This window comes from Polypterus senegalus, chromosome 10 (assembly GCF_016835505.1).
Source record: "Polypterus senegalus isolate Bchr_013 chromosome 10, ASM1683550v1, whole genome shotgun sequence".
In the NCBI taxonomy this organism is placed as follows: domain Eukaryota; kingdom Metazoa; phylum Chordata; class Cladistia; order Polypteriformes; family Polypteridae; genus Polypterus; species Polypterus senegalus.
Window position 1 is genome coordinate 148577572 of NC_053163.1, and position 72089 is coordinate 148649660.

The 72089-nt window shown below is 42.1% G+C and overlaps 1 protein-coding gene across 1 annotated transcript; it reads right to left on the minus strand.

The window, feature by feature from the left end:
- Positions 1 to 370: 370 nt before the first annotated feature.
- On the minus strand, positions 371 to 42930 carry hsh2d (hematopoietic SH2 domain containing). Its single transcript, XM_039767041.1, has 6 exons — positions 42691 to 42930; positions 28915 to 29040; positions 27669 to 27758; positions 23317 to 23482; positions 20157 to 20456; positions 371 to 1598 (listed from the first exon to the last, which is right to left on the minus strand). Exons 2-6 carry the CDS (start codon positions 29037 to 29039, stop codon positions 1053 to 1055), a joined length of 1227 nt encoding a protein of 408 aa, XP_039622975.1. The 5' UTR covers position 29040; positions 42691 to 42930; the 3' UTR covers positions 371 to 1052.
- Positions 42931 to 72089: the final 29159 nt, after the last annotated feature.

Below are 72089 nucleotides of genomic sequence, written 5' to 3' on the forward strand. Positions count from 1 at the left end.
TAACTCCTTCACTAATGTGTCTTCACTTCACTGCACACATTCCCGTAAAGCCTGCTTCTCAGACCATTTCCAAGGTTTTTGACTTTCTGTCTTCGAAGGTGACTCTCTCCTACACCTTTCCTAATGCCTCTTCGCCTCCGCTCCCTGTTCTGAGTGCAATTCTATGACGCCCGCTTCTCCGACTCCATCGGTATTTTTGAGGCGCCTTTCTCACCTCCTGTCCAGTTTTATACTTTCCGTCTTTGAAGGCGACTCTCTCAGTGTGCATCTTTACTCCTTCTTGTGTGTCTCACACTCTCGCACTTCCTCTTTTGTCAAACTGACCAATCACACCAAAGCTAAACTAACCAATCAGATTGATTCGAGGGACTGGACACACAGACTTTAGTGTTTTATTATATAATAGGTATGTTTGCTTTCCACTTTTCTCTTCAAGTAATATAATTGAATGGAAACAAAGACATACATTGATTTTTATTGTATGGCTCTGCTGTGTTTAGGGTGATAATCTTCTTCTTGGATTTAAGTTTGCTTATTTGAGTCTTCATAGTAAAATGTTTAAGTACCCCTGGACTATAGCTACTGTATGGGTGTCTATAGGAGGAGCCACAGTAGATACAAGACCCAATAAATTAAAACAGTAAAAAAGAAAAATAAAAGTGTGCAAATAAAAGCAGCTGGCCTGCCATTAGGAATGGCCACTGCAGGACGTAAATCTTCATTGAAACGGGACAGCTGGACATTCCCTCCTGCCCTGTGAAAGAGTAAGAAGATTCAGGGTTTCAGTCGTCAAGAGTTTCACACCAGAATGTTCTTCAGCAGTCACATCGAAGCAGGCCTGAGTTCCCATGAAACACCTCTGAGCTGTTCCCGAAACATTTTTAATCTCAGCAGTTTTTGTTAAATAAGTTCATACATTTCCAAATATTAAATGATTTGATTCTACATTTCTGGGATGATGTCCTACAATTAAAACCACTCATAGATGCTGCAACTCAAGTCTTTCAAAGTGGAACCCGTCCACCCAGCCTCTCAGCGTCGACCCTCGATGTTCAGTAGTAGCCCGGGGCGTAGGGCGGCGGTTGCAGGTACTCCAAAGGTAGATTGTCCGGGTCCAATTGCTCTTCTGGATTGGCACACAGGTGTAGGACACCAGCCCCATAATCAGAATTATCAGGAGAAAATTCAATCATTCTCTTCACTCTTGAAGGGCAGTCATTCCTGAGCCCATCCTCAGCAGAACCATACTGAGGCCTTCCTCCATCTTCACATTCTTCCAGTGGGGATCTGTTATTCATATGGGCCTCTGGCACTTTGGGTGGAGCACCTTGGGCTGGACATGGTGGAATTCCAGGAAGTGGTCTGTTTATGGGTTCTTTCTTCTTGTGGAGCTTTTTCTTAATTTGGATTAGGTTGAGGAAATTGGGTGGTTTGAGGTCCTTACGCAGAAGACCTGGGGTCATGTTGGAATTTGATCCAAACAGAGGTTTCAAATTTCTCGGCGGGAGCGCCGGACCCTGGACATCTAACTGCTCCATACTTTTGGACTTCATCACCAGTGGTCTGTTTCGGGGTGGAAGTTGTGGTTTATTGAGAGCCTGAAAAAAAAAGACGACTGAATTAAACATTACATCAAAACTTCCTGCCCTACTCCAGCCAGCAGCTTATGGCCAGCAGATGATTCTTAAAAACATTAACTCTAAAAATCTGTCAAGTGTAACAGTTTAGTAAAATGTCTACCCAATCAGCTACCTTATAAATTCGGGTATTTTGCCGATGGAAACAAATGGCTATCAACATGACTAAATCTCAGGTACACACACATACTGTGCACTGTGGAGACTTGCATCATCTCACAGGAAAATACAAATTGGGATCAAATAAATTGAAGCACATAATGTTCTGAATGGGTAGCATGGCACACCATGTCTAACAGCAGGAGGTTAATTTTGTACACCCTTTCCGTAACCCAAAATAAAGCTTTATTATTCTGAGAATAAAGGCAGGTGTCACGCATGTGTGACTGGAGGACCCCCCTTCCTGGCTCTAAAGAGGTGTGCAATGCCACTCCGGGATGAGAGGGAGCGCTGCCGCTAACTGTCTCTTCACTTCCAAACTTCAGTACCAACAAGAAGGCCACAGAGAACTACGCCCACATTGCCAGAGTTGGGCCCCGCCCCTTATGACTCAGACACCTTAAGAGTGGGTGCCCCCCACTTGAAACCAAACCGTCATCGAGGACTGAGCTTTTCTTGAAGATTTTGTGCAAGGCTGAACAAGCCACCTTTCTTTTGTGCCCTGGGCGCTGTTTAATTATTTTTGCTTTATCATTTAAACGGGGGTCACCTGCCTGGTGCCTCAACCCTTCTTTTTGGTATCCTTTTGTTCCCCTCGGCCTGTTACTCAGTCACACAGGATGGTCTTTTTTTTTTTTTTTACCAGAACTTGACAGATAACTTCTCAAATGTGATAGAATGGATGTTTTTAACAAATTTAAAAATTCTATGACTGTTGCTAAATTACAAAGAAGAGGCTTTCAGAGCTAATTCTTTTAAATTATTGTGTTGTGTTGTAGTTGTAAGGTTTCTAAACTCTTTTGGGACTCCCACCAATGGGACAATATGCTGAAGAGCATCCCAAGGCATGATAGCCACATTCATGGAAGACAGCTTATCCATTGCCGGGGCAACCGAAGGCTCCAGGCGCTGCAGCAACTCGCCACAAAAGCAAATCTGAGCCGATCACGGTAGAGCTATAAGCATCTGTCATCAGGAACATTATAAATGTAGGGGAGCAGTATTACTTGGCCACAACCCTCCCTGATTGCTGTGTCTGTGTATAGGAGAGTGGTAGATCCCGCTATAATAAATGACCGTGCCGTTCCTTTTTGAAGCGGAATAAAGGCTGGTTTTGCTAAAGTACTGAGATTCAGCCTCTTGTTTTGGGGTGCAAGACAGGGACTCACACGTGAAACAGTATAATTGATGTACCAGTAATGACAGATCAGCTATTTCACTTCTGAAGTACCGTATATACTCGCATATAAGCCGAGTCTTGAAACCTGAAAAATCGATCATAAAATCAGACCCCGACTTATATGTCCGTTCAAAAATACGACACATTTTTTTTTTCACATCTTCTCACCTCCTCTAATCTCGCATCAGTTTCTCAGACACATCGAATTTTGTTGCAGCAGCGCAGTTACCAATTTCTTTCGCCACTTCAAAGACTTTTAATTTAAAACCAGCTTCATATTTTCTTCTGATCGATCGCTCCATCGTAGATAAGGGATGCTCTTACGATAAAGGTGTATGAGAGTGTGAGATACTAAAAACACAAATCAATGCAAACATCGCTTCAGAATAGTTCGGGTATTACTGTATGGTCACGTAGGCATATGACGTAGAAAACAAAAGGCTGTGTGCCCCGTGGTTACCCTCTCAGGTGGGCGTTAGCAGATCATAATCTCTTGGACCAATAGCTAGAGTTTTTCGCATTCGACTTATACGACCGACATTATAAAATACCAGATAAGTCCTGACTTATCCGCAAGTATATACGGTATTCTCAGGCCTGTCATTTTAGGAGGAGATGTCGGGATATAAGAATTAAGACAGAACCTTTTTTATTTTTTTAGATTTTATATTATTTTTATCATACAATACTATAAATGAAATTGTAGTATAGCTATACCGATACTCCCTTATTGAATGAAGATTGTTCCCTTTAACCAATAAATTGTACCAGATGTGTTGCAGTTTCCGAAGACTGCACTGTGTCTAATAATCAATATTTTTAGTTTAGTTTTGTTCTGTTTCCAGTGTGCATAGACATTACTGCTTTTCTCCTTAGTTTTTCTTTTTTTTTAATCAAAACCCTATAATAGTTGTGAGGGACGGATAGCATCCTTACCTGACCAGGACGCCCTCAAGATGGAAAGACAGGGGGAGACAGCTTACACAGGGCTTTGTCTCCAGCAGAACACTAGATTGTAGGGTGCACAGGCTCGGATCTCTGCATGCTTATCCATGCATGCAGATATAAGGCATGTTGGGTATTGTAGTCCTGGGGGACATTTTTGTTGGGTCCCATGGAGGCTGCCGGAAGTGCTTTGGAGCTGCACCATCATATCACAGGAAGCACTCCAGGAGGACCCACATGCGCTATCAAGCAGCTGCAGATGTCCCAGAATGCAGCTGCCCATCTAGTATTCCACCAGCCAAGATGGGCACATGTCAATCCTCTCTTCAGGTTTCTACATTGGCCTCTTGTAGCAGCACACATTCATTTCAAATCCCTGATGCTGGCCTACAGAGTAGTCAATGGGTCAGCACCTGTGTATATATGGCCACACTGGTGAAGTCCTGTACTCCTTCTCACCCACCCAGGTCTGCCAGATAAGAGCATCTGGAGATGCCACCTCTGCGTAGTGTCATGGTTTCTATGTATTTCTTCCTTAGTACAGTGAACCCTCGTTTATCACGGTTAATCCGTTCCAGACTCTACCGTGATAAATGAATTTTCGCGAAGTAGGATTCTTTATTTATAAATCGAATATTTTCGCAGTTAGAGTATAGAAAACCTGTTTACGACCTTCTAAATACGTTTTTTAACATTATTAGAGCCCTCTAGACATGAAATAACACCCTTTAGTCACCATTACACCTGTATTACCCAATATATTAGACAAAATAAGAGAAAATAAGACATATTAGACGTTACAAATATCATATTACTAGGCGCACTCGCCTTTTATCCTCAGTTTTTGTGCGCTCCATGTGTACATCAGGCATGTAAGTGTAGAGAATGAGAACATCAAAGTGCCCATTCATAACAGCTCCCGAAAACCTACGTTTTTTTTTTATCCCCTCAAGTGCCTGTCCAAAGTCGTACAATGTCAGCCCGAATTTGTACTCCATCAACATTAATTATTTCCAGACACATAATTTTGTCTATTTTTCCAGCGCATCACACACAAAAGCAAGGGAATGATGACAGCACCAGAACTCTGCTCACATCGCATCGCTTCGTACCTCAAGCCGCAAGCAGTAAGTCTGTAATAAGTGGAATACCGCTACGCTTTGCACTCACAGGACGGAAGGACAATCCAGAACGCTTTTTTATAGTAGATTATTTTACTGTACATTTAATTGCACACAAACACAAACCTATGAAGGTACGACCTCAGTAGGAGAGTCTTCAGAGGTGGTGCAGTATCTTCAGCAGGTGCGTTGTTGTCTTCAGTGAAGAAGTACTAGGAGTAGGCAGTGGGTGTCTGGGTGCGCGGCTGAAGAACATCTTGATAGGCAGTTGCTGGCGCTGTCTTTTCATATGCGTGAGGAGGCTTTTGTAGGGTATTGCCATCTTTAATCATAACCAAGAGTTTCACCTTCTCCTGGATAGTAAGCATCTTCCTCCAGCACTCAGTTTTATTGTCAGAAGGCTTAGAAAAAGCAGCACGTTTAGGAGCCATCGTAGGGCTTAGATAAAAGTTCTCATAAAGCGCATGCGTAGTGACGTAAGCGTGTATGAGAAAAAAATCGCGATAGAGTGAAGCTGAGAAAGTCGAAGCGTGATATAGCGAGGGATCACTGTAAATGTGAATTCTCTATACCAAGGGTGTCCAACCCCGATCCTGGTGGGCAGCAGTGGCTGCAGGATTTCCTTCCTGCCACGTTCTTAATCGGTAACCAATTTGGCTTCTTTTACTATCATTTTAATTATTTCACAATCCTCTGAATTGCTTCTTTTTTTCCTTAAATGGCAGCCAAATAAACACAAGATGTGAAGTGAGCCAACAGATGACCTGCTAAGCCGGGGCCTCAAACTCCAACCAATATCACTCCAACCGTTTCCATAATTAGAAGGTGATTTTTCTTGTTAATTTAACTCGTTTTAGAATTCCATGGCATGTTGGTGCTCTCACTCTGCCACAGCAGAAAGCGCCATCAAGATGTTTTGTAGACCTGATAAGACCAACATTACTGAGATCTTCACCTGTCTTTATTTTCATGTATCGTGTGATGGACACGGTTAGCCGGTCGGGTGTTTACCCGTCATTATTGTTTGCCTTGTAATTAATAAATAAAAGAAACAATTGAGAGGTCTAAATCTTAAATAGCAAGTAAGTTAAAATGAAGGGAAAAGTCATTCATTAGCAGCAAAAACAGGTCATTAATTAAGAAAATGGTTAGAATGAAAGCCTGCAGCCACAGTAGCCCTCCAGTATCAGAGCTGCACACCCCTGCTCCATACATTAGAACGTTTGGCATGAACAGGCCATTCAGCCCGACAAGCTAGTCCACCCTAATCACCTGGATTGCCCAAAACAACATCTAGTCAACATCTGAAGGGTCCTAACATCCTGCCCTCCACCACACCACTTAGGAATTTCTTCCATGTATCTGTGGTTCTTTGCAAGAAGAAAAACTTTCTAACATTTCAGCAAAATCTGTCCGTAAGAAGTTTACAACCATGTCCCCATATTCTTGTTGCAGAATTTATTTTTAAACTAACAACTGGGATTCACTGTACTAATTATTCTTACAATTTTAAACACTTCAATTATTTTCTCCTCTTAATCTTATATAATCTAATAAAAAGTCTTCTTCAATATCTCATACCTCTTAGCCCCAGAATCAGCCTAGTTGCTCTCCTCTGGACTTTCTCTAGCGATGCTATAATAATTTTGCAATATGGAGACTGAAACTGAACACGGTACTCCAAGGTGAGGCCTCACTCAGGTCAGGTCAGATCAGATTGGGGAGCCTGCACTGCTGCAGCACGTTGCCACTCCCACCACACGATAAAACAGCTTAGGATCGTAGTTGGCAACCCCCTAGGTAGACGCGGCCCAGTCCCACCCTCCGAAAATGACCCTCTATCTGCCGCAGCCAGGTGTTATGTGGGCGTCCCCTTGTCCTGGTCCACCCACTGGGGTCCTCAACAATGAGGGTCCTGTGAGGCAGATCACTCTCGGGGATTCAAGCCACATGGCCGTAGTGCTGTAACTAACACTTCCTCACAATGCAGGTCATGTGCCTCATTCGGGACTCCATGAGCAACACAAAGTCAAACCAACGGTACCCAGGGATTCTCCGGAGAGACACAGTACTGAAAGGGTCCAGTCTTCGTCTCAGGTCACTGGATAGCGTCCATGTATTGCAACCATATAGCAAGACAGGAAGCACCAGGACTCTAAAGACTTGGACCTTCGTCCTTTTGCATAGACAATGGGAACGCCACAGATGCCTTTCCAGCGACCTCATGACCCCCCATGCTCTCCCAGTGCGTGTTCATAGGAAGAGTCAGCAGAGATGTGAATGTCTCTGTTGAGGTAAGTAAACCTCTCAATTGGGTCGACACTCTCTCTGCAGACAGACACTCTGTTGATGGCCGTGCCCACGAGGTCATCAAAGGCCTGGCTCTTTGGTTTTTATCAGGACACTCGCAAGCCCAGACACTCAGACTCCGCACTCAGTGTCTCGAGAGCCCTGATCAGAGCCTCCATTGACTCAGTAAAGATCACAGCATCATCAGCAAAGTCAAGATCCATGAATCTTTCTTCACCAACAGATCCCACAGCCGCTGGACCCCACAGTCCATACAAGCATTGAACAGAGCAAGAGCAAAAACACACCCCTGACGTGACCCCTGGCCTCGCTAGTGTGTTATATATCTTAACTGGACTTGTACTCCACACATTGGGAGATGTAACCTAACAACCTACTAGCTTTCTTGATCACTTCTGTACGCTGTGTACATAGCAGACAGAGATGGTGATGAGTCCAGCGTGACTCCTAAATCCTTCTTATAAGATGTACTTTCAAGTTTAAGACCCCCCATTGTGTATTCAAACCTCACATTTCTACTTCCTAAATGCAACACTTTACATTTACTGACATTAAATTTCATCTTCCCCAAATCTGCCCAAGCCTGCATGCTGGCTCTGTATAAATTTAGCTGATTCGACATCATCTACCCTTCCACCAGGTTTGGAATCTTCTGCAGACTTAACAAGCTTATTGATTATATTTTTGTCCAAATCATTTATGTTAATTAAAAATGTCAGCAGCTCCAGCACCGAACCCTGAGGGACACCATTTTTAACAAAAAAGCCCCCCCTCACCATAATCCTTTATTTCCTGGCTTTGTACCCATCTACAGGCCGCTCCCTGAATTCCCACTTCGGAATCCATTATATCATCACAGAAGGACTTGGACAGCATACAGGCTTGGGCAGATTTGTGGCAGATGAAATTTAATGTCAGTAAATGTAAAGAATTACACATAGGAAGTAAAAATATTAGGTCTAAATACACAATGGGCAGTCGGAAAATCGAGAGTACACCTTATGAGAAGGATCTAGGAGTCATAGTGGACTCTAAGCTATCGACTTCCCAACAGTTCAGAAGCCATTAAGAAGGCTAACAGAATGTCAGGTTATATAGCGCCTTGATGTGTGGAGTACAAGTCACAGGAAGTTCTGCTCAGGCTTTACAACACACTGGTGAGGCCTCATCTGGAGTCCTGTGTGCAGTTTGGGTCTCCAGGCTACAAAAAGGACATAACAGCACAAGAAAAGGTTCAGAGAAGAGCAACAGGGCTGAGTCCAGGGCAACATGGAATGAGTTATGAGGAAAAATTAAAAGAGCTGAGCCTTTAGAGTTTATAAAATGAGACTTGACTGAAGTGCTTAAAATTATGAAGGGAATTAGTCCAGTCGATCGAGACTGTTATTTTAAAATGAGTTCATCGAGAACACGGGGACACAGTTGGCAACTTGTTAAGGGGAAATTTCACACAAACATTAGGAAGTTTTCTTTACACAAAGAACGATAGACACTTGGAATAAGTGAGTGTGGTAGACAGTAAGACGTTAGGGACTCTCAAAACTTGACGATGTTTTCTTGGAAGAAATAAGTGGACTGGCGAGCTTTGTTGGGCTGAATGGCCTGCTCTCGTCTAGAGTGTTCTAATGTTCTTTTAGTTTGATAATTAACCTTTCACGCCACACCTTGGGGCGGCACGGTGGCGCAGTGGTAGCGCTGCTGCCTCGCAGTTAGGAGACCCGGGTTCGCTTCCCGGGTCCTCCCTACGTGGAGTTTGCATGTTCTCCCCGTGTCTGTGTGGGTTTCCTCCCACAATCCAAAGACATGCAGGTTAGGTGGATTGGCAATTCTAAATTGGCCCTAGTGTGTGCTTGGTGTGTTTGTGTGTGTCCTGCGGTGGGTTGGCACCCTGCCCAGGATTGGTTCCTGTGTTGGCTGGGATTGGCTCCAGAAGACCCCCATGACCCTGTATTCGGATTCAACGGGTTAGAAAATGGATGGATGGACGTCACACCTTATAATAAGCCATCTAACGATAAAAAACTCCAAATAGGTGTAAGCCATCCTAATTTGAGGTGTTGATACGAAGTGTAATGGTTTACTTTATGAGATAGAAGTGCATAATATATAAGTACAGTTGCATCAGATATTTGAATATTAAAATATGTGCTTCAACTCACATGTTTAAAATCTGAAGATTGTCATAGAAATTTGTCATTTTTTTCACTCTATGACATGGGTGTATAGAGGGCTGGATCCCCAGAAAAAGGATCAAAGATCAAAAATAACATCACATTTGTAACCACTGACTTTGAAATCGTCTTAAATGACACCCGACATAATTATGTTTGACATTTGTTATTTTTAACCTTCTGCGAGCGGCTCTTAGAAGGCTTGGACCACCAGTAATATTTTCTTTTTTTTTTTGATCAGCAACCTCAAAATAGCATAAAACAACACTCCACAGGCCTATGTTACTAATCCCCATTTTCTTGAGGTTTGACTCCTTGCATCCCAATGGGAGTCACTTAATGCGCTGGGCACACAACGTCAAGTCTTTGTGATCATTTTTGCCGAAGTCACCTTTTGGTTTCCTTCTTATCATGAGGGTGTAATTTCCTGCACAAAATATACTACAAAAATGGCCTAAAAAATGAGGGTTACAAGGTCTAGAGGACCAAGAACGAGGGGGGGGGACCCCAAAAATCTTGATGTCTGGAAAAAGACGAGTCGAGCAGTTTTATCGTATGTCGTAATTCTGGATCAGGAGGCCAGACAGAAAAAACTGCAGTGAGTTCAAGCATTTGTAAGTAATTCTATGGAACACAATAATATCGTCTGCACCTCTCTTATTGTTTCGGTTGCTTCCTCATAGAATTCCAGCATATTAATGAAGCACAACCTTCTTCGTCTGAATCCACGTTGAGTGTTTGCTAAAACTCCTGTTCTAGACGTGTGCTGCTCGGTCTCTTCCTTAATAGTTGCTTCCGTTCATTTACCCAGAATGCACGGTAAGCTCACTGGCCTATCATTACTTGGATCTGTCCGATCCCCCTCTTTTTACAACGGGATAATACAGGGTGACACAGAAAAATGGGAACTTTTGAAAAACCCAATAGAAATAGAAGAAATCCAACAACAAAAAAAAATTATTGACAGCAATTGAACCACTACAACTTGCCTTTTAAGAGACAGTAATCCAAATTATTAATGTCTGAAAATTACGTCCTGTAGATGGCGTCCTCCTGTACGTATGCATTCTTCCAATCTGCTGTTGAGGTTCCCCATTGATTGCTGCAACATCTCAGCTGGGATTCCACAAATTTCGTCTTAAATTCTTTGTTTCAATCCATTCAGTGTCCTTGGCCAAGTCGTGTAGACCCGACTCTTAAGATAGCCCCACAAGAAAAAAATCACAAACAGACAAATCCGGTGATCTCGAGGGCCAGGGAATGTCACCGAATCTTGAGATGACACGGTTACCGAACAATTCTCGCACAGCTGCCATTGATTGCCTTGCAATTGATTACTAAATTACTAAATGGCAAGACTGTTTACAGCTCAAGGTCCCTGTTCGGCAGTGCTACCAACTGCACATGGCTGCCACTACGCATTTCACAAGTTCCCGTTTTTCTGTGTCACCCTGTATTTTCTAGCCTCCGTTCTTTATGAATTTCCCCATTGTGTGGACAGCTTCAAGGGTATACATACAGTTAGGACTTCCTGAAGCACTCAAAGATAAATGTTAACCGATCCTTGTACTTTGTTAGATTTCAGCCTATTTAATCCCAGCAGCACTTCACCATTGACAATTTCCAAGTAACTAATGCTGCATTCCATTTACCTTGGATGTCGGATATCTGAGCTGGGAATGACGTCACACCCGAGTTGATCGTGTTAAAGTAAAACATTCGGTAAACTAATGCAGATGTCTCCAGGAAAACCTGTTGTGCTTGCTCGTTTGGAATATAGACAGCTGCTAAACATGTTGATAACAATGCATTTCGCTGTTAGTTTGCACATCCAAAAGTAGACGTTGTACAGTACTGTGTGTACGACTGATTTAAGGAGACACAAACAGACAGGAGTTCTAAGAGACAGCATAGTACTTCAGGTTTCACTTCTGTTGATGCACGGTGCAGCCATCTTGGATTTTGAGATTGGGTTGGCGTAAGTCTAAATTTAATATGCAAAGCTGACACATAGCCAGATTAAGCACAGGGGCTCACACAGAACTGCCAGGCAAGCAGATGGATTAGGACAAATGAACAACTTTCAGTCAGGCTGTGAGATGCTGTAACCGTGTGCTATTTCTATCTACTAAGTCAGCATGGAATTGGATCCTTGTTTAAGCATCGTGGTCTTGTTTGGAATTGCATGTGTAATGGGCTAGAATTCAGTGTTTTAAAGAAAAGGCAGAATTTCTGGAAAATTCGGCTACAGGTTATTGCTGATGTCTATCTACAGGACATACTTATTGACCTGTCTTGCTAAAGAGTCACCTGCTTTGAACAGTCAGACTGCTCTGATTTAGTATCTCATCTACGCACAATGTGGGGATACAGAACTGTCTGCTTCCTTGGAAAATTGGTTTCTAATCAAGTACTCAAAGTTTACACTATTTGTTATGCAGAGGAAATTGGCTTGCACCGTTGTTTTCACTGATTGTCATGTTGATCTAGGCAGAAACTGAAGCATATATATAATTTCTGGGAAAAGGAGAATAAAAAAAGAGAGAGAACAGAGAAGTATGGTCTGAGACTCGCTGCTGACTGCTGTCTGTTTCTTTTATGCTTCACACCATATGGCTCTGGCTGCACCCTGTAGCATCAGTGGCTTGTACCTGGCACAGGTTCCCCTACACCTGAAGCCGGTAACAACTGGGGGCTTGTCCGGGATCAGCACCCTGTCGTGGAGACAGTCATCACTACACCTGGAAATTCCTGTTGTGAAGCTTCAGGGAGGACCCCTGTAATTGTCATCCAGGGAGCCCAGCTTCAGGTACAGAAGGGAGATGGCAACATCCGGACCACGCAAGATGCTGATCTGGGATATCCAGAGGAAATGAATATTACTGGATTACAATCAACAATCAACAGCATTCTGGCTGCAATCATAGAAGATAAAGAAGGGAATGAAACTGTAGAACTCTCACAACTAGGTGAACAAGAACTTTATTATTTCCTTTTTGATTATATTAAGAGTGATAAGTTGGGAAATTTGGAGGACGGAGGCATGTCAGACCTACTTCACCTCCAGGATATGATTTCACAACTCCTAACCAGAAAGGGGGCGGCACGTTTGGCGCAGTGGTAGCACTGCTGCCTCGCAGTTAGGAGACCCAGGTTCGCTTCCCGGGTCCTCCCTGTGTGGAGTTTGCATGTTCTCCCCGTGTCTGCGTTTCCTCCCACAGTCCAAAGACATGCCGGTTAGGTGGATTGGCGATTCTAAATTGGCCCTAGTGTGTGTGTGTGTGTGTGCCCTGTAGTAGGCTGGCGCCCTGCCTGGGGTTTGTTTCCTGCCTTGTGCCCTGTGTTGGCTGGGATTGGCTCCAGTAGACCCCCGCGACCCTGTGTTTGGATTCAGCGGGTTGGAAAATGGATGGATGGATAACCGGAAAGGGTTTCACCCCTGGTAGGAGTAAGGATTGTACAGGTGCCATCACCACAGGACTGGATTAGGATACTCATTTGAGCCATCTTGGCACAAACTTTGAAAATAGGAGGAACTCTGAGGACTTGGGGAAAGGATGCCTCTCTTATATCGCTTCAGATCAAGTGGTAAGACTTACTGATGTTGCTGCTTTTCTGCCTCGCAGGGAGTTCAAAGTCCATGGTGGCCAAATCTATGATGGGGGTTCTGAAATTTTATACAGTGACCTTTGCAAACAAATAGATGTAGGGCTACATGAGGGATTTACAGAGTCTGAAATTGTTAAGTCTGTATTGAAAGTGGAAGTCGTTAAACCTGGTATCTTCAAAAATGTTCTCATGAGTAGAGATGATCTCACATTAGAAGAACTCAAACAATTTCTTAGGCTACACATTAAGGAAGAAAAATAGCACAGAACTGTTTTAGGAACTTAGCAATACGAAGCAACAAGATAGGGAAGCATCTGAAGAATTTGTATATAGAATAATGGATCTTCGACAGGGGTGGCACAGTGGGTAGCGCTGCTGCCTCGCAGTTAGGAGACCCGGGTTCGCTTCCCAGGTCCTCCCTGCGTGGAGTTTGCATGTTCTCCCCGTGTCGATGTGGGTTTCCTCCCACAGGTGGATTGGCAATTCTGGGTTGTAGCCCTGCCAGGGATTGGTTCCTGCCTTGCACCCCGTGTTGGCTGGGATTGGCTCCAGCAGACCCCCGTGACCCTGTTATTCAACGGGTTGGTAAATGGATGGATGAATGGATCTTTGACAGCATGTGCTGCTGGCATCAGAGCAGCATGGAGCTGAATTCAGCTATGACAGAAAATTAGTGCAGGGCATATTTCTTCATACCCTTTATCAAGGGTTGAATGAAAAAAATAACAACATCAGACAAGACCTAAAACCAATTCTCACTGACCCGAAGGTGACTGATTTTGTAATACTAGAGCGGATAATTAGATTGACCAGGGATGAAGCAGAGAGAATAAAGCGACTCAACCCACTGAATAAACCTAGCTCAGTTACTGTAAACTCAGTAGAGTAGAGTAGAGACGATACACAGGCTGATCAGACTAAAGTGAGTCAGGCAAATGATAGGATGCAAGTGGACAGTGCAGCTGTTAAGCAGTTAACAGCTGAAGTGTCTGAACTAGCAAAGAAATTTAAAACGATTGTGAAACTTAACGATAATGATAATCTGACAGCTATCCGTGCCTCTCAAGCTCAAAGTACAACTATTGAGCAGCTAACAGCTCAAGTATCTGTGCTAGAAAGAAATTTTGAAAAGATTGTGAAGCAATTAATGGCTCGAGTATCAGAACCAGCAGAACATTTTGAAAACATTGTGAAATATACTGATACCAATAGTTGGAGAGCCGTTCATGCACTTCCACAACTGGACTCTCAGGTATCAAGTCTTAGTCCCAAACAAAGATGCAGAGGATGTGTCCAGCAGGGAAAAGAATTGTGCCCCCACTGTTTCCACTGTGGTCAGATGGGACACAGAGCAGTTGGCTGTACCAAGAGGCGGGAATCGGGAAACAGGAGTAAAAGGTCCTCTCAGACTAAGGAACCCACAACGCGACACACCTGTCCAAGAATGAATGAAATGATTTACCTATTGAAAGAGACACTAAATCGAATACAGTGTAAAGGAAAAGGCAGAGGCCAGCAAGAACATATGGCGAGACACCAGACTCAGCATCTGATCATGCCGATGAGGACGCTTAAACCTCATATGGCCCCCGCCACTTGCCACACTTTCCTGCGCATGTCAGATATGACGTCACAGAACCTGAGTCACACTCCAACTCAGAGCCAAGGCCTGAGAGTTCTACCCTGAACCACGAAAACTTGACAGAAATTTTTCGCAAGGAACATCAAGGGAACAAGGACTGGAAATGGAGACCAGTGTTGCTGAACCACAGGTGGAAAATATTGCTGAAGCAGTTGTGGCAGGTGGCCAGGGACCTTGCCCCACCGGGACGCCTGGGTCAGGGAAAGACCAGGAAGGGGGCAGTGTTTTCCCTGGACGCAAGAGGGCAGCTCCCCTGATTTCCATCCAGGATCACGACTACGGAGCTGGGAGGCGCAGCCCCGTGGGGGTCCGTGGTCCAACCAAGGGGCTGCCTGGATGGTTCCTGAGCCCGGGAGGACAGCGCTTCTGCCACAGGAGGAAGTGCTGCCACCCCAGGAACTGTGTATGCCCGGAGTGCTTCCGGGTGCAAGGGCAGCTCTTCCGCTACACCAGGAGGTGCTGCCAGAAGACCATCATCAGCACCAGGAGCACATCCGGGGCAAGATAAAAGGGGCCGCCTCACTCCAGTGGACGAGCCGGAGTAGGGAGGAGATAGACGGAGCTTGCGAAGGAAGAGTGGAGGCCGCTGAAGCAAGACGAGAGTTAAAGGGACTTAGGAATCGTAAGTGTCGGGAACCAAATTGTAAATAATAAGCGGAAATAAACCCGTGTGTTTTGAACTGTGCTGTCGTGTCTGTCTGTGGCTGGGCTATCTTTTACACATTGGAACCCACAAATGTTCAAGAAGACCTAGGAACAGAACACCAGAGTGACAGAGAAGGGGACACTTTAAGAAGATCGACTCGCACTGTCAGACCCAGAAACGTATTCACATACCACAGACTGGGGCAGCCATCATACCAGCCTTGGCATCCTGGGATGCATGCAGTTATACAGAATTCTATCTATCTGTTACCAAGCCACACAACAGTGTATCCAGCATACCCAGGATTTGATTATTACCTACCTATTAAGACCATTGGTTGAGACACAATAGGCACTGAACCGAAGGCAGAGCCTTTGGAGCAAGATGTCAGGAGACATCTCAAAAAAAAGGAGGAGAGAGTGCAATGGGCTAGAATTCAGTATTGTAAAGAAAAGGCATTTCTGCGTGTTGCTTAGTGTAATGGGCTATAAACCAGTGTTTTAAAGAAAAGGCAGAATTTCTGGAAAATTCGGCTACAGGTTATTGCTGATGTCTATCTACAGGACATAAATATTGACCTGTCTTGCTAAAGAGTCACCTGCTTTGAACAGTCAGACTGCACCGATTTAGTATCTCATCTACGCACAATGTGGGGATACAGAACTGTCTGCTTCCTTGGAAAATTGGTTTCTAATCAAGTACTCAAAGTAAATGTGTTTACACTATTTGTTATGCAGAGGAAATTGGCTTGCATCATTGTTTTCACTGATTGCCATGTTGATCTAGGCAGAAACTGAAGCATATATATATTTCTGGGAAAAGGAGAATAAAGACAGAGAGAACAAAGAAGTATGGTCTGAGACTCGCTGCTGACTGCTGTCTGTTTCTTTTATGCTTGACACCATATCGTTGTAGCTACACCCTGTAGCATCAGTGGCTTGTACCTGGCCCAGGTTCCCCTACGCCTGAGGCCGGTACATGCTTATCTGAAGTGGGGCCCTGCATGTGAAGAAAGAGTATAAAGCCTTGGAACATTGCCCGGCACACCTTTGAAGCCAACGAATGGATGGAAGACGTCGACATCCTGAAAATGCTTTCCGCATCTGCAATGACAACAGACTCCAGTCCTCCGGCCCCCCACTCCCAATTGGGTTTTGTCACAGGCTTCATTGATCTTTTTCCTATAACTTTAACAAAGTTAAGTTATTTCTCCTGCGTGATTTCTTACCGCCGTATCACTAGGGAGGGCTATCGTCTTTTATGTTATGTCTATATAGATTCGGGTTAAGTAACACGCCGCAATCACAAAAATACTCGATTCACAGGGAGTGAGTACCCTCCTGCTGGACACAGTTGGTGAAGTTCTCTCGTCTTTCCCAATAGTAATTCCGACTTTCCTACTTGGAACTTGGAAATTCCGACTTTCCAGTGCATAAGTAGCTCCTTAACTAGATCCCATTACTGGGGGAGGTCATACACTTCTTCACATGTATAACCATCTGTTTTGTGGTGTGCAAGTGTCCAGAAAAGGCACTTTAACTTCAAAGGATTTTTTTATATTGGTGGACAAGTTAATACTGGAAATGCCTAAACTGTTAGCCTTGATTCACACATCTGTCCTGTAAAACTACCTGTTCAATATTCGCTCAGCACAAAACCAGATCAAAGCAAGAACATCTCAACACTAGCCGAGGGCAGCTACCCAAACTTCAATACCTTACCAGGGACGCCAGGAGTTGCTTACGTGTCGATCCGTCATCTGATCGCTTCACCTGAAAGGGCTACACTTCAGAATACCCCAGTAAAGACCAGGAACTGCTGCTCCTGTCGGGCTTTGTATCTCGATGGCTACCTTTGAAATGTCTACACCAGGGTTCTCTAACCTTTTGTTCCCCTGAGAGCTACTTTTACAAAATGAAAATGGCCGAGAGCTACTCCTGTTTTCTAACGATTATTCCAATAGCTTATTTCAACCCAAACAAACTGGATATTTTGCATTAAAACATCACAAAAAATATTTTGTTCACCTGCAAGTGCATTTTGTAGGTCTGTATGCATTTTCTAGTGTATCTCCATCCATCCATCCTCCAATCTGCTATATCCTAACTACAGGGTCACGGGGGTCTGCCGGAGCCAATCCCAGCCAACACAGGGTGCAAGGCAGGAACAAACCCTGGGCAGGGTGCGCACACACACACACACACCAAGCACACACTAGCGACAATTTAGGGTGCACCTAACCTGCATGTCTTTGGATTGTGGGAGGAAACCCACGCAGACATGGGGAGAACATGCAAACTCCAGGCAGGGACGACCCGAGAAGTGAACCCAGGCTTCCTAACTGTGAGGCAGTAGCGCTACCACTGCGCCACCGTGCCACCCTAGTGTATCTCACACTATTGAGTTAAAACATGAATGCTGTCAAAACAAAACAATGCAATTCCAAATCCACAGATATGACTTCTTCATTTGTCATTTTGTTCCATGTCTCTGCCTGACCTAGGCCATGTGACTTCACCTCATTTAATCTTCTAACCAACAGTGGAATCTCAAGTGTTCTACCAGAGATTAATAATACGGCTGGCCAAAGCTCTGACAAAAAGGTCCAGGAGAAGAAACCATGAACTGTGAATGGGTTGGCGACTAAACCAAATAAGGAAGAGACTGTGCAATTAAAGTCCAAACAAAAACCAAACTCAGACTCAAGAATGCCTATCATAACGTCTTTTACCCCAAGACATCTGAAGTATCTAGCACTGGCACAAACGTGGACAGTTGTAATGTCATGCTTTGTGACATCCAGGAGTCATACGAAAGCAAAGGACATCATAACTATTAAGAAAGAATGTTAAATGGCAGCGCCCATTAAAGAAAATGGAAAAACACGGTGGGTGGGAAATGTGAAAATTATAAACATGTTCAAAATGAACTGGAGTTGTTTGTTTTCCACTCCTCCATTGCCAACCACTCAAATATCAGTCACTACATTAACAGGATTTTATATCACTATCATTTGTTTCTGGTAATCATTCAGATGCACTTCTTTTTATCCTGTCTTAAAATTACTTTTTGTCTTTATTTATGTAAACAGTGTATTGTTTAGTAACGTACGGTAATGTAGGAAGTATTTTAAGACCGAGAATCTTTTATCTGTGGCACCTCTGCATGATGATCACCTTTTTCAACCCTCGCAAATGTATGCAGTTTTTAATGTCTGGAAAACATTTGGGATTAAATCACTTAGAGATCTGTACATAGACGATGTCTTCGCACCCAACAAACAATTACACTCCTAATTTAACTTTCCAGCAACACATTTGTTCACTAACTTCAAATCAGAAACTTTGTTAAACAGAACCTGCCCAATTTTCATCACCTCCAAACTCCCTCTATGCTGGAAAAAATATTGCTCAGTTTCTAGGACTCAGACAGCATCTCCGTAACATATAAAAACATTTTACAGTCCCCTCCGTTTCAATGATCCCAGAGTGCTGTGGGAAAAGGATCTCTCACTCAACATCTCAGAAAAGGAGTGGAAGGAAGCCATGGACAGAATTCACTCGAGCTCCATATGCGCAAATCATAGAATTATTCAACTTAAAATTATATATCGAGCGTATCTATCTTGTTTAAAATTGTCCAAAATGTTTCCAGGGCGAGATCCAACCTGCGAATGTTGCAATCGAGCTCCAGCCTCACTGGGCCACATGTTCTGGGCCTGCAGCAAGTAAATAAAATTCTGGACCAACATCTTTAACTGCCTATCAGACAGCCTTGGTGTCACAATCCCTCCTAACCCACTAACAGCTGTGTTTGGTGGGCTCACAGAGGGGCTTAAAGCGGAGAAGGACAAACAAACTATAACAGCCTTTACTACACTATTGGCATGTAGACTTAACTTGCTCATCTGGAAGAATCCTAACCCACCTTTGTTAAGTCAGTCGGTGCCTGATGTTAAATGTTATTTGAAAGTGGAAAAAATTAAAAACTCACTTAGAGGATCTGTGTAGAACGTTTTCAAAACCTGGCAGGATCTTCTCAATAACATTTTAGAATAAGCTTTTAAAGCATTGAGGAAGCAGATTCTCTCCCTTTTTCTTTTTTTTTTTTCCATTTATCTTTATTCACTTATGAATTCATGGGCGGCACAGTGGCGCAGTGGGTAGCACTGCAGTTAGGAGACCCAGGTTCGCTTCCCAGGTCCTCCCTGTGTGGAGTTTGCATGTTCACCCCTTGTCTGCGTGGGTTTCCTCCCACAGTCCAAAGACATGCAGGTTAGGTGCATTGGCGATCCTGAATTGTCCTTATTAGTGTGTGCTTGGTGTGTTGGTGTGTGTGTGTGTGCCCTGCAGTGAGCTGGCGCCCTGCCTGGGATTGGTTCCTGCCTTGCGCCCTATGCTGGCTGGGATTGGCTCCAGCAGACCCCACCCCGTGACCCTGTGTTAGGATATAACGGGTTGGAAACTGGCTCCAGCAGACCCCCGTGACCCTGTATTCGGATTCAGTGGGTTAGACAATGGATGGATGGAAACTGACTGACTTATGAATTCATCTATCTACTTATTTTTACTACCTAAGTTTTCCTCTGCTCTCTTTCTTAGGGAATCTATCTATTTGTATGGAATGTTGTGTGATTACAATAAAATCAATAAAAATTTTTAAAAAAGTAAAGTACAGTTATTTTCACTTAGTGAGGATACTATAAATTGAATCCATTTTAAACAGGCAGCACTCACATTGACGTCCACAGTGAAGCTCGGGCTGCCCAGCTCCAAACTTAGACACGGGTAGAGGCTCCCGGGGATGAAAGGCTGACTGTTCACAGGTGGAGAAGGTGAAATGTCTTGAGCGTGCCCATTGGCAACATCTCCTGGATGGCTCCAATTAAAGTGTGGGGATGAGCGACTGGGCAGTGGAGGTGGAGATGTCTCCGTGTCTGGATCACACTGGATGGGTGCTTTCTCGCTTCTCGGGTTTTGTGGGGCTGTTTGAATGGAGAAGAGCAGCTCCTCGTAATCGGCTTTAGCTCCCTTGGCCTGTAAATATAAGGTGTTGAAATTAAACAAAACAAGAAAAATCTCATATCTATACAAAAAGTAATGTTATATTAACAAAGCAGTTAAACACAGATAAATTAACATAGACATTTATATTAGTGGCCAGATGGGGGAGCGCATGAGCCATTCCAAAATTCCTCGGAGCAACTCCAAGGAGAACCAAAGGAGCACTAAAAATTCAAAAATATGTACTATCCCTCACCCTACATGGACCTTCACCATCTTTCCTCTGTATTTGCACGTGTGCCTGAATGTCTCTTCACCGCTGCTCCCTCTCTCCGGCGTGTTCCCGTAAAGTCTGCTTCTGGACTCTGTCACTGCTTTCAAGGCGCATTTCTCATGTCCTGTCCACTTTTCTACCTCCCGTCTTTCAAGTTTGCCCCATTACTCCGCCTCATGTATGCCACTCTCACGCTTTCTCTTTTCTCACTGACCAATCAGATTGTTCTAAAGAAGGGGTCCTGGAGGATCACCGTAGCTGCAGGTTTTCATTCTAAACCGTTTTTCTTAATCAGTGACCTGTTTTTGCTGCTAATTATCTTCTTTTGAATTAATTGTAATTGACCTGCTCTTGAAGACATAGTCCTCTCAATTGTTTCTTTTTCCTTAATCAGCAGCCAATAATGAGATACAAAATGAGCCAAAATGTGACCAGCAAACTGTGTCATCTTTATATCTGAAAATAACTAAAGATGAAGGTCTCAGGAATGCTGATCTGCTCAGGTCCACTTGATATTTTAACAGAGAAAATCAACAATTTTGGAAATGTCTGCTATTGTTCGCTGATGACACTGCAATCGTGGGCTGCATCAGGAGTGGGCAGGAGGAGAAATTTAGGAACCTAATCAAGGACTTTGTTAAATGGTGCGACTCAAACCACTTACATCTGAACACCAGCAAAACCAAGGAGCTGGTGGTGGATTTTAGGAGGACCAGGCCCCTCATGGACCTTGTGATCATCAGAGGAGACTGTGTGCAGAGGGTACAGACCTATAAATACCTGGGAGTGCAGCTGGATGATAAACTGGACTGGACTGCCAATACTGATGATCTGTGTAAGAAAGGACAGAGCCGACTATACTTCCTTAGAAGGCTGGCGTCTTTCAACATCCGCAATAAGATGCTGCAGATGTTCTATCAGATGGTTGTGGTGAGCGCTCTCTTTTACGTGGTGGTGTGCTTGGGAGGCAGCATAAAGAAGATGGACGCCTCACGACTGGACAAACTGGTGAGGAAGACGCTGGAGCTGGACAGTTTGACATCCATGGCAGAGCGACGGGCGCTGAGCAGGCTCCTGTCAATCGTGGAGAATCCACTGAACAGGATCATCTCCAGCCAGAGGAGCAGCTTCGGCGACAGACTGCTGTCACCGTCCTGCTCCACTGACAGACTGAGGAGACCCCACACTATGCGACTCTTTAATTCCACCCGGTGGGGTAAACGTTAACATTATACAAAGTTATTGTCTGTTTTACCTGCATTGTTATCACTCTTTAATTTAATATTGTTTTTTATCAGTATGCTGCTGCTGGAGTATGTGAATTTCCCCTTTGGATTACTAAAGTATCTATCTATCTATCTATCTATCTATCTATCTATCTATCGCACAATGAGAGCAGCAAAAAGCCATTGAACTGAAGAACGGATTTAATTAACAAGAAGACTCGGCACCTAATGAAGCAACTGGTTGGAGTTTCAGGCCCTGACTTAGCTGATCTTCTGCTGGCTCCCTCACTTCACATTTCCTTTCTGCTTGGGTGCCATTTAACGAAATAAACGAAGCAACTGAGAGGAACGAGGAAGAAATTCAGGGGAACAAATCTTTAAAAATAAGTCAATTAAAATTAAAAGGAGTTAATTAGCAGCAAAAAATAATGGCCAAAACCCTGCAGCCATTGTGGTCCTTCAGGACAGGAGTTGGGGACCCCTGTTCTAAAGGAACTGGACACACAGATCTTAGTGTTTTATTATATAGTAGATAGATAATAACCACAAGAAAGGGATAATTACAGGATGTACTCAAAGTACGAAACAAGAAAACAATCGTCTAGCGTAATGTGCCTTTACAAAGATCTGCCGTCATGTGAAGAATATATTTTTTTCCCTTTCATTACAAATGTGGATGTATCGAGAATTGATCTTCACTTTAACAGTATCTACCCAGAAGGGTGATATAACAAAACAAACAGTAGGCCACATTTACATTTTGTAGTCTATTGTATAATTTAAATAAACATAAATGCAACTTTCGCATGTAGAAAAGGTACATCCACCCCTACTCTTCGTACTGTCCTAAATACCTCAAATAAGAGTCAGGTGAACCAGATCAGGTGTAAATGATCAGAACATCATTAGGGAGGATCTTGTCCGAGTCTGTCAAACATTTAGTTTGTTGTTGAAGTGAGTGTTTTCCCCATGCCGAAGAAGGTTCTAGATGCCTATGAGGCTGGGAAGACATTTAAAAAGATCTCCAAACAACTGGAAATCGATCATTACACTGTCTGGAATATCATCTACAACTGGAGAAGATTTTAAACAACCATCAGCTTGTTCTGGTCAGGCCACCTCAGCAAGTTCATAGAAGCCAAGAATTTCATTATGGGACCTCCAGTTGTGAAGCTGCATGAGTCTACCATTAGAAAGAAATGAACAAATGAAGTCTACTTGGGAGGCTTGCCAGAAGGACATAAGTCTCTCATAAGCCTTCTAGGAAGCAGCCCGTCCACAATTCAACGTGATGGTTACTCAAGATACCAATGGACCAGAGGAGCAAATAGAAAAAACAAACAGTAAGACCACCTGCACCCTACGATACAATTCACACATGTAGATGTCTCACCTGACCACATGGGATGGTTAGAACTTCATTGAATGGCACAACTGGGATGTGCTTGTGATAGTCCACCAAGTTCTGGAGTGATCTATGAACCTGTGACTCGCCCACCACTTGGTACTGGCTGTTATTGGGAACATCGATCATAAAATGTCGGATGCAGTCCCTGGTCCTGTAGAAAGAAAGAGGAACAGAAAGAGGCTTAAAGCCTTCACATAGAGTCAAACCGGCCTGGACAAAAGTGGACACCAAACACACTGACCAGACGCTTTATGGATGGTCACTTTGACTGCTTGTGTGACCGCTTCAGCATGAGAGTATCAAAGTATCATAGACTGGCTTCCATTTGTTTTTTTGTGAAGTCATATTACAGTATCTTTTAATAATAATTATGATATTTCAGGGGGGGACCCAGAATTGTTATAGGTTGGGGAGCATGCACTGGTACAGCACATTGCTGCACCCACCACCTTGGGTTCCCAGTTGGAAACCCACCAGGCAGACACGCGGTCCAGTCCCACAACCTGGAAATAACCATCTATCTGGTGTAACAGGTGTTACGTGGGCATCCCTTTGTCCTGGTCCAGCCACCCAGGTCCACAACAATAAAGATCCTGTGAGCTGGACCACCATCGGGGAATTGCACCACATTGCCGTAGTGCCGTAACTGACGCTCCCTCACAGTGCAGGTAATGTGCCTCATTCGGGACTACGTGAGCAACACAAAGTCAAGCCAGCGGTACACAAGGATACTCTGAAGAGACACAGCACTGAAGGAGTCCAGTCTTCATCTCAGGTCACTGGATAGCGTCCATGTCTTGAAACCACATAGCAAGACAGGCAGCACCAGGACTCTAACGACTTGGACCTTCGTCCTTTTGCACAGATATCCGGAGCGCCACACACCCCTTTCCATGCTCTCCCAATCCATCTACCAACTTCATAGGAGGAGTCACCAGAGACATGAATGTCACTGCTGAGGCAAATAAACATCTCGAGGTGTCGACACTCTCTCTGCAGACAGACATACTGCTGATGGCCAGGCCCAAGAGGTCATTAAAGGCCTGGATGTTGGTTTTTATCAGGACACTCGCACACCCAGACCCTCAGACTCCTCACTCAGTCTCTCAAGACCCCCAGTCAGAACCTCCATTGACTCTGTGAAGATCACAGCATCGTCAGCAAAGTCAGGATCAGTGTTGTTATAAAAAACTCTTTATTATAAAGCATACAGTAGTTCCCTTTAAGTGACCTTCAAAATCCTCTCCTTGAGATGCAGTCCACTTGTCTCCAGGGCTTTCACCATTCCTGTTAACGTTTCCTCTACTTGTTTTTTTTGTTTCTGTGTCTATAGCCTCCTGCACTTTTCCTAGATTTCTTCAATGGTAGCAAACCTTCTTCAAAGCGAACACAATATGGTGAAGTGCACGTTGGCAGAATAAACGCCACAAATATGCACTCAATCAACTCACGATGCCAGACTGTAATACCTATTGGCATATCTGAACTCTACACCCTACTCCAGTGCTACCAAATGATTCTGGTCATTTTTGGGGGCCCCCCCAAGTACATCATGTAAAATGTAAAGCAACCAGCTGTGCTACCACATCTAAGATCAGTTAAAATTATAAATAATCAACATAGACCTCAGCGTTATTGTTCTCAGTGCACCCTGCAATGCACATGTCTCTGTTATATGCCATTTGTTATGGGATCAGTAAAAGAACTTTGAGATGTGTCATCTGTTGAATGACAAATGCAAGGCTTATGCCTCTGTTATATGCCATTTGGTATAGGATTCGTAAAAATCAGTGTTAATTCCTGTGATGCACCATCTGTTGAAATGAGAGAGACATGGCAACCCAACGAACACAAAGGCGCCTATCCTTTTATTAAGGTCAATATTTTCAGAATATGTGGCTATACTGAGTTATCAGCTAATATAATAGTTTTTCAAGTTCACGCAAAATGTTCAAAGCTTACACCTTTAGACAAATGCTCTCCCCTTTTGACGCGTCTCTGTCGATTGCCTACGATGTTTGATTGGCTTCCTCACCTAATCTGTCCTCATGTTTTGATTATTGCCACATAATAAATGACTTTGTGGGGGAGGCTGCTGACTTGGCAAATGACTTGTCTTTTGTTTCTGTGCCATCACAGACACCATTTGCTTTTCCAACATGCAAATAAAGCGCCTGTACCTGATGCACGATTTGTGCTTCACCTCTGGATTTATTTTGTCTTGTGCAGTTTTTGCTTGTACTTTATCTGTTCTCATCCTCTTAGACCCGAGTGCCACATTTAATACCATCGATCACAATATTCTTAGAAATTGCCTTAGTCAATAGGTGGGCCTCTCTGGCAGTGTCTTAAATTGGCTTGAGTCATACCTGGCGGGTAGAACATTCTTTGTTAGTTGTGGTAATTATACTTCAAAGACACATGATATTCTATATGGTGTTCCACAAGGCTCTATCCTGGGTCCGCTGCTCTTTTCGATCTACATGCTTCCGTTATGTCAGATTATCTCGGGGCATATTGTGAGCTACCACAGTTATGCTGATGACACACAGCTGTACTTATTGATAGCACCTGATGACCCCGACTCTTTTGATTCACTGACACAATGTCTTACTTGTGTTTCTGAATGGATGAGTAGTAATTTTCTCAAGCTAAATAAAGAGAAAACAGAAATTGTATTGATTGGCAATAATGGATATAATGAGGTTATTAGAAATAAACTGGATACATTAGGATTAAAAGTCAAGACAGAGGTAAAGAATTTAAGGGTAGCTATTGACTCTGACCTGAATTTTAAATCACATATTAATCAGAATACTAAGGAAAGCATTTTTTCACTTAAGAAATATAGCAAAAGTTAGACCTCTTATAACTTTGCAAGATGCTGAGAAATGAGTTCCCGCTTTTGTTTTCAGTCGACTGGATTACTGTAACGCACTCCTCTCAGGACCACCCAAAAAATTACATCAAATCGACTGCAACGAGTGCAGAATGGAGCTGCTAAAATCTTAACTAGGAAAAGAAAATCCGAGCACATCACACCAGTCTTAGTATCACTACACTGGTTACCGGTGTCATTTAGAATTGACTTTAAAATCCTGCTTATGGTTTACAAGGCCTTCAATAATCTGCTCCATCATATATCTCAAAATGCCTGTTACCTTACACTCCAAATCGTAACCTTAGATCTTCAAATGAGTGTCTGCTTAGTAAACTTAAAAGAAGTGGTGAGGCGGCCTTCTGCTGTTACAAACCTAAAATCTGGAATAGCTGACAGATAGAAATTCACCAGGCTGTTATGGTGGAGCATTTTAAAAACACTGCTAGAAACACATTACTTTAACATGGCTTTCTCACAGCTTCATCTTAGTTTAATCCTGATGCTCTGTATATTCAACTAATTATTATTATCATTCATGGTGGCTCCTCAATCCGTACTCACCCCTACTTTCTCTACTGTTCTTTTCCCGTTTTCTGATCTGCGTCACCACCACCACCTGATCAAAGCACCGTGATGTCCCTACATTGGTGGATTGAAGGCCAGAAGTCCACATGATCGTCATCATCAAGTTCTTCCATGTAAACCCTGAATACCATGAGGACTGACTGAGGTCATTGATGTTAGGTAGAATGCATAGAGGGGGCTGGGTGGTCTTGTGGCCTCAGAACCCCTGCAGATTTTGTTTTCTTCTCCAGCCGGCTGGAGTTTTTTTTTGTTTTGTTTTTTTTACCTCCCTGGCCATCGGACCTTACTTTATTCTATCTTAATTAGTATTTTTTCTCTTTCTTCATCATGTATTGCACTTTGAGCTACGTCATTTGTATGAAAAAGTGCTATAGAAATAAATGGTGTTGTTGTCACCAGAATAATGGACTGAAATTTGCATACTTTAATTCAAAATGAAGCATTGCATTTAGGTGAATTACGGTGGATCGTGTTGTTCAAGGGTGTGTGACAGCAATATCACCCCTGTACCCCGACTCAATACCGACTTAAGGGGACGCGATCGAGACTTGCTCCGAAATCAAGAGTGCATTAATCAACCCGGTGTCCACACACTGCATAATCAACTCTCTGTTAAGGAGATAAGTCACCCAGGGGTCTGGAGGGGCTCTTAATCCAGCCTTGAGGTGAATAAAGAGAAGTCAGCAAAAACTGGTGTACTGTGCAGTGTGAAAAACAGTGTGGAGAACAAACCAAACAAAGTGGTACGATGGCATGGCTCCTCTCCGCTTAACCTCCAAACGAATTCAGAGCCATTTCTGTAGGACAATCACACTTCCAACCTCCACCAGCCTACAAGCAAACACACAGGAAAAATGAAAAAGACCCAGACCTGTAAGTCAAGGTGTAGCCGATGCGGCTTTCGCTGACGCGAATCAGAAAATGACCGGGGGGCTTCTCCTTCAGCAGCCTTTCCGATTCCCTGCAAGTAAGAAAAGAAGGAGCAGTGCATGGTGAGAGGCAACAATCAAAGATGGGCAAGGGGGTTGGAGGGGGGGCTGCCTTGACATCCTTTAAAAAGCAATTCACATTCAGTAAAGTGAATTAAAAGTGTATGTTTTCTTAATTAATTAAGACAATATCTATCACACTAGGTAGAATATTGTACTGAATATACCAGGGGTCTCCAACTCCAGTCCTGGAGAGCGTCTGTGGCTGCAGGTTTTCATTCTAACCCTTTTCTTAATTAGTGACCAGATTTTGCTGCTGATTAACTCTTTGCTTTAATTTTACTTGATGCAAAACTTAAGACTCAGGCCCCTTAATTATTTTTTTTTTTCCTTAATTAGCAACCAAACAATATTAAGACACAAAATGTACCAACACATAAACAACAACCTGCGTCCACCACTCAATAACTGACAATAAAGAACGGTGATGGCCTCAGTAATGTTGATCTGCTGAGGTCCACAAACCATTTTGACAGCCAGCACTCCTAGAAAAGAAAATCAACAGTTTTGGAAATGTCTGCCATGGCAGAATGAGCACCATGGAATTAAATAACGGGTTTAATTAGCAACGAGAAATGGCTTCAAATTAAGAAACTTAATGTAGTGAAGTTGGTTGGAGTTTGAAACCCCAACTTAGTTGCTCATCTGTTGGCTCAGTTCTCATCATATTTATGTTTAGGTGCCGTTTAAGGAAAAAAGAATCAATTCAGCGGTCAGAGTCTAAAGAAAAGTCAATTAAAATAAAGGCAAATAGTTAATTAGCAGCAAAATCTGGTCACTAATTAAGAAAAGGGTTAGAATGAAAACCTGCTGCCACAGACGGTCTCCAGGACTGGAGTTGGAAACCCCTGGTATATACGTACTGTAACCCTGACCATTTTTGAGAATGGTGTTTAATGCATTATGGGGCAGGAGGTGCTCCTTTGCTCATCTTCATTTAGTAAAAGCACAACATCCTTACCAGATGTGCTTCTCAATGCATCCCTGAGCTCATACGCTCCACACTTGGGCCACACGTCCTCCCACCATAAAGAAAGTCAAAGCAACAAATAGAACGTGGGGCGTTAAAAGAGTTGGGCAGCAAAGCAACTGCTCTGTTTGCCAATGGCCTAAAAATTTCAGTCTTACTTCCTGGTGATGACTCCGTGGAACCATTCTGGAATGACGCCATTCTGGATAACAGAGTCCACCTGGGATTGTGAGAACCACTTTATGGCTTCTTGGTGACTTACAGTTCTGGTGTTGGTGTTCATGCTGCCATTGAAACAAAATCGTCGGCATTAATAATAAATCTAACAAACAACGTATGAAAAATAGTCATTTTACACACAAGGAAATGAACATAACGCAGTGAAGCTCACCATGTACTGTTTTATACGGCAGGTCCACAAAGCCATTCTAGAAGCACATAATACTTTACAAAAACATTAAGCTTTTAAGGTAATTAAAATAAAAGGTTTGACTGTCAAATGGCAAGAGAGAACACAAGCCGTCAATTTCAAAATATACTTTACTACAATTGTGTACAATTAAAAGGCATCTTCAGAAAGATAAGCAGATATGAAAGGTACTGATAGATAGATAGATAGATAGATAGATAGATAGATAGATAGATAGATAATGAAAGGCACTATATAATTAATAGATAGATAGATAGATAGATAGATAGATAGATAGATAGATAGATAGATAGATAGATAGATAGATAGATAGATAGATAGATAGATAGATATGAAAGGCACCATATAATAGGTTGTCTGTCTGTTAGTCTCTCTGAAGAACTTGTTTGTCGAATATTTTCCTGGAAATTTGCTGTGCAGTCGCCTTAGGTGAACAATTTGTTTTTTCCAAGAGCCCCATGATGCTTTTGTGAGACCAGCCTGAGCTGTTCACTCACACCCACTGTATGAACGTTTCCAGTGTGACCCTGCCCGGGCAGAGAGGACCTTGCGATTTTCTCATTCGTTTCTGGTCTTACACTTCAATACCATCTGTGCCTGTATTTGTACCTTCTGCTAGATCAGGGGTGGACAAAGTCAGTCCTGGAGGGCCGCAGTGGCTGCAGGTTTTTGTTCCAACCCAGTTGCTTATTGCTCAAGTAACACTTCTGCTTCACTTTAGTTATCTCGCTCATTAAGATTTTGAACCCTTATTGCTTAGTTTAGTCTTTAACAGCTGTATTCTTGTTTTTTAATTGCTCCTAATTAGCAATAAGATGCCAATGACAAAAGAAACCAGCAGTTTTCCATTCAGCTTGTTTCCATTTACACTGGTGTGTATTTATCCTGGACTATTTGGTTTAATTAAATACTTGGAAGGAAAGTGAAGAGAAACAAGTGAAGCACTGAGAACAACTCGTCTGTTTTAGACTTCAAATCATTAGGATGATATCCTTAGAAAGGAAAAGAAAACCTAGGATATGAGAATGACCTGACATGGCAGAGTTAAAGCACTAACAAGCCATGAAATTAAATTATTGGCAATGATTGGTTTTTAATTAAGCAACTGGGTCGGGGAAAAAAACCCTGCAGCCACTGCGGCCCTCCAGGACTGACGTTGCTCACCCCTGTGCTAGACAACAGAAGGGCTAACTGTTTTTAGGAGAGATGAGAGGGGTCATCCACAATTTTGGTGGTCTTGCGAATATATTGTTTTTAGAAAATGTCCCTGATGGAAGGAAGAGAAGAGCCCATAGTTTTCTCATTCAGTGGTTTTTGATTCTGATCTTGGCAAAAGATTGGTTTGTTGTTTTTATTGACCCCTACTACTTATTGCTTATTCATTATTGTTCTTATCTAATCTTATTTGTTTTTCTCTTTATTATTATTATTATTTTTTCCTCTCTTTTTTCTTTTCTTGTAACTTTCCCTTTGACATCTTGTAAAGCACCTTCTTTGTGTGAAAATGAGCTGTAGAAATAAATGTTCTTGTGCTAGTACAGTCATTTTTGGCCCTGTTTTGACCTTCTGATCCTAAAACTAAACTCTTTTTCAGTGTCTCTAGCTGAGACAGGACACACTGAACTATCAGCACCTCGACCTTATAAGGGCTGTGGGCGGTCCTTCAACTGTGACATCAGGGTAGCCCCACCTCTGGGAGGTTCCACCCATAAAACACAAGAGACAGCGGAGAGCAGGTAATATATGGCTAGTAAGCAATAACTAAAAAGAATAGAATGGGCACAGAAATACATAAATACCTGAAAAATACAACTTAACCACAAAAACAGAAGGTTCAAAAATGGAAAATAAACATAAACCCGGGCACACAGCCAGGCAGAAACTCAAATCCCACAGCTCTGCTCAGGGCAATGGGTGACACCAAGTGAGACTACAGAGACAAAATGGCGTCTGGTGATTGTAACCCACAAGGATGCCAATTTGATTGCTGCCACCGAACTACTAGAGTCATTTAATCTGCTCATACTGCGCAAATGTGGAAACTCTCACGTACTTGGGATTTGTAAGAAGCTTTGCATGGAAGGACCAGCTGCAAGCAACTTGCAAATGTGATGCAAATGGCAACCTTATAGATTTGTATCAACTTGTAAAAAAAATAATAAGCACACGCACACCGCCCTGCATGCAGGTGTCCCTTTGTGACTGGAACAGGAAAACACAAATTCATAAAGGCAGGGTTAAGAAGGCAGCTGGAATTTGTTTAAATCTTTGTTTTGTTTTTTTTTTTTTACATTTTTGTACAATATTGTAATTTTATGACAATTAATATTATAACCCAGCCACAGGGGAAGCACAAACCAGTGTGTTTCTTTGTGCCGGTCCCAAGCCCGAATAAATGGGGAGTTTTACATCAGGAAGGGCATCCGGTGTAAAATTTTGCCAAATCCATATGCGGAAGATGATCCGCTGTGGTGACCCCTAGTGGCAGCAGCCAGAAGAAGAAGAAGATTAATTGTCATTTTATGTGATTAATATACTTTATCTTTATTTTGGTGATGTTATTATAACCCTATTATGTTTATTTATTTATTTCTCTTTATTATAAAAAAAAAATTTGGAAGGAGACGAGACGTGATTTTCTCGGAGAGACACTTACACAAACCCACGAGATGAGTCTTTGTGCCAAGAGATTTAACCAGGCCCGGGGCCGGAAATAAAAGACAAAGAGTAGATGACAAAGTAGAATGTCGTAAAGAATTCAAAAACGTTGGCGCGGTACACATGCAGAGCAGGCTAGAGACAATGGAAGTACGAAACTTCGAAAGTCTCAGAAAAAGGATAGGAAAGATCGTATTAGTGCAGACAAACAGAAATTATTACTCAATGAAATAACGGAACACAGAAAAGAGATTGAATATATTGTTCAGATTTAAACTTTAAGTCAGAGAATTCGTGTTGCCAGCAGGGAAAAAAAAGTTGTGTTTCTTCCCAATGAAGAGGTGCATCTGAGAGAATTAAAAGATTTGTTGTTTGGTGAAAGTGAAATCCCGCGAGAGAAAATTTCAAGCCCCGTGAGACAACATTTTATGCAAAGAGATTTGAAAAAGTCCTGCCCACATAACCACTCACACGGTTTAATCATTTCTCATTTGTGTGAATGCTATTGTCAGACACGGTTCGTGTAGAGAGAAAGAATCGATATTCACTCACGGGCAGTTATACGTTGCGTTGTCACGATGTGAATCCACACATGGAATCAAAATTCAATGCGATATTGATGAAAAGGTAAAAGAGAAAAGAGATCATATATATGGACATAGGTGATATGACAGAAGTATGTAGATATTGTTTGGCTTTAAAGTTTAAGTCGGAGACTTGTAGATCGTCTAATTCGTGTTGCCATCAGGGCAAAGCAGTGTTTCTTCCCAATGAAGAGGCCGATCTGCGAGAATTAAAAGTGTTGCTGTTTGGTGAAAGTGAAATCCACATACGCGAGCGACAGAGACACGAATAAGCTGACGTGAAGTGCAGGCGGGATTGGCGAGGGAAGCGAGCAGGGGGCAAAGCCCCCTAGTATTTTTAATGAATGCCACCATTTTGTGGGTCTGGTTGCTATGATACTGCATGGCTACCAGGAATGTGACGACTGTGACCCAAGACATCACGGTTGTTGTATTTTAACCAGGGTCCCTCCACCCAGCTCTTGTTCAAATTCACTTTTTAGGTCTGTTTTGTTTATTTGTGATCCTTTTAAATTTAAAATTATATTATATTACTATGTATTATATTATTTGTGTTGAGTATTTGCATGATTTGCTTTATTTTATGATTGTATCTATGTATGTAAACAGTCTGGGTTGTGTTCCATGTGTTTTGTGGTTGGTTCCTTAAGAGCTGGCGCCACCAGCCAATCACTGCCAAGGACAGCCCCCTGCCCTATAAATCTGGAGGGTCTCCCACCGTTCCTGGCGGTTCATTTTAAATGCTCTCTGGTGAGTTGCTTTGTTAGTTTTAAGATTTTGACCAACATGCTCTGTTTTATACCACATTTCTGGTTTACTTTATTACCACTGTTTTCACTTTGTGAAACTCCATTTTTCTATTGTGCTCTACAGAGCTTCTCTGTGTGACAGAGTATTTTTTTGGGGAATAAAACTTTATATATTTTTTTTGTTGTTTAATTGTGTTTTTGCATGATCTTTTGGGGGTCAGAGAGTAGAGTCAGCCATTGTACAGCACCCTTGGAGCATTTTTCAGGTTAACAGCCTAGCACAATGGCCCAATGGAGTAGGAACTCTTCTGGCAGTTACAGGATTTCAACCTGCAACCTGCCAGATACCAACCACGGAACTAAGGAGGAAGCACGGCATGCAGTCTGCTATAGGAATTAAAACTTGCTGCCGTGTTTTTGAAACCATTTGGTGACAAAGCGTGATGGTGTGGAAGTGTCATACAGTTTGGATAAATGGTAACCATGAAAGGATGAAGCTGGTCAGCAGTGATGTTCAGATGTTCTTTAACCAAACTATACCTGGAACTTTCAGGAAACACAGTGACCTGGCATATCTACTATATCAGTGTTTCACAACCGTTTTGGTGTTGTGAACCACTTTTTCCCCATAAATGTCTTTGCACTCCACTTTGCAACCCACTGTTTTCACTTTACATGCTTCCATTGGGAACTATCATTAGAAAACATAAGTTAAATTATCACTCGTACACAGATTAGAACATTAGAACAATCTGGACAAGAATTGGCCATTCAGCCCAACAAAGCTTGGCAGTCTTATCCACTTAATTCTTCTAAAATAACATTGAGTTGAGTTTTGAATGTCCCCAGAGTCCCACTATCTAACACCCTACTTGGTCACTTATTGCAAGTGTCTGTGGTTTTCTGTGTAAAAAAAAAATTCCTAATGTTTGTGTGAAATTTACCCTTCATGAGTTTCTAACGGTGTCCGCCTGTTCCTGATGAGCTCATTTTAAAGTCATTGTCTTGGTCCACTGCACTAACATCCTTCATAATTTTAAACACTTCACTCAGGTCTCCTCTTATAAACTCTAAAGGCTCAGCTCTTTTCATCTTTCCTCCTAACTCATCCCCTGTTGCCCTGGACTCAGCCCTGTTGCTCTTCTCTGGACCTTTTCTTGTGCTGTTATGTCCTTTTTGTAGCCTGGAGACCCAAACTGCACACAGGACTCCAGATGAGGCCTCAAAGTTTGAGCAGAACCTCCTGTGACTTGTACTCCACTCATCAAGGCGCTATATAATTGAACACGCTGTTAACCTTCTTAATGGCTTCTGAACACCATCTGGCCGTTGATAGTGCCGAGTCCACTACAACTCATAAATCTTCTCATAAGGTGAACTTTTGATTTTCAGACCTCCCATTGTGTATTCCAGCCTACAAGTGACACTTAATCATAACTTTCTTTTAGACCAAATGAAGTTTAGACCAAATGAAGTTTCTCCAATATGGTCCTTCAATAATTGTTCTAGTAGGTGAAAAAAGTGGATGGATTAGAACTACTTGTCTCCAAATACAGAAATCAGAAATATTAATTATTGTTATGCATTTTATTTATAGGACACTTTAAATTTGCAGTAAATCTCAAAGTGCTACTTAAAAAGTTTAAACAAAGGCAAAACAAGATAAAAACAGAGATAACACAACAATAATTAGTAGCATTCTTGTCAATAAGCTTTCCTAAATAGACAAGTCTTTAGCTGTTTTTTTAAAACAGCCCACAATCTGCTGTGTTCTCAGGCTCTCTGGTAGGTCATTCCAGAGCCGTGGAGCAGCCACTGCAAAGACTCGGTCACCCATTGTACGAAGTTTGGTCACAGAGGAGCGAAGTCGGTAGGTATTTGCAAAATGGAGGTTTCTTGAAGTGGATTGTAATATAAGGCGTTCCTTAAGATATTGTGGAGCATTTCCATGGATACACTGGTGAGTAAGCAGACAAAGTTTGCATTCAATACGGAGGTGAAGAGGGAGACAATGAAGTGACCGAAGGATTGGTGAAATGTGCTATTGGAGGGAATGATGCCAACTACGACATCATTGTGTCATTCTTTAACTCAGTTGGAATCAGGATTAGTTTTATTGAATCAGCACACAATTTAGGTATTCCCTTTGACAGCAACATGTCATTTAATATACACTTAACAAAAACTATCCAACTTTTCCATCTTAAAAATGTGGGAAGATTAAGACATTTTTAAATTTGCAAGATACTGAGAAATTAATCCTGGATTTATTTCTAGTAGGATTGACTACTGCAATGTGGTGTTCACTGGCTCTTCAAATTGTTCTCTATTCAGATTTCACTTAATTCAAAATGTTCCCGCAAGAGTTGTTACAAGAACTAGAAAGTAGAAACACAGCACTCCACTTCTCGCATCCTTACACTGGCTCCCGGTTAAGTTTAGGGCTGCTATGAAATCCTCCTTTTAACAGATAAATTCTTAAATGGCCAAAACCCTGCTGATTTATCTGAACTCAACCCTGAGCATGCTTTGAGAATTGTTGGTCTACTTAAGATTCGAAGGATTAAAAGGATTAAAAAAACTAAAAGTGGAAAACACATCTTCTGTCCCTTCTGAAAATTATTGACCTATTGAGTCAATTTGTACCTGCCTGCTTTTTCAGCTACATTACAGAACATTTTGATTGCACAATCTCAGTCTGGAATATCCATATCATCTCGGGGCACACAAGTTAAGCGCCATTATCAAAATTATCCTAAAATAAAACACACAAATGAACTTTTATGAGTCATATTTAGGAAACTGTAAAACCACAAATTTTAAAAGCATTACATTACCCTACACTTCAAAGTATTTGGATGATATATTTAGAATGAAAAAAAAAATCTAGGATACGAGAATGACTTGACATAGCAGAGTTAAAGCACTAACAAGCCATGAAATGTAATTATTGGCAAGGATTGGTTTCTAATTAAGCAACTCGGTTGGAACAAAAACCTGCGGCCACTGCGGCCCTCCAGGACTGACTTTGCCCACCCCTGACTTAGGTCAACCAAATTTTGCATATAAGTATTAGGTACAAAACATAGATTTCTATCAATTTTTGAGCTGTTTCTGCTAACCGAAATATTTCCCCAAAAATATTAAAAGTTTGATCGTTTCACATCATATTATGGTAAAGCACGACATTCTAAGGATTTTTTGTCGCTTTGCATTTTTTCAAGAAACAACCGGTTTTCAAGATAATCACAATTTTCCGTTCAGCATTCAAATGTTAATATGTACATATTTGAAATATTTTTGCTTTACATTAACAAACTTTTGTGTACAAATATTACATTGCACACATTACTAAAGTCTCTTGCAAGTTTTGACCCACTTCTGCTTACTGAAAGTGGTACTGTATATACTCGCGTTTAAGTTCTCCCGTGGATAAGTCGGGACTGATTTTACCGTATAATTTTCAGTATTTTATAATGTCAGTCATATAAGTTGAATGCGGAAAACTCACACTATCGGTCCAAGAGATTATGATATGCTAACGTCCACCGGAGAGAGTAACCACGGGGCACACTGCCTTTTTTTTCTATGTATTGTGCCTACGTGACCACACGGTAATACTCAAACTATTCCGATGCGATTCTCACACCCTCATACACATTTATCGTAAGAGCATCCCTTATCTACGATGGAGCGTTTGATTAGAAGAAAATATGAAGCTGGTTTTAAATTAAATGTCGTTGAAATAGCGAAAGAAATTGGTAACTGAGCTGCTGCAACAAAATTCAATGTGTGTGAGAAACTGATGAGAGATTGGAGGAGGTGAGAAGATGTAAAAAAAAATAATAATGTAACTGTCGTGATTTTGAATGGGCGTATACGAGGTGTGGTAGAAAAGTAATGAGACTGGCAACACTGTAAGCGATCTGGCAACGCTGCGCTGTTGTCCTTGATAGAGCACGTGTATCAGTACCCTCCCATAGCTCAGTGCGAGTTTCAACTCCTTCCGTTAACTACGCGATTTTTGTGACTGCTATTAGCGAAGTTCTGTTTTTGGTTGTGCGTCACGCAAAATGGAACAGCGGAATTTGGAGCAACGTTGTGCCATTAAATTTTGTGTTAAGCTTGGAGAATTTTTATAAAGACGTCCTTGAAAGGCTCAGAAAAAGGGTCATTCGCGTGAGACCAGACATTGCAGACAAATGGATGCTCCATCATGACAACGCCCCATGTCACACTGCCCTCTCCATAACAGAATTTTTGACTTCAAAACGCATTCCTGTGGTTCCCCAGCCCCCTTATTCACCTGACCTCAGTCCGTGTGACCTAAACTGAAAAATGTGCTCAAAGGACGTCATTCCGGGACTTTAGAAAACATCCAAAAGAGTGTAACGGACATGCTGAAGACCATACCGGTTGAAGACTTCCAGCGCTGCTACCAACAGTGGGAACGACGTCTCCATCGGTGTGTAGCTGCCCAAGGGAACTACTTTGAAGGGGATAACATTGATGTTTGAAAAAAATAAAAACTTTGGTAAATAAAAAATCAGTCTCATTACTTTTCTGCCACACCTCGTAAGTCGGGGTCTGATTTTATGATCAATTTTTCGGGTTTCAAGACCCGACTTACACGCAAGTATATACGGTAATTTACTTGAATTGTTCACCAAAATCAAATTATCCTGGCAAATTTTTTATGCATGCAGCTACAGAGTCTGATTTATTCAATTTTACTTTTATAATAATTGTTCAATGTATTATTAATTTGATTTGTTGTTAATGGTTCTTTAATGTGCTTGTTATGAGTGCCGTATCGAGTTAGTTTTGGGATAGCTGATCAAGTGCTGGAGAGCGATTGTGTTTTTATTTGTGTAGTTATATTTTACCGTCTATTTTTTTTTTTGTCTAATATATTCAGTCTGATTACTGTGTAATCCATTTGTTTCCATGTCTCTGTGGGTGAGTGGTGAGAGTTGAGCAATTGCTGGGTGCATTCCTGGGGTCCCCCCCAGAAAAAATAAATATATGCCCGTCCTTGCAGAGGTGTGAATCTTAGCGGCACTGCGCCCGCTACACAGTGACACACTTTGGCTACAACGACTGACTCTCCCAAAGGCTCTTTAGGCATCTCTGCTTCTTCAAATTCAATCCTGTCTCTGAATTCGTCCAACAGGGAAAAAAAACAGAATGAAAAATGAGAGGCTCAGTTTCTGTCACCACAGCCCTTAAGTTCAATCAGCAAATCTTCTCCCACAGGCCTACTGTGTGTTTCTCACAGGCTCCACCAGGTTTCCCTCTGGGATTTTGCTGCATTTATTTCACTTCCACAAGCCTTCCATGGCCCGCTGCAGAGAAGCATCCCCACAGTCTGATGCTGCCACTGCCATGCTTCACGCTGAAGCTTTTGATAATGTGCAATGTTCAAACATGGCATTTGTTCTGGTGGCCAAAAAGCTCAAAAATAATTGAATCTTCTTCAGGTTGACTTCACCGTCTCCCCACCTGCCTTCTTCTGAGATGTCCTGTGTGTATTTTCTCCCATGAAGCTTCAACTGGTCAAATACCTGGACACAGCTGTTATCTGCACAATCTCTCCAATCTCAAGCACTGTAATTTATTATTCCCTCAGAGTTCCAACTGGTCTCTTGATGACACCCTTCACTTGTCATCTTAAGTTTTTGTGGATATCCTGCTTGAGCCGATAGATTCTCTGCTGTGCCATACTCTTTACATGTCTTCATGACTGAACTGACTAGATGTTGATTGACTTGGATAATTTCTTGTCTCCATCCCCGGACCTGTGCTTTTCATGGAGTTTCTTGAAGTGTTCCTTTGTATTCATCATGCAGGTTAGACCACCAAACTGACTCTCTATAAGTTGGCCCTTCCACATTAAGGTGCATTAATAATACAATTAAGTGAAACCCCAGACAGGTGACCGCCATTATACTGATTCTGGGACTTCTGAAAGCAATGGGCTACACCAGTGGGGATTTAGGGGGTGTCAAATTAAAGGGGGTCAATATTTATGACTCAGTTGATCAAGCTGCCCTGTGAGACATCCTGAGACTTTACAGGATCCCCTCGCGGTTGTTGGATATCATGGTCGGCCTGTACACTGGTACTGTGAATGCTGTGCAGAGTGGAGGCCGACCCTCTGTGTTTTTCCCGGTTGATTCTGGGGTCCCTCAGTGGTCTGTTCTGCTCCTACTCTCTTCAATGCTTGTATGGACTGGGTGTTAGGCAGGGTCATGGGGTCCAGCGGCTGTGGGGCATCTGTTGGTAAAGAAAGATTCACGGATCTTGACTTTGCTGACGATGCTGTGATCTTCAGGGAGTCAATGGAGGCTCAGATCGGGGGTCTCAAGAGACTGAGTGAGGAGTCCGAGTGTCTGGGCTTGCGAGTGCCCTGATAAAATCCAAGAGCCAGGCCTTTAATGACCTCCTGGGCACGGCCAACAGCAGTGTGTCTGTCTGCGGAGAGAGTGTCGACCTGGTTGTGAGGTTTACTTACCTTGGCAGTGACATTCATGCCTCTGGTGACTCTTCCTGTGAAGTCAGTAGACGGATTGGGAGAACATGGGGGGGTCATGAGGTCGCTGGAAAGGGGTGTGTGGCGCTCCTGATATCTGCAAAAGGACGAAGGTCCAAGTCTTTAGAGTCCTGGTGCTTCCTGTATTGCTATATGGTTGCGAGACATGGACGCTATCCAGTGACCTGAGATGAAGACTGGACTCCTTCACGTTTCTCTTCAGAGAATCCTCAGGTACGGCTGGTTTGACTTTTTGTTGCTCATGGACTCCTGAATGAGACACATGACCTGCACTGTGAGGGAGTGTCAGTTACAGCACTACGGCCATGTGGCCCAATTCCCCAAGGGTGACCCAGCTCATAAGATCCTCATTGTTGAGGACCTGAGTGGCTGGACCAGGCCAAGGGGTTGCCCACACAACACCTGGCTGCAGCAGATACAGGGTCCATTCCGGAGGGTGGGACTGGACCGTGTGTCTGCCTGGGGGATTGCCAACTGGGATCCCGAACTGTTTCGTCGTGTGCGTGGTGGGTGCGACAACACGCTGTACCAGTGCAGTCTCCCCAACCTGACCTGACCTGATACTTATGACATCAATTACATTGCATTTTATATTTGTAATTAATTTAGACCACATTGCAGAGATCTGTTTTCCCTCTGATATTAGGGAGGCTTTTCTGCTCATCAGTGTCAAAAGGTCAAATTAAATCCACTGTCATCCAGTGACGTATAACAAGAAAATATGAAAACTTCCAAGATGGGTGAACACTTTCTATAGGCATTAAATATCTAGTAAGATTTCTATGTGTGTACGCCAATTCTTTCCTGGCTTAGTTCTTGCATCTCTAAGTCAGTGTTTTATATTTAACTTATGCCTCCTGCAAATTAAACCCCGAGGATAACAAAATCTACATAAGCTGATCTTAGAAAAATGCAAAAAAAAAAAAAAAAAACTAGTTTGTGGCTTTATATCACACGGGAAATTTTGCCGCAAGCAGTTCACCTCTCTGTTTGATGTCCCGGGCCCTTTTACTTTTGATCAAGGAGGAAGCTTATGGAGTTAGCAGTGCAGTCATTTGCCTGTCAAATAGACAGACTGACAGTAGACCCGCCCAAGAACAAACACTGGGGCTTTTGTATGGGGACATCGCGGAAGTGAAGGGCTTCAGATCGCACAGTCAGAAATGAACAACACAGACGTTAATTAAGAAAATGTCGTTGGTCTCGCAGTAATGAGTTGGTCTTCGTTTTGATTAGTAAGGAGAAATGTATTGTTTGCTGTGCGGACTAGAAGGATGGAAACTGAAACCCAGTGGAGGTGTTGACTGAAATAAATAAGTTTTATTTGAACCCAGAACTGTACTGTGAAGTTGTGTCTATGGTTTGGGTGCTGCAACGCCCCCTGGTGGTCACTATATATATATATATATATATATATATATATATATATATATATATATATATAGTGTGCCCAGCACAATACAATGCTAACTTAACAGGCTCAGGGGTCTCCACCACTCCTCACACCCTTAAAAACGCTGCTTCTTTAATGGCACATTCAGTTCTTTACTGGGTTGTGTGGTTCCTTGTTGTTCCATTGCATGACAAAGCACCATTTCATTCTGGGATGGCTTCTTTGCATACGAAATTGGTTCTTTGTGCTTTCAGAAACTTCCTGATATGCAGAAGAAACCTGAACTCTTTCATGTATGGTAGACGAGCTAGCATGGACACTAGCAGATTAAGAAAACCTCAACTTAGCTAAGTGAGACCCCTTCTAAAATCAGGAGCCATTGTTATTTCACAAATCTGTTAGCACATATTTAGGATTATATGGGCAACATGTTATGGATCTAAATGTGAATGGATGGTTTCTTTACCCAGTGGCACCACTCTGAAGAACCACTCTGGCACCTTTACTTTTAAGAGTGGGGGTCCAAAGGCAGATGTCCTAACAGCCTGTCAGAGCTCATGTGCGTTGTGTGTGTTTCAGTATGAATCACAAGGTGTTAGAGGGGTGTATACCAACAACCGGGCGGCACGGTGGCGCAGTGGGTAGCACTGCTGCCTCGCCGTAAGGAGATCCAGATTCACTTCCCATGTCCTCCCCGCGTGGAGTTTGCATGTTCTCCCCGTGTTTGCGTGGGTTTGCTCCGGTTTCCTCCCACAGTCCAAAGACATGTAAGTTAGGTGCATTGGTGATTCTAAATTGTCCCTAGTGTGTGCATGGTGTGTTGGTGTGTGTGCCCTGTGGTGGGCTGGCACCCTGCCTTGTGCCCTGTGTTAGCTGGGATTGGCTCCAGCAGACCCCTGTGACCCTGTGTTTGGATATAGCGGGTTGGACAATGACTAACCGACACTAACAACCTTGAACCCACCACCCATACTCCTTCACGCCCACATTATAAACCCCTTACGCTGCCATTGACATTGGTTGGGGTTTTTTTTTTCCCCCTTGTTGTTTTTTCTCTCAGGTCGTAATTTGAAATCCTAAATTGGTCCCTTATGGCTAAACACTCAGGGCTGATCTTGAGTTGAGTTTGTGTGCAATGCTGCTGGGAATGCCACGCGCTCCCCATGTCCCAGAAGTGAATGAGCCGGTGACAAAATGGATGAGTTACACAAACTCAGTAAAACCTGTAAGCTTATTTACAATACAAAAAAAAAAAAAAGTATGATACAGCTTTACAAACCAAACGAAGCGAAACGAATCCAAAGTTAAACGGGAAAGCACTTTATGTAAGTCCCGGCATAGACATGTCCAAAAGCAAGCCATGCTGTTTAAGCGGAGAACTCAAATGTCACAACATACTCGCCGCCATCTCCTTAATGCTTCATCATCATCATCATCATCCTCTTGGTGAGTTAGTAATCTCTTAATCGCTATTTCATAAGGCGCCTTGTAGAATAACAAACCTCACCACAGAACACTCAATGCAGAGCCGCCCAGAATCCCGAGAGGAAGGCAACTTTCGACTCACCTTCAAAGTCCTGAAATCGGACACTTCAGAAGACCTGTTCGCCCTGCTCCTCACGCGGACGCCTGCGCCACATCAAGCCGGTCGTCTTCTGGCTCTTTCTGTAATCCCCTGAACATTTTGACGCACGCAGGCTCTTTTCTCCCTGTTTTGGGAGGCTCCCTCAGGTGTCTGACATCAGAACGGCTCCGCCCACCTGAGTAATCTGCTGCTCATAATGACAAGAACCTGCAGTGGCACACAGGAGAGGCCCTCCCAGTGGGTGCACCTGTGGTGAATCAAGCGCAGAACGCACATGACAGCAGGTATCGGGGCAGACATGACGGCACTGATTCGTAGAAGGTCAAACCGGCCGAGCAGCACTCCTCTAGCACACTATTGGCCGAGAGAGACACACCCGGTCAACCCGTTAGGCGACATAAGCGGTCGGCAAGAGGGCCCTTTGCGTAACTCAGGCGCGCTACGGGCAGCGAGTGGCGCCGTTTTGTTTAGTGAAGGGGAGCTACAGACACCGAGGGGGGACCCCCACTCCCTTCCCGGTCCTCCAAGTCTAATAATACTGACCGCTTACTGTGGTCACTGGGGGTCGGGGCGCTCTTGACTTTCATTAATTAAAGGGGCACGCGTCCCAATTCCCCACACCTCCATATAGGGCGGCCAACCGTCCTCATTTTCCCGGACATGTTCTCATTTTTAACACGCCATGGACTGTCCCGGAAGAATTTATAACATTCTGAAAATGTCAGGAATTTTGGCTCCTAAAATTTGGAAATTCCCATATCTTTATCATTGATCAAATTTGAAAGCCGGACACAGATCAGCATTTGCGGAAGTAGTGCGCGCACTTTTTTTCCCGGAATCTCCACTTTCATTCTGTCAGTAAACAACGCAAATATTGACAAAAATAGTTTAAGTCTGTCCAATTTGTCTTTTTCAGCTTTATCTTCTTGGCGAGTAGACGGGTCATTATAAATGTTGTTCCTTTCCTTAATTGTTTGTAATCCTAATTCACACTAACTGAAGTTATTCAAAAACGAAATGACAATTTCATGTTTTCTATGTGAGGCACTAATATGATAGATAGATAGATAGATAGATAGATGGGAAAGGCACTATACGATAGATAGATAGATAGATACGAAAGGCACTATACGATAGATAGATAGATGTGAAAGGCACTATATGATAGATAGATAGATAGATAGATGTGAAAGGCACTATATGATAGATAGATAGATAGATAGATAGATGTGAAAGGCACTATATAATTGATAGATAGATAGACAGATAGATATGAAAGGCACTATTAGATAGATAGATAGATAGATATGAAAGGCACTATATGATAGATAGATAGTTAGTAGATAGATAGACAGATAGATATGAAAGGCACTATTAGATAGATAGATAGATAGATAGATAGATAGATGTGAAAGGCACTATATAATAGATAGATAGTTAGATAGATAGATGTGAAAGGCACCTGCATGGAGTTTGCATGTCCTCCCCGTGTCTGTATGGGTTTCCTCAGGGTGCTCTGGTTTCCTCCTACAATTCAAAGACATACAGGTTCGGTGCATTGGCGATCCTAAAATTGTCCCTAGTGTGTGCTTGGTGTGTGGGTGCGTGTGCCCTGCAGTGGACTGGCACCCTGCCCAGGGTTTATTTCCTGCCTTGAGCCCTGCGTTGACTGGGATTGGCTCCAGCAGGATAAATAATAATACTCAAATTAAAAGACAGTATCTAAAAGTAAGAAGCTCTTCATTTAATAGTCAATGTGAAAGTCACACTGTATAAGAAAGAGAGAAAGAAAGAAAGGACACACTTGCCTGATTCATGTTTAAGGATCACTAAAAGTGGTGAAGTCGTTTGACTTCTGCAGATGCCCGCCATCAGACCACCAGACCTGCGGACGTTTCCAGCTCCAGTACGACTCGCTCACAAAGGCCCAGCAGGCGGAAGCAGCAGGCTACAAAGTTTAGGCACATTTTATTTTATTTTTTTCTCCCCTCCCTGTGTACAGCAAAGTGGCTGTTAATATTTTAGCCGTTTGCCTAAAGATGTCCCATAACACTTGGCACTCCTCTGAGTATTTGCTGAAGGTTTGGCTGTAAATATAAAAGTCCTAAGGTATGTGCCAGACAGAATAACCTCGGAACAACTGAAGAAATGTTTCCCCACATTTTAGTTTCATTGACCTCGGGTTTTATTTAAAACACTTAATAGATAATATTTAAATGAAGGAAGCTGGTAATATTTTAGACAAGGAAATACAATTTTCTCTTATATTTAGCCAAACCCATGAGTCACATAAGCAAGCGTAGAACGTGAAGGGCTGTCAGTTGTGAAGTCTGTCTAATGAGCGACTCCCCAACGTGGTGAAGTGCCTGTCTGTGCCCACATGCATGCAGTCAGGCTGTATGGCCATGGCTTGGGCACCCGTGGATCGCCTTCCAGGCTCTCACAAGGTATGCAATGGAGCAAGAGGAGGCGCCAATGCTAACGATCCTGTTTCTTTTCTCCTCCATACCTCCATGAAGCCCCCCATTCCGGGCACTTCAGCCACTCCCCATTCAACTAAACTGCACAACATAAATTTGAGGGCATCCAGAAGATGGCATCTTAGTCTGAGGAACACGGTCCCGCATGGCAGAGCTCCCCAACCCAGACCCACTCGGGAGACATGATATTTTTGCACCACAGTGCGCTCATTTCTGTTCTTTTTTGTTCATTGTTTTGCACTTTGGCAGTAAACGGGGTGGCCCGGTTGCCACCCTAACATTTGTTTTTGATTCTCGTCTCCCTCATCTGCACCCCACAAAGCCGGGAGAAAATGCTTTGACGTGAGGGTGTGGGGTAATCATGTCTTAGGGTTTCCCATACATCAAAACCAAAAAAAAATTGTAATTGACAACATTATTGTTGTTACGTATTCCTTCAAGGTGATTGTCTGTTGAACGTACCACCACATCTTCAGTAAATCTGAAAAGGTCATTTTAAGATATCAGTTCTCGTAGGTAATGCTTGTTGATCTAAAGAATCGTTTTTTTTCAGTGAAGAAGGTTCCTGCTTTTGGTACTCTGATGATATGGAGGGGCAGTTATTTCTTTTCCTGCAAACTTCAGAAAAAAGTTGTTTAACCGGACCCCCCATTAGCAGTGAGACGCGTACCCCTTGGGCCTGATGCTGTACCAATCCTCACTGCACCTCACTCAGTCTGCGCTTCAGGTGACGATGAAGAATTGGTGCCAACATCTTCAACTAATGAGCTGCAGCCATTCGGTCGAGATGAACTCAATGATCAGTAAGATACTGAGGCAGAGCCCTGGAGGTCCCACCGAAAAGACATCGCGACACAACTTGTTCTTCTTACTGAAGCAGAGGAGAAGAGTTTGCAGCATATTTCAAGAAAGATGGATCCTTGGCTTACTGCACTGGTACAAGTGGCCCAGAGCAGAAACTCGGCAGAGATTACAATGAAGGAGAATGGAGACTCATCTATAAATGTTTAAAAATATTAGATTGACCAAATACTTCCATGATAAATTGATTTAGAACAACTCAATTTAATTAAAGGATTAAGTATCTGTGTGTTCATCCGATTGCTTTGTCTCTGTCATTCCAACAGATGGCACATCATAAACAATAACACTGCATTTATGAATCCCATACCAAATGACATGACAGAGATGTTTGCGTTGAATTTGTCATTCCAATAGATGGTGTATTACAAACATTAACTCTGCTTTTACAAATCCCATACCAAATGACATGACAGAGACTAATGCATTGCATTTTCAATTCCAACTGATGGCACATTGCAAACATTAGCACTACTTTTACGAAACCCATACCAAAATGACATGACAGAAATATATACATTACATTTGTCATTCCAACAGATGACGCATCACAAACATTAACTCTGCTTTTACAAATCCCATACCAAAATGACATAACTGAGACATATACATTACATTTGTCATTCCAACAGATGGCGCATCACAAACATTAACTCTGCTTTTACAAATTCCATACCAAAATGACATAACAGAAACATATGCATTGCATTTTTCATTCCAACAGATGGCACATCACAAACATTAACTCTGCTTTTACAAATCTTATACCAAATGGCATTGGTGCACTGCCAGCCTTAACCCTGAGGTCTCTACATTGATTACTTAGATTTCAGCCCGTCTTACACGGGCAGCACAGCTATTATTGTTTACATGAATAAATTGTGTAATTTATTACATTTTAATAAAAATTATTTTCAATTGTGTGGTGTAAATATTCTAATGCTATTTTTAGCATTTTAGTTTTATGAGATTCATTTTGCAGACTTGTGTTATATTTTTACGACATCTTTCAAAGTGATTGCCATCAAAAGGCCAACTAATTCTCTCCTTAAATTATATCGCACGAACGCTGGGATGTTTTTCTTCACATAGAGAAACAGAGACATGCAATACGTGACCAGGTGGTGTGGTAGACAGTAGGATTTCGGATACCTTCAGAACTTGACTCATTGTCACTTTGGATATCACCGTCCCAAAAGGTCCATATGCATGAAGGTTCCAGAATCTTTATTTATTTAGATTTGTAAGATGCACCGTACATTAAATAACCATGAATGGATGGTAACAGATTTCTGAAATAGCAATGGGTCCTGCTTTTCAAAGGACTCTTCCTGCATTCAATAACACAGGTTTTTTTATCTGTTAGTGTCCTGCTAGGTAGCCTGCTGTACAAATAAAGATTTGAGGTTTCTTCTATATGTTTCAAGGAAAAATCAGCCAACGTAATATGTAAAGAGCCCTGAATGAAATGGTGCTTTGACAAGCAACGGAGCTTTGAGGAACCACACAAACTGCAGTGAAGAGCCATAAAGTGCCATTAAAGAAGCAGCATTTTAACAGTGTGGCTCTGCGCTGGAATTTCACGAAAGGTCAGAAATGTCAACTGAACTGATGAGAAGCTTTAAGATTTCATGATCTTGATTTCACGACACCTACCTGTTTGTTCAACAGCACCTCTGGGTCTACGAAAGCAAGGAGTTACTCCGAGCACTTGATGCGATTTTGCAGCAGAGTGAAGCGCACATAACTAAAGGACGAGCGCAGCGCAGTGCGGCGCTTTAAACTCCTCCAGCAGGGGGCAGTCTTCTCATTTCACTTCCGTACGCGCGTGTGTCTGGTTGTTTGCGGCGTTCTCCACTACGGTGTCGTTACTCAACTCCTGATCCGTTTCACTAGAATCTCACTTTCGTTTCTTTCATAACTTTCGATATCGGCTTGGCAAGAAACTAATTAATTCCACGCGCCAGGTTGAGGGATAAGAACCAGTACGTGGGCGACGGCACCACTGCGAGGTTCAGTTCGTTATGATTTCCTTGTTAGTTGACAGGCTTCTTTTTTTTCCCTTACCGGCCTATACATTAAACAACGAGTCTTTCGTTTTAATTTACTTAATCTGACGCTTTTATAAATAGTGACTCATGTTGCAAATCACACCTTTAATTTGCAATTTGTTAAGTGACTCGTTTTAGTATTCAAGTCAATTCCGTTTATTTTTATATAGCGCTCTCCAACTGTGCGCAGGCGCAGGATGCTGTGACAAGTCCTCAAGCAAAATGCAAGTATAATTTTTACAAATTACTAAAAATAGAAGAGGTACACATAATGACACATTTCTTTAAACATACAGGAAAATAAAGTACTTTGAAGCTGATTAACATAAATGGAAACTGACAACTGAACTGTTGCTCTATGGTCAGTTGACAAGAGGAGAAACTTACAAGAACGTGTCTGGATAACGTGTTACATTGCCATAGGCTTTCAGTGATGTGCTATTAAAACACTGCATGTTTGTGAAATACTGGATATATAAAAATGCAGTTGCACCCATGCTTTCACTTATATTTCCTGTCCACCGTATTCAACAACAACAACAACATTTATTTCTATAGCACATTTTCATACAAACAGTAGCTCAAAGTGCTTTACATAATAAAGAATAGAAAAATGAAAGACACAATAAGAAAATAAAATAAATCAACATTAATTAACATCGAATAAGAGTAAGGTTCAATGGCCAGGGGGGACAGAAAAAACAAAAAAAAACTCCAGACGGCTGGAGAAAAAATTCCAGACCATGAGACCACCCAGTCCCCTCTGGACAATCTACCTAACATAAATGAAACAGTCCTCTTTGGATTTAGGGTTCTCATGGAAGGGCTTGATGATGACGGTCACGTAGACATCTGGCTTTTAATCCATCCATCATTGTTGGAGCATCATGAAGCTTTGAGTAGGTGGAAGTGGCGCAAGTCACCACCACAAAGAAACCGGAAAAAGAAACAGAAGAGAGAGTTGGGGTCAGTACGGATTTTAGAGCCACCATGAATAGTTATTATGATGAATTGAACATACAGAGTATCAGGATTAAATTAAAGTGAAGTTATAAAAGGCCATGTTAAAGTAATGTGTTTTCAGCAGTGTTTTAAAGTGCTCTACTGTATCAGCCTGGTGAATTCCTATTGGCAGGCTATTCCAGATTTTAGGTGCATAGCAGCAGAAGGCCGCCTCACCACTTCTTTTAAGTTTTGTTCTTGGAATTCTAAGGAGACACTCATTTGAGGATCTGAGGTTACGATTTGGAATATAAGGTGTCAGACATTCTGATATATAAGATGGAGCGAGATTATTTAAGGCTTTATAAACCATAAGCAGAATTTTAAAGTCAATCCTGAATGACACAGGTAACCAGTGTAGTGACATCAAAACTGGAGAAATGTGTTCGGATTTTCTTTTCCTAGTTAGGATTCTAGCAGCTGCATTCTGCACTCGTTGCAAGTGATTTATGTCTTTTTGGGTAGTCCTGAGAGGAGTGCGTTACAGTAATCTAGTCGACTGAAAACAAACGCGTGAACTAATTTCTCAGCATCTTTCAGTGATATAAGAGGTCTAACTTTACTTATGTTTCTTAAGTGAAAAATGCTGTCCTAATGATCTGATTAATATGTGATTTAAAATTCAGATTACAGTCAACAATCACCCCTAAGCTTTTTACCTCCGTCTTGACTTTTAATCCTAATGTATCCAGTTTATTTCTAATAGCCTCATTGTATCCATTATTGCTAATCACTAAGATTTCAGTTTTCTCTTTATTTAACTTGAGAAAGTTACTATTCATCCATTCTGAGATACAAGTCAGACATTGTGTTAGTGAATCAAGAGAGTCGGGGTCATCAGGTGCTATTGATAAGTACAGCTGTGTTTCATCAGCATAGCTGTGGTAGCTCACGTTGTGCCCTGAGATAATCTGACCTAACGGAAGCATGTAGATTGAGAAGAGCAGCGGACCCAGGATAGAGCCTTGTGGAACACCATATAGAATATCATGTGTCTTTGAGTTGTAATTACCACAACTAACAAAGAATTTTCTCCCTGTCAGGTAGGATTCAAACCAATTTAGGACACTGCCAAAGAGACCCACCCATTGACTAAGGCGATTTCTAAGAATATTGAGATCAATGGTGTCAAATGCAGCACTCAGATCTAAGAGGATGAGAACAGATAAATGGCCTCTGTCTGCATTTACCCGCAAGTCATTTACTACTTTAACGAGTGCAGTTTCTGTGCTGTGATTTGTTCTAAAACCCGACTGAAATTTATCAAGAATAGCAGGTTTATTGAGGTGGTCATTTAACTGCATAATGACTGCCTTCTCTAGAACTTTACTTAAGAAGGGCAGGTTAGAGATGGGTCTAAAATTTTCAAGAGCCGAGGGGTCAAGATTATGTTTCTTAAGAAGGGGTTTAGCTACATTCATATTCGTTTTGTATTAATATTTTTTGCTTACTGTATTAATTTAACTGATACAAAAGGTAAATGTCTGATCGTCTGACGGTTAGTTTGGCGGCTCTGACACTTTTATCCGAGGCGACTTGAAAATCTTTTTTGTTTTTGAATTGGAGCACCGGCAGGTGAAGTGACTTTCTCAGGGTCACTACCAGGATTTCAATCCACAACCTCAGGGTCTGAAGTCCAAAAGTCTTAACTAGTACACCACACTGCATTTACATTTAACTATCAATCCCTTTATTGAAACCATTTAATCAGGGCATCCGAGCTCAGGCCAACATTGGGCACACTCACTTGGAACCTGCAAATCGCCCAGATGACTTGTATTATTATTATTGTTGTTGTTGCTATTATTTTACAAATGGTCAGTATTTCTCACTGTTTTTCATTTTGTTTCTGTTCAGACCAAAGTGTGTGTGTATATATATTTACCTTTTGATTATTTATTAATTTTATATAGCTCCTGTAAAAAGCCAAATTTCCTCCTGTGCACAAATAAAACTCTATCTGCCTATTATATAGTGCCTTTCACATCTATCTATCTATCTATCTATCTATCTATCTATCTATCTATCTATCTATCTATCTATCTATCTATCTATCTATCTATCTATCTATCATCAGTGTAGCTCACTAACTGACTGAACTTAATGGCACGAATAATGAACCTGCTTATCACTGACAACTACATTACCTTATGTGCTAAATAAATAAATATTGTTGTGGTTGTATCCATGTAACACTGAATAAGCTCTAACCCTTTATGGCCGATTGTATACTATACCAGATAGTGACAATCATCATATATTTTTAAAATCTCTCTTTTTCTTTAATCCCAAATATCCTGGTTGTATGTCACATGTATTGGTAAATACTGAAAAGAATCAAATGTTTTTTAATAGACCGACACACCTTGATCTCTGAGAATACCAGATGACTCATCAGCTTTTAGGCCCATTACGGTCATGTAACTGACCCAGGCGGATCAGAGGGTGTGCCACATCTGGACTTGTCTGTGACATCTGAATCAAAAAAGCTTTATGCCCAGCGGGAAGAGCTCTGTACATTCCGCATCAGCTTTGAGCGCGAGTCACACAGAAAGCAGTGTTTGCACACGGTTAGCCGTTCCTCTACAAGACACTTAAACAAAAACAACAACAAAAAAAGGCTATCAGATTGTTTTACAGAGTATTCTTGTTGTGGGGGCCTGGATGTCTAGGTTATAGTGTCAGTCTCTGCATCCAACCAATAGTGCCTTTCACGTCTATCTATTTATTTATCTAGAGAAGGAAAACAAAATGGAGTGCCATTATGAACAATGCAGCACATCCTCTCCATGACACACTAACACTGAGGACTTTCAGCCAACAAATCATTCAACAGAAATGTGTCAAGAAACAAGCTAGGGGTCCTTCATACCAACAGCAATACGCCTGTATAGCACCTCACTGGGACTGGGACTGCCAAGTCAGACATTTCCTTTCTTTTGAATTTTCTTGCTTTGTAGTCATTGTGGTATGTGTTCAGTCCAAAGTGTGTGTATTTATTGATTTATCATTTATTTATGTATTTACTATTTAAAACACTTCTGTGAAAAGCCAGATTTCGCCCAGGGGGCAGATAAAGTTCTATCTATCTATCTATCTATCTATCTATCTATCTATCTATTATATAGTGCCTTTCACATTCTATCTATCTATCTATTATATAGTGCCTTACATATCTATCTATCTATCTATCTATCTATCTATCTATCTATCTATCATATAGTGCCTTTCTATCTATCTATCTATCTATCTATCTATCTATCTATCTATCTATCTATCTATCTATCTATCTATCTATCTATTATATAGTGCCTTACATATCTATCTATCTATCTATCTATCTATCTATCTATCTATCATATAGTGCCTTTCATTCTATCTATCTATCTATCTATCTATCTATCATATAGTGCCTTTCATTCTATCTATCTATCTATCTATCTGTCTATCTATCTATCTATCTATCTATTATATAGTGCCTTACATATCTATCTATCTATCTATCTATCTATCTATCTATCTATCTATCTATCTATCTATCATATAGTGCCTTTCATTCTATCTATCTATGTATCTATCTATCTATCTATTATATAGTGCCTTACATATCTATCTATCTATCTATTATATAGTGCCTTTCACATTCTATCTATCTATCTATTATATAGTGCCTTACATATCTATCTATCTATCTATCTATCTATCTATCTATCTATCTATCTATCATATAGTGCCTTTCTATCTATCTATCTATCTATCTATCTATCTATCTATCTATCTATCTATTATATAGTGCCTTACATATCTATCTATCTATCTATCATATAGTGCCTTTCATATCTATCTATCTATCTATCTATCTATCTATCTATCTATCTATTATATAGTGCCTTTCACATTCTATCTATCTATCTATTATATAGTGCCTTACATATCTATCTATCTATCTATCTATCTATCTATCTATCTATCTATCTATCTATCTATCATATAGTGCCTTTCATTCTATCTATCTATGTATCTATCTATCTATCTATTATATAGTGCCTTACATATCTATCTATCTATCTATTATATAGTGCCTTTCACATTCTATCTATCTATCTATTATATAGTGCCTTACATATCTATCTATCTATCTATCTATCTATCTATCTATCTATCTATCTATTATCTATTATATAGTGCCTTTCACATTCTATCTATCTATCTATCTATTATATAGTGCCTTACATATCTATCTATCTATCTATCTATCTATCATATAGTGCCTTTCATATCTATCTATCTATCTATCTATCTATCTATCTATCTATCTATCTATCTATCTATCTATCTATCTATCTATCTATCTATCTATTATATAGTGCCTTTCATATCTATCTATCTATCTATCTATCTATCTATCTATCTATCTATCTATCTATCTATCTATTATATAGTGCCTTTCACATTCTATCTATCTATTATTACTCGTGTCACATACTCCGTATGTCAGTTATCCAGTTGTATGCTCAAAACATGCAAAAATGTATGCGTTTTTGCTAAAATATTGTTAAATAGATCCCTCTGGAATAATCATTGCATATCATAAACAGGAAACCAAAACCTCATGGGACTGATGTTTTGAACTGAAGACCCGCCCCTCTCCTTCATTGATTGGTCAAGAGGCATATTTGCATTTGTCACTTTTGTCTTCTATTATATCATAAACTTTTTTTCTCTCCATTCTCTATGAAAACTTGAGTTTTAAAAGAAGTACATGGAGTTTCACTAATACGCGGGGGATGGCTAGTGTATACTGTATATATAATTTTTCGGTGGAGTGTTCCTTTAAGACAAGTTCTTCACTCTGGACTTCTCAGTATCAGGAGCACAGAGACTTGTGGCAGTAGTGTAATACCACCAGAGGCTCATTTACCAACCAGCATGGTTACAAACAACGATCTTGACATCTAGCTTTATTTTGAACAGACAGGAAGTGTTACTCGGCCATCTTTGTAGTTAACCTTAAAATCTTTTCTTGTCATTGCGGTCAGTGTAGTGCAGCGTTGCCCCCTAGTGGCTGCTGGAGGTTCAGCATTACCATGAAATAATCCTGAACAAGTCAATTCACCTGTCTGTGTTTCAGCGTAAGGGAAATTGAAAACTGGCTGCAATATTCTTATCCATGAGCTGTCTTACGAGGAAGATCAAATAAATAAATGTGCTGTGACAAACAGACTCACTCGATTTATCAAGAAAGCACTTTTTCTTTACTGTTTTCTTAATACTGGTAATGTAATACAATCAGTACAAACGGCAATATTCACATTACGCCTGTTCTTTGGTCCCGATACCGGGACTCATACACCAGGCAGTATCAGTTAGTGGTGGTAGGCAAACTCAAACCACCCGCTTTAAACTTCAATAAAACACTCCCATTGCCAAAACTTATAAACCAACATTCAGCACAACTGTTTGAAACCCAACATGAAAGAAATCAAGTTCAGGTGCTGCACTGCAGAGCCTCCTGGGACGTCAGTGCCATCCATCGCTACAGTATTTTATGTGACTCCAATAATTCTGCAATACATGAACATAGTAAATTTGACAAACGAGAGGAGACCATTCAGTCCATCGCACCCATTTCTGTATTAAGAGCTAAGCTGTCCCAGTTTCTTAAAGGTTTACCTAATTTTAGGATTGTGGGTAGCCAAAGCCGATCATTGTAGCTTTGTGTGCAAGGCAAGGATTCAACACTAAGCAAAATGTCAACCCATCACATGGATGTCCACACTCGCTCCTAGACACGGCCCAATTTAGAGCTGCTAAACCGCTAACGGGAGCAGCCGAAAGAAGAAGAATAACCTGCAAGTTAGCTAGCGAGTATCTGAAGAAGAAGCCGCCATGAGACCGCAGGGAGAATGTACAAAACCCACCCAGACTAGAGGCTGAACCCAAAAGTGCCGAAGTGTACCATTTTATTAACATTCCACCCTACACTCATGGCTGCACTCAGGTCCTAATCTGGATCCTGAGTTGGTTTGTCGTGTGGTTGGTGCGGCAATGCACGGTATCAGCGCCTGCTCCTCACCTCACCTCACCTCTAACCCTAACCCTCACCTCACCTACACTCATGTTTACCGACAGTTTCAGCTTACATGCTAACCCAACAAGATCTCTGGTTTACCATTTAGGCAAACTGGGTGGGTCAGCTAGGGCAACACTTTTTTCACCGTACAAACACACAAACTCAATACAAACGTCAGACTCCCTCCCGTTAACCCTACACAATAATCTTCATATTCTTGCATTGTCTGACCACCTGCATGAGCCCTTTAAGAGTGTTTTTCCAAATCCCAGGATGCATTGCAGTCGGTGCTCTTTACACTTGAACATCCTTGTTTCTTTATATTGTTCAAGTGCAGGTTTGTCTTTCCTGCTTTAGTCTTAGCCTTGTTTCCCTTTTTGCTCCTTATTTTCCTTCCTGATTTGACATTTGGTTGACGCAGATATACTTTGTTAACATTCCTCCCTACCCTCTGGCTTAAGAGCTAACCTAACAGGGACTCTGGTTTACCTCCGACATCCCCAAACACCGGCTGGTTGTCACAAGTGGTAGCTCTAGCGATTGTTCCTGTGCCCTACAGTGGATCTGAATCTTACCCAGAGGTGTTTCTGTCTTGTGGCCCGTGCCACCTAGATAGGCCCTGGCCCCCCGTGTTCTTTCCATTTAAGCTCTTTATTTGTTTCACCAGCTGTTTGCAGTACGAGGGTGTTGTACCGTGTTAGCCATTATGGATGTAATGAGAAGTCAAGCAAAATGACTTGAAGAAGGGGCCTGAGTTGCCTTGTAATCTTTTTAGCTAGCAAATAAAAGACATCATTGTGTTTGACTTCTCACTACCAGCAGTTTTTGAAAGAACGTTTCGGTGCCGGTTGTCAGTCCTCACAATATCTAACCGCACCATTTGAGGAACAAAAATACTGCAATGCTAGATTTCTGCCCAAATTACTGAACCAGTTACCATGCAGTTTACTACCTGAGCTGCATATTTAACTCTTTTGGGGTGGATGTCAACTTTTCTCGACATAAGGGGTTTGAGTGCAGCTGACTAAAGTCAACCTCTAGGGGTAGAGGGCGAGAAAAAGCTGTAAACCCCGATAAAACTCACCATTTCATTTTAGGTAGACCCTCTTTGCTAGGTGGGTGTGAGTAACGTAGCGTAAACAACATCTAGAATGGCGTCGACATTGGGTGAGAAAGAGAATGCTCCTTGCGTATTATTCATTTTTGGTGTATTATTTCTGAATCGGACTCTGACTTATCGAAAAACGAACACCAGGTACCTGCACAATCTGATCGGTCGACACCTGATTGTGCAGCTGACACGCCAATGCCATTGTTTGCCTGGAAGGACTACACCGACTCTTATCAAATTCCGAGTTTGATGCAAACAATCTGGGAATCGAAAATGAAAAACAGGCACTTGGATCAGCTCAACGTTTCCAAACTGATCATAGTGCTGAACACACCTGTGTAGCTGACACGCCTGTGGTAATGATCACCCTGGGAGGACTACATAGACAGAGATCCGTGGGAGGCAAACTGGACTTCATCAAACGATGTGACGTGCTTCTGGACAGTACACACCTGGTGGCATGGATTGTGGACTATCTTACAGACAGACCTCAATATGTGCGTCTTGGGAACTGCAGGTCTGACGTTGTGTGCAGCAATACAGGGGTGCGCAGGGGACTGTACTTTCTCCGGTCCTGTTCAATCTATATACATCAGACTTCCAATATGACTCGGAGTCCTGCCACGTGCAAAAGTTCGCTGATGACACTGCTATTGTGGGCTGCATCAGGAGTGGGCAGGAGGAGGAGTACAGAAAGTTAATCAAAGACTTTGTTAAATGGTGCGACTCAAACCACTTACACCTTAACACCAGCAAGACCAAGGAGCTGGTGGTGGATTTTAGGAGGCCCAGGCCCCTCATGGACCCTGTGATCATCAGAGGTGACTGTGCAGAGGGTACAGACCTTTAAATATCTGGGAGTGCAGCTGGATGACAAATTGGACTGGACTGCCAATACTGATGCTCTGTGTAAGAAAGGTCAGAGCAGACTATACTTTCTGAGAAGGTTGGCATCCTTCAAAATCTGCAGTAAGATGCTGCAGATGTTCTACCAGACGGTTGTGGAGAGTGCCCTCTTCTACGCGGTGGTGTGCTGGGGTGGCAGCATAAAGATGAAAGACGCCTCACGCCTGGACAAACTTGTTAAGAAGGCAGGCTCTATTGTAGGAGTAAAGTTGGACAGTTTAACATCTGTGGCAGAGCGACGGGCATTAAGCAAACTCCTGTCAATCATGAAGAATCCACTGCATCCACTTAACAGTGTCATCTCCAGGTAGAGGAGTAGCTTCAGTGACAGACTTTTGTCACCATCCTGCTCCACTGACAGACTGAGGAGATCGTTCCTCCCCCACACTATGCGACTCTTCAGTTCCACCCGGGGGAGTAAATGCTAACATTAATTTTATTTTAATTTTTTCATTTTTATTACTATTTAATTTAATATTGTTTCTTTGTATCAGTATACTGCTGCTGGATTATGTGAATTTCCCCTTGGGATTAATAAAGTATCTATCTATCTATCTATCTATCTATCTATCTATCTATCTATCTATCTATCTATCTACAGTCGTGGCCAAACGTTTGAGAATGAACCAAGTGTTGATTTTCACAAAGTCTGCTGCTTCTGTGTTTTTAGATCTTCTTGTCAGATGTTTCTGTGGTGTACTGAAGTAGAATTACAAGCATTTCATAAGTTTCAAAGGCTTTTATTGACAATTCCATGAAGTTTATGTGCAGAGTCAATATTTGCCGTGTTGGCACTTCTTTCTTTTTCAAAACCTCTGCAATTTGCCCTGACGGGCTGTCCATCAACTTCTGGGCCAAATACTGACTGCTGGCAGCCGCCCATTCTTGCGGAATCAGAATTTGTGGGTTTTTGTTTGTCCAGCCGCCTCTTGAGGATTGACCACAAGTTCTCATTTGGGAGTTTGCTGGCCATGGACCCCAAATTTCGATGTTTTGTTCCCCAAGCCACTGAGTTCTCACTTTTGCCTTATGGCTGGGTGCTCCATCATGCATTGTTGGTCACTAAACTGTTCTTGGATGGTTGGGAGGAGATGTTCTCATAGGCTGTTTTGCTCCCATTCTTTATTCATGGCTCAGGATCGGAGCACCACTATAGATTATAGCCACTCAACTACTTCAAGCTGTTTTTTTTCCTGGAAAGTGCCTTTCAGTTTGAGTGTTGAGACAAATATGTATTTTATGTGAATCTACATACTGTAGGGGCTCAGGGAACATAAAACACAGTGACTTTTATCATAAGTAAGTGTTTTATGTTGGTTTTTGTGTCAAACCATTGCATTGAGTTTTTTCAAAATATATTCATCCCAGGGACAAAATGGAAAAAAATAAGCAATTGGCCCTCAAAGAGTTAAAACTATGTCGCTATTGAAAACATCTAGTTAGTGCCCAAACCTTCAATGTGACTGACGCCTTCGGCCAGGAGGAGATGTCGTCAGGTGGCATCTGACTTTCATTGAATGTTTCTACCCTAAACCACATCCTCCAGATGGTGGGTTGGCAGTGGTGGCCAGTCAATGCCCATCTTCTCCTGCCTCCCACCTACTCCAGAGCCAACATGAGGCTCTTTCTGTTGCCTCCCCAACCTGTGAGCTGCTACTTTCCCTTCCCTTCCTTCTCTTCCCAGGGCTGTAAACATCTTCCACATCGATTCTGCCAGGAAAAACCTCTGCAACCCACCTTGAATGGAAACAGCCAGACATGAAATGCTTTGTCCATGTATTGTTGGACCAAGTCCTGATATTTGGTGGCCTTTCTCTCCAAGGCCTCTTCACATCCATCTTCCTAAGGAACAATCAGATCTATCAGGATGATCTTCTTCGCCTCCTCTGACCGTATGACTATGTCAGGTTTTAAAGTTGTTTGAACGACCTGGGGAAAATGTAGCTTCCTTTGTAGGTCCCCCCTCATCTCCTATGATCAGGCCACCAGAAAAAGGCTGTAGTGTTCTTGGAGGACGATGAATTCTCCCCCTCTCTGACAAACTGGATGGATGGATGGACCTATACTCACGTGGGTTGGGTGCCATTTCTGTCTCTCCTGCTCCAGTATATCTACCAGTGCCCTGAGAACCTTGTTATGGTGCCAGCTAGATCTTCCCTGGCTGTCAGTATGTGTGCCAGTGTTCATAGCTTGCACAGTGGGTCCTCCCTCATTCACCACCTGTGTATGTTAGTTGCTGTTGGCAGGATATCATGCATTGATCGGAGCAGGAAAGAAATACAGAAAGGATTCATCATCCAAAGTTGTGGCCATGTATACTTTAATACATGCCCCAGTGTGGACTGGCACCCTGTCCAGGGCCTGTTTCTTCCTTGCACCCTGTGCTAGCTGGGATTGGCTCCACCCGTGACCTTGTTCAGGACAAAGAGGGTTAGAAAATGACTGACTGACTGACTCCAATACGACATTGTATCATTATTATTATTGTAGCAGCCAGCAGACTGAAGCACTCATCAATCGCGTTAGGTCAAGTATCTGCAGTGATAATGCATGGGGAGCAACCTGGTTGACAGCGAACTCTCTACAAGTGTCCTGTCTGTTCTACAGCTTCTGCTGCTCAGGTTAGTTAAACGGGAGTGGTGTGAGGGTCGGGGGGTGTCCAGCGTTTATAGGCAGCAGCGGGTGTAGGTGTGGATCTCTGATGAATCGCCTGCAGTAAGAGTTACAGCGAAGAGCTGGAGACAAGTCAATAGCAGCGTGACAGAGAATGGCTGATGACCATTTCAAGGGCATGGGCAGTGGGAGCAATGTGTGGTGAAGAGCAGCTTGTCCCAGTGTTCGGCAGCGTATTTATTGTTATGGTGGCATCCCCATGGACACTAACAGCAGAGAAGTTTGTGTATTTCGTTGTATATACTGTGTATATATATATCCTTATATATAATTTGATACTATCCGTATGTATGGTGTTCACGTCAATACCTCGACTCAATACTGGAGAGCTTTAAATGTTAAGAGCGGTATTTTGTATTGTATTCTGTAGTCAACAGGGAGCCACGGAAGCTGACAGAGAATCGGTGTAGTATGTTCAGTGGATTTAGAACATCAGGTTATTATCCTGGCAGTTGTTGTAAGTTGTAAGCGATGGATACGTTTTTGTGGGATGCCAGATAGAATAGCATTACAGTGATCTCTACGTGAGGTGACTCAGGCATTAACCGATACTTCAGTACTGTGCTGCGTAAGAACTCGAAGTCTAGAAATGTTTCGAGATGGAAGAAGGCAGTCAGAGAAATGTTAATTATATGGGAGGAATTCTTTAATAATAATAATTATTATTATTAGTATTATTTAATCATTGCCTTTATTAGTGTATAAATGTATATAAATAATTACATTTAAATGATTTGCCATGGGCGGCACGGTGGCACAGTGGGTAGCACTGCTGCCTCGCAGTTAGGAGACCCGGGTTCGCTTCCCGGGTCCTCCCTGCGTGGAGTTGGCATGTTCTCCCCGTGTCTGCGTGGGTTTCCTCCCACAATCCAAAGACATGCAGGTTAGGTGGATTGGCAATTCTGAATTGGTGCTTGGTGTTTGTGTGTGTCCTGCGGTGGGTTGGCGCCCTGCCCGGGATTGGTTCCTGCCTTGTGCCCTGTGTTGGCTGGGATTGGCTCCAGCAGACCCCCGTGACCCTGTATTCGGATTCAGCGGGTTAGAAAATGGATGGATGATTCGCCAAAATCTGTTTTATGTAAATGATACTGTTTTAAACGTTATTGTTTTTTCATCAGAAAACCCAGTTTCCATGACTAAATGGCTCTTTTACCACTCGCAACAGGGCAGACGCGCTGACTTATCGTGGCGTCTATCTATATATGTCTATGGTTTGTTCGCTTTCCGACGTAGTGTAAATAAGGTAAATTCACCTCACTGTGGTGCGTATTCCATACATAATACATTATAATTCTCCTGCTTTACGTGAATATACCCATGCCACCGAAAAAAAGACGTACAATTCCACGGTCCACTTCAGATGCCAGAGAAAAGTCTACAGTATGTCAAGGGCGTCTCAAACACCACAGCAGACACAATCCAAAGTAGAGGAACTTACAATAAAATGTAAACCAGAAAACTGTTTGTTCTATTTCTATGTTCAGTTTCTTTCATTTGGGAAATTCACCAGTTATAATTTCCCGGGCAACGTCGGGTACTCCTGCTAGTATATATACTGTATATATACATATACACCTATCTGTGTTTATCTATGTCTACTAAGTGCTGTGGTCGATGAGTACAACAAATCTTCCCTTTAAACGTCTGTCTTTTTTTCCTAAAAACATATTTATCTTCCTTATTTATAACTACCTTTAAAAAAAGAGGTGTCCAACTCTGATCCTGGAGGGCTACAGTAGCTGGAGATTTTCATTCAAACCCTTTCTTTAATTAGTGACCTATTTTTGTCGTTAATTGCCTTCTTTTCCCTACATTTTAACTGCGTTGTTTTTAAGAGTCAGTCCTCTTCCGCCAAAGGAAAGTGATATTTGAAGGGAACCAAACTCATTAGCAACAAAGCCAGGGCCTCAAACTCAGGCCAGTTTCACTCCAACCTGCTTCATTGTTAATTAAAACCCTTACTTAATTCCATGGCTTGCCGGTGCTCTCGTTCTGCCACAGAATCTTTTTTTAAGAACACCGTCAAAGTGTTTTGTGGGCCTGAGCAGATCGACATTACTGAGCCTTTCTCCTTTTTCTATATTCAGATATTGTATGATGGACACCAGTTAGCTGCTCAGGCATTGGCTTGTTTTTTATCTCATTATTGTTTGGCTGATAATTAAGGAACAAAGAAACAATTAAAGGGTCTCAGCCGTTTATAGGAAGTCAATAAAAGTTAAAGCAAAAGATGTTAAGTAGCATAAAAATGGGTCACTAATTGAGAAAAGGGTCAGAATGAAAACTTGCAGCCACTGCGGCCCTCCAGGAGTCAAAGACCCCCATTTGAAAAGTATCCTTTTAGAAGGAGGGAAATGTCCTGTTGTAGGCACTAATAAAGTGAGTGTGTGTGTGTCCTTACGATTCATGTACTTCTCAGCAACCATATCAGCGGACCATGAATTAGCTAGGGTGGCACGGTGGCGCAGTGAGTAGCGCTGCTGCCTCGCAGTAAGCAGCCCAGGGTTCGCTCCCCGGGTCCTCCCTGTGTGGAGTTTCCATGTTCTCCCCGTGTTTGCGTGGGTTTCCTCCCACAGTCCAAAGACATGCAGGTTGGGTGCATTGGCGATCCTAAATTGTCCCGTGTGTGTGCCCTGCTCAGGGTTTGTTTCCTGCCTTGCTCCCTGTGTTGGCTGGGATTGGCTCCAGCAAACCCCCGTGACCCTGTAGTTAGGATATAGCGGGTTGGATGATGGATGGATGGATGAATTAGCTAAAATAAATTAATTTTTAAAAGAAATTGTTTTTAAGCTCGTAAAGGTGATGTCAAGAAAAAAAGCAGTTTTAAATTTCAGGGATTTGTATTTGTATAGTTGTTAAGAACTTAAAGCATATTCTTATTTATATTTTAAAGCTGTTATTTATTCTCTTTGTAAAATGGAGCCCCCATCAATTAATTTTTCTGTTTATTAATATTGCACTAGCTGCGTGTGGTCCTCAGGGTAAAAAACAACCCAATGACTCCCTAGCGGTTTTACTCTATTGGTGAACTTGCAGAGACGTCAACTAATTAGGCCAAGATGGACGTGTAGTCAAGCACAGCTGTGGCACAAATTGAGTGGGACAGGCTGGAACCTGCGGCCAAACGTATGGCAGCTCGTTGTGTTAACGTACAACACGCAGGTGGCACAAAGCTGTTTGTCTGCTTGGGTTGAATAAGAAGTGAGGGGCTTACAAGTGGCAAAAAAAATTAAGTGCATACAAGTGCACATCTCACTTGGATAAGCTTCTACGTCTTCTGTAGAACTTACACCACCTCCTGTGACTGTGTGGTTGAGCGGACTGCTCCATATACTCACACACACACACACACACACCTTTCATAGTGAGAACTGAGATGCATGCAAGCCCCGAAAAAATGTAACAGTGCATGCATGCGCCATCTAGTGGCTGTGGTTGAACGTGAGCAGAGCAGACTGCTCCATACACACACACAGATCTTTCATTTATATATATTGTGAACAATAAGGGGTGCTCTCGCTCCCTTGAACCCCTGTCCACGACTCCAGACACCAGGTAAAAGTCCTCAAGTTGACTTTATTTTGTCGCCACAGTGCACAAAGCACACTCTCCACCACAATACTCATATAAATCACCAATAAATCAATAATACACAATCCTCCAGCTCCCAGACGTGTTGCCACCCTTCCACCCAGCTCAGCTCGCCGTCTGGGAGCTCCCACAGTCCTTTTATAAACCCTGACCCGGAACTGTTCTCAATCCCCAGTCCATGTGATCCTCAATCACTTCCGGGTCAGGTAAAAGTTATTTTCTTCAACCCGGAAGTCCGTCGCTCTTCCTATGACGAACCTCCGGGTCACAGGGCACGAAGAAGCCCTCGGTCCTCCCTGCAGCACCCTCTTGCGGCCCCTGAGGTATCCAGCAGGGCTTTGCATAAAAACTCCATTGTCCATGATGCCCTGCTGGTCTTCTGGGGACCTCCATGCTGCAAGGAGGGCTCCACCTGGCGGCTTGGGGGTATTGGCCGGGATAAATGGCCGGCCATCCTTCACGATGTCTAATAATATTTGTGTTTACACATTTTGCAAATAATAACATATTCAGAACTAAACTGCTAATTGAACTTTACATTCATTAATTTAATATCTGTAGTAAACTGCTGCTTTTCTTTGGCATCATTTAGCAAGAATTGGAAAAAATCTTGTTATAACAAATACATTCACATAAATGGCCTGATAGATAGATAGATAGATAGATAGATAGATAGATAGATAGATAGATAGATAGATAGATAGATAGATAGATGTAAAAGGCACTATACGATAGATAGATAGATAGATAGATAGATAGATAGATAGATAGATAGATAGATAGATAGATAGATAGATAGATAGATAGATAGATAGATAGATAGCTACTTTACTAATCCCAAGGGGAAATTCCCATACTCCAGCAGCAGCATACTGATAAAAAACAATATTAAATTAAAGAGTGATAACAATGCAGGTATAACAGACAATAACTTTGTATAATATTAACGTTTACCCCCCGGGTGGAACTGAAGAGTCACATAGTGTGGGGTCTCCTCAGTCTGTCAGTGGAGCAGGACGGTGACAGCAGTCTGTCGCTGAAGCTGCTCCTCTGTCTGGAGATGATCCTGTTCAGTGGATGCAGTGGATTCTCCATGATTGACAGGAGTCTGCTAAGCGCCCGTCGCTCTGCCACGGATGTCAAACTGTCCAGCTCCGTGCCTACAACAAAGCCTGCCTTCCTCACCAGTTTGTCCAGGCGTGAGGCGCTCGCCACAGCCATCTGATAGAACATCTGCAGCATCTTATTGCAGATGTTGAAGGACGCCAGCCCTCTAAGGAAGTATAGTCGGCTCTGTCCTCTCTTGCACAGATCATCAGTATTGGCAGTCAAGTCCAATTTGTCATCCAGCTGCACTCCCAGGTATTTATAGGTCTGCACCCTCTGCACAGTCACCTCTGATGATCACAGGGTCCATGAGGGGCCTGGTCCTCCTAAAATCCATCACCAGCTCCTTGGTTTTGCTGGTGTTCAGTTGTAGGTGGTTTGAGTCGCACCATTTAACAAAGTCCTTGATTAGTTTCCTATACTCCTCCTCCTGCCCACTCCTGATGCAGCCCACCATAGCAGTGTCATCAGCAAACTTTTGCATGTGGCAGGACTCCGAGTTGTATTGGAAGTCTGATGTATGTTGGCTGAACAGGACCGGAGAAAGTCCAGTCTCCTGCGGCGCTCCTGTGTTGCGACCACAATGTCAGACCTGCAGTTCCCAAAACACACATACTGAGGTCTGTCTGTAAGATAGTCCACGATCCATGTCACCAGGTATGAATCTACCACCATCTCTGTCAGCTTGTCCCTAAGGAGCAGAGGTTGGATGGCATTGAATGAATTTGAATATCTAAATGAGTTCATAATCCATTTCAAATACCAGATAAAAAACAAATGTTATATAGGTGATTGCATATTAATAGGTATGATGATGACATCTCGCCAGAAGAAGGGGCCTGAGTTGCCTCATAAGCTTGCATCTTGTAATCTTTCTAGTTCGCCAATAAAGAGATCTGTCATTCTTCTTGACTTCTCACTACATTCATAATGGCTAACACAGTACAACACCCTAGTACTACAGATTAATAAGTTAAATAGCATTAATGCTTGTCACACACATGTGCATGGGAGGCAGCTAAAGGCTCGAATGAAGGAAATTCCGTGCCGGACCAGAGTGCATTAACCCTTTCTCTTCTTCTCCTGCAGACCATTCTCAGACAATTCCACCTGCCCCGATGACATCACTTCCTCTGCCCGTCCTTATATACCAACAATTTTCCACCTTTGCTTCAGTTCCATTTTGAAATCCATAAAAACCAGTTGCTTTATTTTGTCTGCAACTAACTTATAATACACGGGGTGGCTTCCTTCGTGTTCACGTTGCGACATGCTGCGTTTATGAAGTTCTTATATCACATGAAGGGACATACTGCTGGGGCTCATTCATGCCTTTTACAGCTTTGTAAAAATGTTAGAGCCAACTCTGACTTTGGGGACCATCAAAACTCCATAGGGTGATATTTTCCAATAGGGAGTGACAAACTGGTTTGAGATAAATGGCCTGTCTTGTCAGAATTGTTTTTATGGCAGCTGTCAACATAACATAATATTCACGAATCTGCTTCATCTAATTCAGACTCATGGGGGTTTGGAGCCTATTTTTGATTGATGCTCAACAGCATGTAGATTGGGGATGTCCAACTCCAGTCTTGGTGGGCCGCAAGTGGCTGCAGCTTTTCATTCTGACCCTTTTCCTAATCGGTGACCAGTTTTCAGCGCTCATTAACTCCTTTTCCCATCGTTTTAATAGCCCTGATTTTAAGGAGTCAGTCCTCTGAATTGATTCGTTTCTTTGTTAAATGGCAGCCAAACAGAAATGAGACGTGAAACGAGCCGACAGATGACCAGCTAAACCGGGATTTCAAACTCCAACCAGTTTCTTAATGAGAAGCCGATTCTTGCTGTTAATTAAAGCCGTTGTTGAATATCAGGACGTGTTCCTGCTGTCATTGTTGATTTTGTGTTTTTTTTCTAAGACCACCGTCAAGATGTTTATTGACCTGAGCAGACCAACATGGCCGAGAGCTTGACCTTTCTTTATTTTCAGGTGAGCTGGTTGTCTTGTGTCTCATTGTTGTTTGGCTGCTCATTAACCCTTAAACCGCCACATACTTTGGGGGTTAATGCGCCCATGGACACCAAAAATTCACCAAGAAAAAGTGAAATTTTAATGGAACGTATTTTTTTCCATGCAAACAGCATTACAATTATTGCAACACTTATCATTTTACACACTGCCACTGAACTGTAAAAACTATTAAAAAAACTACTGCAACAATCTCTTATTATATGTAAAAGGTGCGACTGACGGCATTGATGAAATTCAGTAAATCACCGAGCCAACTGCCCTTGAACTGGCTGCACACAGAAGTAAGCGCTGACGATGCTGGCAGGCTAGTCTAGTGCAGCGGCTGAATCTCAGGGACAGTGATGCTGTAGTGCTGCAGGGGGCGCCAGTGGTCATGAGCTGTCTGCTCAACAAATATACGGACGGCAGTGACTGATCATCTCCAGTGTGCTGGCAAATTGCACTGGGAATCGACTTTAGCTAGTTCTGGTGGTTTAAAAGTTAAGGAAAAAGAAACAACTAAGGGGGTCTAAGTCACGTCAATTAAAACAAAGGCAAAGCAAGTTAATCAGCAGTAAAATGGCTCAATAATTAAGAAGATGGTTATAATGAAAACCCACAGCCTCTGTGGCCCACCAGGACTGGAGTTGGACACCCCAATGTAGGTAGGTAGACAGATAGATATATAGATAGATCAATCAATCAATCAATCAATCAACATTTATTTATATAGCACATATTCATACAAAAAAATGTAGCTCAAAGTGCTTTACAAAATGAATAGAAAAATAGAAGACACAATAAAAAAAAAAACATAAGTCAACATTAATTAACATAGAATAAGTAAGGTCCGATGGCCAGGGTGGACAGAAAAAACAAAAAAAAAACTCCAGAGGCTGGAGAAAAAAAATAAAATCTGTAGGGGTTCCAGACCACAAGACCACCCAGTCCCCTCTGGACAATCTACCTAACATAAGTCAAACAGTCCTCTTTGTATTTAGGGTTTTCATGGAAGGACTTGATGATGATGGTCACGTAGACTTCTGGCTTTCAGTCCATCATTGTTGGTGCATCATGAAGCTTTGAGTAGGTGGTGGTGGCGCAGGCCGCCAACACAAAGAAACCGGGAGAAGAAACAGAAGAGAGAGTTGGGGTCAGTACGGATTTTAGAGCCACTATGAATAGTTATTATGATGAATTGAACATACAGAGTATCAGGATTAAGTTAAAGTGGAGTTATAAAAAGGCCATGTTAAAGTCAGCCTGGTGAATTCCTATTGGCAGGCTATTCCAGATTTTAGGTGCATAGCAGCAGAAGGCCGCCCGCCTCACCACTTCTTATAAGTTTAGCTCTTGGAATTCTAAGGAGACACTCATTTGAAAATCTAAGGTTACGATTTGGAATATAAAATGTCAGACATTCCGATATATAAGATGGAGCGAGATTTTTTAAGGCTTTATATACCATAAGCAGTATTTTAAAGTCAATCCTGAAAGACACAGGTAACCAGTGTAGTGACATCAAAACTGGAGAAATGTGTTCGGATTTTCTTTTCCCAGTTAGGATTCTAGCAGCTGCATTCTGCACTCGTTGCAAGTGATTGATGTCTTTTTTGGGTGGTCCTGAGAGGAGTGCGTTACAGTAATCTAGTCGACTGAAAACAAACGCGTGAACTCATTTCTCAGCATCTTTCTATGATATAAGAGGTCTAACTTTACTTATGTTTCTTAGGTGAAAAAATGCTGTCCTAGTGGTCTGATGAATATGCGATTTAAAATTCAGATTACAGTCAACAGTTACCCCTAAATTTTTTACTTCCGTCTTAACTTTTAATCCTAGTGCATCAAGTTTATTTCTGATAACCTCATTGAATCCATTGTTGCCAATTACTAAAATTTCAGCTTTCTCTTTATTTAGTTTGAGAAAATTACTATTCATCCATTCAGAAATACCAGTAAGACATTGTGTTAGTGTATGGAAAGAGTCGGGGTCATCAGGTGCTATTAATAAGTACAGCTGTGTGTCATCAGCATAGCTGTGGTAGCTCATGTTATGCCCCGAGATAATCTGACCTAACGGAAGCATGTAGATCGAAAAGAGCAGCGGACCCAGGATAGAGCCTTGTGGGACACCATATCAGAATATGATGTGTGAAGTATAATCACCACAACTAACAAAAAACTTTTTACATGCCAGGTAGGATTCAAACCAATTTAAGACACTGCCAGAGAGGCCCACCCATTGACTAAAGCGATAGATAGATAGATAGATAGATAGATAGATAGATAGATAGATAGATAGATAGATAGATAGATAGATAGATAGATAGATAGATAGATAGATAGATAGATAGATAGGCTTTCTACATAAGTTCTTTAAATTAAATAAATACATAAATAAATAGGTGGGGAACACATACCAGACTGGCCAGTCCTAATCCCAGTGAAGTGCTATACTGATGTATTGCTGTTGATATAAAGCCTCCCTGAATAGTGTGCAAAAAAAATAAAGACAGGGAAGAATTGTGAAAAAATAGAAGAGTAAAAACCCCAACAATAAAACTGTCCCTTCTTCATCTCACTGGAGGTCAAATAGCTTTTGCTTTGTGTTTTGAACCTTTTTATTTTTTTTGGAGTGGTGACATAACATGACACAGTATGACATGATATAACACTGGCAGGCAGTGTAGCGTAGTGCTTAAGGCTTTGGACTTCAGACTCAGACATTTGGGGTTCAAGTGCTGCTACTGACACTGTGTGTCCATAAGCAATTCACTTCATCTGCCAGTGCTGCAACTGCAAAAGCAAAAGAAATGGAGCCAATTGTATCTCACATGTTGTTAGTCACCTTGGATAAAGTCGTTAATAACATAACAGTCTTGTATCTGTTTAATACAATTTAGAGTCACTGGAGCCCATTTTGGTAGTCCTGGGCAACAAGGCATTAAAGGTACCAGTACATTGCAGGGCCCACACCCACACAGCACTTTATGGAAACTCCAGATAACCAAACCAGTACTCAAACACTCAGACCTACTCAGACAGGGAGAACATGCAGATTCCCCGCAGACAATGACTGGCCATGGGGTTTAATCTCAGGACACTGCATTTTTGAGATGGCAGCCACCCAATATGAAGCTAGCATTCACCAATTTATGCATTATGTGTGATCCAATGATGAACACCAATGTCTCACCGCTCCACAGTTCATTGTTCACAGGCTGTGAGGAGGAGGCACTAATTCTCTGTATCTGTGCAGGATCTCCCCCCACAATCCCAAAATATACGTTAGAAGAATTGGAGAATCTAAATCTATGATGTGTGCTGTGTACCTGACTGTGCCCTGCACTGGATGGGGTTTGGCTACTGGTGGCAGGATAGTCACCAGCTTCTACCACCCTGAACTGGATAAAACATCTTTGATAAAGACTAACAGCTATTTGTTCATTTCGTATACCGATATTTGCATATACTAATAAGTATACTGTGTGTGTATGTGTGCTTTGTAATGGATGGTCGGTTTCATATTCCGGCCCTCACCTCCAGGCCACCAGGAAGAGCTCTCCCGAGAGCATGGACGGGCCCCGAATTCCAGCAGGGCCTCATGGACTATGTAGTTTTTATGCACAGCCCTGCTGGATACCTTGGGGGCCACTGGGAGTCGCTGTCGGGAGACCAGTGGACTCGCTTGCGCACTATGACTCGGAAGTTCGTCACAGGAAGAGCAACGGGCTTCCGGGGTGAGGAAAAGCATTGTTTACCCTGACCCGGAAGGAATAAGGACTTGTGGACTGTTGGATTGGGAACACTTCCAGGTCGGGGAATATAAAAAGACTAAGGGAGCTCCCAGACGGAGAGCTGAGCTGGGTGGTAGGAGGGCAACACGTCTGGGAGTTGGAGGATTGTGTATTGTGATTATTATTATTATTATTGTATTGGTTAATGAATAGTGTGGAGTGGAGGGTGCTTGGTGCACGTAATTCTTATAATAAAACAAAGAATTGTAGCACTTTTACCAGGTGTTTGGCGCGGTACCTGAGGGTTCAAGGGAGCGATACTGCCCCCTACTGTCACAGCCTGTATTCATGATTTCTGTATATAGTATTTATATAGTTTGCTCTTATATGTGCAAAAATTACTATCTATCTATCTATCTATCTATTATATAGTACCTTTCACATCTATCTATCTATTTATCTATCTATCTTTATTAAAGTGTCTTTCAAATTCATGTATTATATAGTGCCTTTCACATATCTATCTATCTATCTATCTATTATATAGTACCTTTCACATCTATCAATCAATCTATCTATCTATTTATCATATATTGACTTTCACATGGGCGGCACAGTGGCGCAGTGGTAGCACTGCTGCCTCACAGTTAGGAGACCCGGGTTCGCTTCCTGGGTCCTCCCTGCGTGGAGTTTGCATGTTCTCCCCGTGTCTGCGTGGGTTTCCTCCCACAATCCAAAGACATGCAGGTTAGGTGGATTGGCGATTCTAAAATTGGCCCTGGTGTGTGCTTGGTGTGTGGGTGTGTTTGTGTGTGTCCTGCGGTGGGTTGGCACCCTGCCCAGGATTGGTTCCTGCCTTGTGCCCTGTGTTGGCTGGAATTGGCTCCAGCAGACCCCGTGACCCTGTATTCAGATTCAGCAGGTTAGAAAATGGATGAATGGATGACTTTCACATCTATCTATCTATCTATCTATCTATCTATCTATCTATCTATCTATCTATCTATCTATCTATCTATCTATCTATCTATCTATCTATTTATCTATCTATCTATTAAATAGTGCCTTTCACATATCTATCTATCTATCTATCTATCTATCTATCTATTATATAGTACCTTTCACATCTATCTATCAATTTATCTATCTTTATTAAAGTGTCTTTCAAATTCATGTATTATATAGTGCCTTTCACATATCTATCTATCTATCTATCTATCTATCTATCATTATTATTATTTTTAGAATATTTTTAAGTTATCATTATGTAGTCTGGACCCTGAGATGGACTTCTATCATATTCAGGGCTGTTTCGTGCCTTTCTTCCAAAACTTCACTGACAGTTTCTAGACCACAAATTGGATTTAAAGGATTTTAGAATGCTAGGTTGTGTAGTGTTATGTAGTCTGCGCTGTTTTCAAATTAATACTTTTAAAAATAATGTTTTTAATAAGGAAAATTTTGGCCACTCCATTTTAGATTTCCCAACAAAGAATAAGGGACCCCTGAAGAGTGGGGTGTTAATGTTTTTTTTTTTTTTTTAAAGAATGTTTAGAAGACTTTGATGTTTTGCTGAGCCCTGAATGTGAAAACAGGCGATTGACAACAGTCAGAATAAGGTAGACTTCAAAGGCGGCAAATATTCAATCCACAGACATCTCTTGTGCTGTCTGCCACTGGGGAGCCTCGTGCTAAGAGATGGCCAGCTATTCTTCAACAAAAAGGTCAAAACAAAAGGCTGGGGAAGACCCTGCATACAGATGTGGGAGTCGGCCCAC

Bases quoted from the DNA above. Each gene is read 5' to 3' on its own strand.
- hsh2d (XM_039767041.1), bottom strand. From the start codon at position 29,039: ATGAACACCAACACCAGAACTGTAAGTCACCAAGAAGCCATAAAGTGG. The intron at 23,483-27,668 runs GTCTGGGTCTTT...TTCTTTCTACAG, and splicing joins GGCTACACCTTGACTTACAG to GACCAGGGACTGCATCCGAC. The intron at 20,457-23,316 runs GTGAGACATCTA...TTATATTTACAG, and splicing joins TAACCATCCCATGTGGTCAG to GCCAAGGGAGCTAAAGCCGA.